Genomic DNA, 72,089 nt, shown 5'->3' with positions numbered 1-72,089 from the left:
AACACTATACTCCAAACAGTTTCTTCCAGGACCCTCCCATCCTACATAACGGCTTGTAGATGTTTTAAAACATTCTACTGTGCGTCTCTTATAGCATGCCATTCCCAGATGTTTATCTCCTTTCAATTACCTCATTTATTTATTTTTACCTTAATAGTGTTAAGGGCTTACAAGTCAGGTCCAATAAAGGCTACTTGAGTGGTGTCCAGCGTTCATTGACTATTTAAATAAACCTGTGACACGCTTGTGTTTTCAGAAACACCTCAAATCCGTTCTCCAGTAGGCAGTCATTTAACCAAAGGATTTTTTAAGTCACTCCTTCCGTATCAGGGCAGCAACTTCAGCAGCCCAAAAACGCTTCTCCCAACAGCAGATTCAAGCTTTCTGGAGGTGGTCCTTAGATGCTTTCCAAAGCCATATCAGGACCAACCGGTTCCAGATTAAAAAAGCCCAATAAAACCTTATAGGGTAAAAACAAAATGTTTCTCTTTCGTCCTGCGACGCAGTGTGAGAAAATCCCCATGGGTGAGCATCCATTTTTCTCTTTCCTATTTTCCTCTTTTTGTAAAGTAAGCTTTGGTCCCTCAGCGAACACAGTGAGAATTTTCCCGGTAGAGCACTAACGTTTTCTCTTTCGTCCAGCGATGCAGTGTGAGAAAATCTCCCGGTTGAGTACTCATTTTCTCTTCTCCCGTTTCCTCTGTCTGTCCAGCAAGCTTTTGGTCCCACAGGGGATGCAGTGAGAACTTTTCTGGTAGAGCACTTAAAGGGTTAGTTCACCCAAAAATGAAAATTATGTCAGTATTTACTCACCCTCATGTTGTTCCAACCCCGTAAGACGTTCGTTCATCATCGGAACACGAATTAAGATATTTAAGATATTAAGATCACTCCTGCATACTAGTCCATAGGCTTCTTGAGGGAATGACACTTGCTGGCCTCGAAAAGTCATTAAAGACATTGTTAAAACAGTCCAAGTGACTACAGTGGCTCAATCTTAAGTTTATCAAACGACGAGAACACTTTTTGTGCGCAAAAAACAACAAAAATAACGACTTTATTTCAACTATTCATTTATTTCTCTCTCTGCCTCGAGTCAGGTTACTAGTTTAATAGCGTAAGCGTCTGTTATTGTTCATCACACGCATCATGCACATGACCAGCGTCAGCCAATAGTGAGCCTACGTGTGACGTAGCTCTACGCAATCACAGAGCCCGGTCTCATCCCAAAGCGCCATATAGGACGCTTTTGCAAAAGCGTAAATATCCAACGCACATGGCACCCTTTAACGTGAAATGAGACGCAGATATATTTGGGCAGAAGGCGCCCCCTAGTGGTCTAACCCTTACCCTACACCATATCTAAACTTAACCATTAACCGAAGCGTCTCATTAGACGTTAAAGGGTGCCATGTGCGTTGGATATTTACGCTTTTGCAAAAGCGTCCTATATGGCGCTTTGGGATGAGAACGCGTTGAATCACACTACGTTAACTGACTACAGGCCCATAGAGAAGGAAGTGAATGGTTGAAATAAAATCATTATTTTTGTTTGTTTTTGAGCAACAAAAAGTGTTCTCATCGTTTGATAAAGTTAAAATTGAGCCACTGTAGTCACTTGGACAATTTTAACGATGTCTTTAATGACTTTTCGAGGCCAGCAAGTTTCATTCCCTCAAGAAGCCTATGGACTAGTATGCAGGAGTGATCTTAACATCTTAAATATCTTAATTTGTGTTCTGAAGATGAACAAAGGTCTTACGGGGTTGGAACAACATGAGGGTGAGTAAATACTGACATAATTTTCATTTTTGGGTGAACTAACCCTTTAAGTTTTCTCATTTGTCCAGTAAAGCAGTGTGAGAAAATCTCACGGTTGATCACTCATTTTTCCCTCTTTCTGGTTTCTCGTTCTGCCCAGCAAGCTTTGGTCCCACAGCGGATGCAGTGAGAACTTTCCCGGTGGAGCACTTACGTTTTCTAGTGGATCTAGTCGTTTTCTCTTTGAACCACTAAATTCCGTGGAGTTAACGTACCTGTCACTCAAAACCGTTTTTCTGACGGCTCTGACATCAGTTAAATGTGTGGGGGACTTACATACGCTGTCCATCAGCGATGCCTCATATAGTTGTCTTGTGTCCTTGTCTTTGACTAGGAAGAATTTCTGATTTCAACACGCAAAAGTGTGAGTCTATGTCATGGGATTTGGCATTCTGTACATGACCACAGACAACATATTCATAAGCATCCAGTGATTTATATGCTCGTAATTTCTCTCGGGTATATACATGCTCAGTTTCTCAACTAAATACGCAAATATATCTCGCCACTGTATATTTGGTCATCTGCTAATGTCTTCTATCCACTCCAATATAGTAAACGGATCTGGTAGCCGGATAACATTTGATAAAGTTAACTTTTTGAAATAACTTTCTCTGTCTGTGTTGCTTAATTCGGTCATGTAGCTTGAAACACTGCTGATTCTCGTCGTATTTCCGTTGCCAATATGTGCACGCATACGTCGCCAAGTCATCATTGTGTACAAACAGTAAAAGGGTCTATACAGACCGGCGGTGCCACTCTGTATTCCCTATGAGTGCTTATGTACAAGTGCTGGCCCGTGTTGCTGGCCACCTTATTTTCCCACTTATCTGGGTTCCCCGGGAGACCCTGCTTATATACGCTAAGCCATCCTGGCAGGCTGTGACGCGATGAGGACGTGATCATCCTTCATTGGGCGTGACATCATGCTGGGCTCAGTGGTAGACTGCTGCAGTTGCCATAGGGCAGCCAATGAGCATGCTAGACAGCCTACTCTTGGTCTGCTAGCTGCTGCACTGCGTCGATACGCTAATTAAGGATAATTTTTGGCTTCAATGTCTCAAATAGATTAGTCTTTCCCATAGCGTAAGCTAACTTACGCCATACTCATTCCCTCTTCTAGAGAGAACCGATGTTATGTTAGGTAACCACTACATTTTTCTCAACATAAACATGAAACATTATAAACACGATAATCATATGCTGACTCACTCAAGTGTATGCGTAGCCTATGTTCTCTACAATGTCTGCTTTATTAGGCTTTTTTTCTGTTCGCGCTGCTTGAGCAAATTTGCTTTCTTTATATTATTAACACATTTAAAACATTGAACATGCCTAATGTTTAATGTTTTCAACTAAAATAAAACTTTAACATATATTGTAAGCATGTTGTGTACATTGCCTTATCGTAAGCCTGTTCAGAAATGGTAAAAAATAAAATAAAAATAAACTTAAAAAATAATGAATAAATGAATATTTGATTTTTACGAGCCTGAATATTTGAATGCAATATTTTTTTTTATTTTAAAAAATGCCCATCCCTAGTCAAAACGTGCAAGTATCATAACCTTTTGTTTATCACAGAGCTTGTTTTTAGTGATAATCCAAAAGCCTGTGGGAAAATTCTTTGGGTTATTGTCGAGGGATGCTACCTGCCAGTTGAGTGAGGGAAAAGCGTTTTTTTCATGCGCCTGGCTTATGTTTTTAATTGTTTTCATTGGAAGTGCCATGAGCGTAACAAGGCGCTGAGCGTTTTTTTTTATTATTATTTTTTTTTTTTATTCACGCTGAAGCGCTGAGCGTCCTGCGTTCCCTTTCAAGGGAACTTCGAGCTGCGTTGTCAAACGCGATGGGAACGCTCTGCGTGATTGCGTCGTGAAGCGTCTGTACAATCAGTCCAATGAGAGAGTAGGACGTCAGTTGACGTCACTGACCAGGAAACTATAAAGCACCCTTGAGATCAGACCGCGACAGCTTCTGTAGCTTTCAGCAAGCGATCTCTGTTCTCTGTCCTTGTCTATTTATTGTTGTTTGTCAAAGCCAAGAAAAGAAATATATATCACTATCTATATTTATGGCAAGCAAGATTAGACGCTGTGTGGTTCCCTGCCCTCGTTACATCACGGGTGGGGACACACATCAGCTATTTGTTTGGGAGTGGAGCTGACTGTGGGCATTGCGAGAAGCTGTCCGCGTCGACGCTCCGCTCCCGCCGGGCGTTTTCCGAGGAGGTCGGTTCGGTTCGCGTTTCCCGCGCGGGTCTCTCTGTTGCCGAGGCACGGAGACGACTCGCATTTCGGGGTTCGCGAAAGGATCTGACAGCGGGGGTTGGGACGAGCTCAGCTCTATCTCAGCTTTCACATTAAATCTAGTGGACTGCGATTTCCAGTTCAGAGGAATTGGTATCGTTAGTGTTTTGTTTTAAAAAGAAACAGTACAAAACAAATAAAAATGTTAAGAGAAAGGCAGATGTTTGACTTTTAAATGAATGAATAAATAAGTCAGCTCATGTCTGCTGAATAAAGAGGAGCTTTTAAAAGGAGGTTTTCTTTATGCTTTTGCCAGTTAAAATTTTACTGGCTCGCTGAATATTATGAGATTGAAAAATAAATAAGAGTTTTTAGATTAAATTTAGCTTAAAAACTAGAAAACTCTGTATCTCAGCCTCCTCGTCGGGGTTTATATTTTATGTGTTTAATCGCCAGACGTCTAATTATAGCAATGTTTGGGTATTTCAGTGCCTCGGGTTAAAGACACGCTTGCAAGCTTTCTCTTTCCCGAGTCAGTGTCATCGTTTTTAACTCCGACGTTACCCACCAGCCATCATAAATAATGAATACATTTTTATTAGGCAGCCCTGGTGGGTATGGAATGAGTGTGAGGAGCGACTCTCTGAGGAGGGTCGCAGCGCTACCAGTTCGGTTGTTCCCGCTGGTGGCCACAGAATTATATGTACGTTTTTCCGATATAAAGATAATGGGAAAATAAAGATATGAATATGTTTGTTCTTCTGGATGCTCCGCTTTCAAGAAAACTATGAAATTATCCATTCAGCGGTGTTCCACCTGGTTTCTTCCTCACCAATGTTCCTGAGACTGCTGGACGAGAGCAGTCTCAGTCTATTAAGCTCCTCGCGGCACAAGGTGCAAAACAGAACAAAATCTAGCCAGTTAGAGATATGCAAGATCTGAGGACTGTTTTATCTCTAAAAAGAGCTTCAATAAAATTCCGAGGGTAGGCAAGATCTGAGGACTGCCATCTCTAAGAAAGCCCTCTGGGGGGCGATGCTATGAGGAGCATTGCAGCACTGCCACATCGGTTGTTCCCTGTTGGTTCGCCGTTTCAGGGCGCTGAGGTGTCAGTGTCCCCATACGGTCCTACGAGGAGGGCCGTAGAATGGTCAGTTCGGTTGTTCCTGGTCGGTTCACCGTTTCTGGGCACCGGAATGTCCGTTCAACAAAATTATGAGGGTAGGCAAGATCTGAGGACTGCTAAGAAAGCCCTCTGGGGGTCTATGCAATGAGGAGCATTGCAGCACTGCCACATCGGTTGTTCCCTGTCGCTTCGCCATTTCAGGGCACCGAGGTGTCAGTGTCCCCATACGGTCCTACGAGGAGGGCCGTAGAATGGTCATTTCGGTTGTTCCCGGTCGGTTCGCCGTTTCTGGGCATCGAAATGTCCGTTCAACAAAATCCCAAGGGTTGGCAAGATCTGAGGACTGTCATCTCTAGGAAAGCCCTCTGATGGGTGATGCTATGAGGAACATCGCAGCACGGCCACATCGGTTGTTCCCTGTCGGCTCGCCGTTTCAGGGCGCCGAGGTGTCAGCGTCCTCATACGGTCTTACGAGGAGGTTCGTAGAGTGGTCAGTTCAGTTGTTCCCGGTCGGTTCGCCGTTTCTGGGCACCGAAATGTCCGTTCAACAAAATCCCGAGGCCAGTCTCGAGAGACTGGTCTCCTTAGTGGAATTCATGGCATTCAGCGTGGAAACTACGGCCGGATATTCCTCAATGGGTCCTGCATGTGACAGAAAAGGAATTCAGTTAAAAGAAAAGAAACTGTTCTCGTTCACCCAGATTTCTAGGGGTCCTTTCCACCGTGGTGGTCCCCGAGCAGGCTCAGGGTTATGGAACACCCTGAGCGATGACGCTTTTGCAAAAAGGGGCTATAAAAGGGTTCCTCCTACCAGCACAGAGTCAGGGTTTTACAGCCGATACTTCATCGTTCCAAAGAAAGATGGAGATTACGTCCTATTCTAGATCTGTGTCAGCTAAACAGCAGAGTTCAAAAGCTCAAGTTCAGAATGCTTACACTCAAACAGATCGTGTCACAGTTTCAGTCTGAGGACTGGTTTGCCACGATGGACTTGAGGGATGCTTATTTTCACATATCCATCTATCCATCCATCACAGGAGGTGTCCTGAGGTTTGCTTTTGGGGGCATAGCTTACCAATATCCTATCCGGCGGCCTAGGTATGAAACTAGGCCAGTCACTCACTGTGAAACAGTTTCAGAGACTGTTGGGGCTCATGGCAGCTGCGTCCATCGTAATCACGTTTGGCCTTCTGTACATGAGACCCCTGCAGTGGTGGCTCAGGACCAAGGGGTTTTCTCCTATGGACCCAGGGGAAATTGTTGTCACTGAGGGCAATATTAATTCCAGGGTCGATATTCAGTTGAGGCAGGGGCTGAGGCCCGAGGAGTGGAGAGAACTTTGGGAGAACTTTGGTCAGACCCAGGTCGATCTATTTGCAACTCAGGAGACAACTCACTGTCCGTTATGGTTCTCTCTCATGCATCCAGCTCCTCTCGGACTGAATGCGATGGTGCAGGTGTGGCCAAGGCTACACCTGTATGCATTTCCCCCGATATCAATGCTCCCGGGAGTTCTGGAAAGAGTTCGCCAGGAAGGGGCTCATGTTAGTAGCCCAGCACTGGTCGACCAGAATATGGTTTGCGGACCTGCTTTCACGGGCGGGGGGCACAATATTTCACCCTCGCCCCAAGTTGTGGAAACTATGGGCTTGGTCTGTGAGGGGGCCCAGTTTATAAATGCTGGTCTCTCGACTGAGGTCGTGGAGACCATTCTTCAATCCAGAGCTCCCTCCACAAGACAACTTTATTATTTCAAACGGAAATTGTTCTCTACATTGTGCAGAGAACGTGCTTTTAATCCTGTTGACTGCCCGGTTGGTACAGTTCTCGATTTCTTGCAAGACCGTTTCTCTGCTGGACTAACTCCCTCCACCTTGAAGGTGAATGTTGCGGCTATATCTGCCTTTAGATCCCCTGCGGGGGCTTCTTCTCTGGGGAGAGGTCCTCTAATAACTCGTTTTCTCCGTGGAACACTGAGGCTGAGGCCTGCCTTGCACTCCAGAGCACCGGCTTGGGACCTGGCCATTGTACTCGAGGGTCTGGCTTTGGCTCCCTTCGAGCCTATCGAAGAGTTTTCAGAAAAAATCCTCACTTTAAAAGCTTTGTTTCTTCTCGCAATTTCTTCTATTAAGAGAATTGGAGATCTGCAAGCTCTTTTGGTTGCTCCTTCATGTTTGGAATTCGCACCTGGTATGGTTAAAGCATTTCTATACCCTAGGCCGGGTTATATTCCTAAGGTCCCTACTAATGTGATGGGTCCTATTGTGCTGCAGGCCTTCTGTCCTCCACCCTTCAATACCCCAGATCAGGAAAGTCTCAATCTGTTATGTCCAATTCGGGCATTGGATGCTTATGTTCACAACCCTGTGGCGTAAGTCAGAGCAATTATTCGTCTGCTTGGGTTTGACTAAGAAAGGTTGCCCGGCATCGAGACTAGTATGAGCAAGTGGATAGTTGACGCAACGCAACGGGCATTTCTCAGCATGGCATAGTGGGTATGGGGTTCTCATCGCGTTTGACAACGCAGCTCTCGTTCCCTCTCAGGGAACCAGGGTTACACACGTAACCTGAGACGTTTTTTTACTGGTCGCAGAGAGTTGAAAAATGTTCAAAACGCTAAAAGGCTTTAATAGGCACACGGCCTGAAGGTGCGTCGTCCATATTTTTCTCGTCTTTACCTGCAGTACAGATTTGTTCACGGGCTGCACGAGAAGGTACTGAACTTAATAAAAGGCTTCACAGGAAAACAATAAGGCCGTGTGTACACTCTGCTGAAGACACCTAGCTTTGGGTGCTTGAGAGTGTTCTGGCAGTGCAGCGTTTTTTTTTTTTTCCGTTGAGACGTTTCGTTGCTGTTATACAGAATATCCACAGCACAGTTTACTAGTAACTGATTTTGCAGATAATTTGTTTCATACTAAAAATTTATTTTTCATCCATTTTGTTGCTCTGCAGGTTGATGTCATTGTACAGAAATAGCTTTGTGACAGTTGGTCGGTGTGGTATTTGCCCCGCCCCTCCTCCACTGTGATTGGATACAGGGCCGGCGCTAGCCATTTGGGTGCCCTAAGCACAAATGCTTGGTGGTGCCCCCTTAACACCCCCCCCCACCCACCCCCACCCACCCCCACCACCCACTCACCCAAGGAATAACAACCATTCAGAATTTCTTAGTTAGGTTCTCTTTACTTCCAAAATAACTGCTGCAAATAAATACATTTACATTAACAATGGCACCAAATATGAAAAGTAATAAATAATAAAAAGGTTAAAATTATAAATACCAAAAACCACCACAATTACTAAAAACACATATTTGGAACTGGCTACAACTGCTGGTTGATGGTTCTTCCTCCTGGCCTTGAGTTGCTCCTTGCATGTATTTTAGCATTGACCCTGCATTCAGAAATACAAGACAAAATATTCACGGATTGTACTAAATCAATAACCATCGTATACAAAAATATTGCACACATTAGTCTTTTATATAATATAGGCCTATGTGTCACTGGAACATTTAAAATTCAAAACTCTATTCTACCTTTAAAAGAGGTCTGATGAGGCACAGTATAATAATTCTGTACATAATTTGTAGGGCTGAAAAGATGAATCGCGATTAATCGCATCCAAAATAAAAGTTTGTGTCTACATTAATGATATAGGCCTATGTGTGTGTACTGTGTATAATTATTTTGTATATGTATTTAAGAAATATTTGTTATTTATATATAAAATATTTTAATTTATATATATATATAATATAAATTATCTATTAATATATACAGTATATACATGCAAATATTTCTTAAATATATATATATGTGTGTATATTATATATACAAAATAATTATACACAGTACTCATGTAGAAACTTTTATTTTGGATGTGATTACGCTTTTCCCAGCCCTAATAATTTGACAACTCCATATGAAAATATACAAACAGTGAGATTGTGTTTTTTTTTTTTAATTGCAGTTTCACCAATAGATGTCGCCCTTGGGCCTTTGACCGCATTATCCGATAGAACAACAACGAAAAAACATATCTAAGCGATCTTTCTTTTCTTCTCAAACAAACTAACTGCATCTTAAACAGCCCAAGTAAAAAAAAAAACCAAGGGAGAAACCCCCGGACCCCCGTTAAAATAAAAAATTCTACATGCAGGGCAAAGCCCTGGATCATTTGCACAACTAGCGACGCCCCTCTGGACATGCATACACGAAGCAAGGGTGCCTACAAAACTAACACTTTTATTTAAAACATTGTCTTACCTGCAAACAAGTATCATCCCACTGTCTCTTCTTTTTCCTTTTTTCCGCCCCCGACTCTTTAGAGACCATGTCTGATGTCGATCAGGTGTCTGCCAAATTTGACACTGATTGAGGAACAGACCACTGCGAGGTGGGGAAGGGGGGGCACCAGAGGGAGAGTGGCACAGGAGATTCACCTTTTTCTCCACTAATTTGGTCTAGGCCTATATTACTTTTGTATTGCTTTTGTATATTAACATGCTTTAGACATATTGTATTTGTTATTTATACTAGTAGCCTATTGTGATGATTTTTCACCACCCAGATTTTTTGGTGCCCCCCCAAGCACTTGGTGCCCTACGCGCAGTGCGTGATGTGCGTGTGCGGAGCGCCGGCCCTGATTGGATAGCTGGGTAAAAGTGACAGTGATGAGCGCTGCATTTTACCCAAAGTTGAAATTTTTTCAACTCTCGGCGACCAGTAAAAAAACGCTGGGCACTCAGCTCTTCAGCATGAAAAAAGCACTCAGTGCCTCGTTACACTCATGGCGCTGTGTTTTCAATGGGAATGTTTTTTTTTATTGTTTTCAATTGGAGTGCCGCGTTTTATAACGCGGCACTCCCATTGAAAACTATTGAAAACATGTTGCATGTAGTTGCAAAGTTAATCAACAGGATGTTCAAAAGGGACCATCAAAATATAGTGTTACCACATTTTCAACTACATATTCAACTGTTTGGCGAATTCATGATTGCCATTTTCCAAGTAGGCCTATAGTGGTGAAAACAGAACCGCATACTTGCATACCACTCCTACTATTTCTACTATTTAATATAAACTATTTTGGTATAATTTAACTGACTTCAAGCATTTCCCCCCCTACATTTCCCCCCTTACAAATTTGGACGTCATTATCATGTGACCTACTAGCGCCCATTTGAGGAGTGCCTAAAAAACAATGTCAGTGGTGAGAGGTTCTGTTTCAAAAAGATGTGATTTAGAAGAATGATAAGAGCCCAGACAGAGACAGCAGCACTGCCATCAGAAAAGCCACCACATCTCCTCATCAGAAAAGGTGTTCAATGTCTGTCAGGAACCTAAGGGGGGCATTTTGGGGATAACATCCATAATCCCCAATAGACTCCCCTTTTTTCCTCAGAGTTGGCCACCATGCTGAGGTGAAATGAGGAGAGTCTCCACAACTTAAATTACATCTGTAGTATGTTATTGAAGAAAATAAACCATTCTTCTTGTTCTTTTTTTTTTTTTTTTGTAAATGAAATTGTGCAGTATTTATTATGAATGATTTATCAGTTTATGGACAAAATTAAGTCCCTTTATTTATTTATTTTTTGTTCTTTTTTGAGAAGCTGTTTCACTCGGTTATACATTACAATATGCAAGGAAAGCCTTCGATTCCATGCTGACTTTAAGGCAAGAGACTACAGATAAATTGGGTAAAATTTTTAAATAATAGATATCTAATGAAACTTCCTCAGTTGATTACTTACACAATTATATACACATATATATACATATGTATATAAATATATATACAAAATGTATTATACGTTTTTTTGAAATTTGTGTTTAATTATGCTAATTAAGCATTATTAAATGTGCGCATTTTTGCATATATTTTCGGTAGATCTGAACATGATAAAGCCAGGTGCAATATATATATATATATTTTTTTTTTTTTCTTTTTGTTTACACACAAGCTTTCATTACGAAGGAAATCAAAATATACTGTCCATACCCTTAAAAAATGGATTTTCACCATAGTGTTTTGATTAAAATGTCACAAGTCAGGCGAGGAATGATTTATTAACAAATCCCACTGAAAATATCTTCAGAATACTGCTAAGTGTATAACTGGAAAGTTTGGTGTACAGTGCCGCATAGGCTGATATGTTTGTACTAGAGAATGACAAAAAAAATCAATGAATTAACTTTGGCAGAATACGCTGAGCGAATCACGTTAGCAGAAACCAGCATTAGCCAATGAGATTTTGTTATTAGCTTTAAATCACCCTTTGGACATTCACGATTGTTTTCTGATAAAACGGAAATGCCCATATTTGGGTTACACAGGAGATTTTATGGTGCGTTGACATCGGACACGAATTAGCACGTCAGGCGCGAATGATTTCAATGTTAAGTCAATGCAAAGGCACGTTACACAAGTAAAAAATTCCTGCGGCGCGGAAGACACGAATACGCCTCATTCACGCGTATGGCACGAATTGAGTGTCTGGCGCGTTAAGCGAGTTATGTGCAAATGATTTAGTTAGTGCTATTTGTGCATTTGTGCATTTGACGCATTCGCGTCTGCCGCCCGAGTTGAAAAATCTGAACTTTGACGTCAATTCGCGCTGCATTAACCAATCAGGAGCCTAGCTGCTTGCTCACATGGTGAAGTGTCTGCATGCCTCAATAAATTATTTTGTAATATGACTAAATGCCTGGTGGGATTATGCACAACAAAGCAAATATTTTATCACTTAAAAACTTTTTTCTAGGCATGTTCATTTTGTATTGAATGTTATTCATTCCATATCTAGATTATATGAAATAGTATTATGATGTAAAGACAACCAACATACATGTGCATAAGTTTCGTGTCTGGACATGAAAGAGAGAAAAAAACACAGGACAGGTTAATAACTTTTGAAGGCTGGCTCTATTTATCATCAAAACAAAAATAAATGACAGCTGGATTAGATGGATGAGGGTGATCCTCGCTCTGATGCTGGACAACAGGTCATCAAACTGGGCACGTGACAGGCGGAAGTACCGCTGACAGCGGCCGTCATCAAGCGCAGCTCCTGGAGCGAGCAAATGGTGAAACTCACCAAACGGTTCACCTCCGAAATGTCCGGTGGACACAAATATACGTCGACAATGATCCCCACGCTGCTGTTCTGCTCTCCAGAGTAAATACAGAGCGGTGACTCTCTCGATGAATGCTCGGTCGACATAAAAAAAATGGCCGCCAACGGATTCCGATTCTGACGTGCGTCACGCGCGTAAATTTCGCTTCAAACTTTTGTTTTTACGCGCGTCAGTTTCACTCTTGACACGCAAAGTGGTCAAGCGTCAAACTAGACGCGTCAAGTGCGAATTTGACGCGCTATTCGCGTTCAGTGTGAATGTAGCATTGGAGCTTTCCAACGACACCGGTCATGACAGACTTTAGACTTCGGTAAACAGACGGAGTGCGCCATAATGTGTTGGAATGCTATAACTTCTTGGTACATTCGGGAGAAATTTACTGCCGCAAGTAAACTAAATATAATAAAACATTTTAATGTATATTTTTAACGCTTTATAGCACCTTGAAAGAACACATAGGCGAAACAGGCCCAAAATCTCTAAACTGAATACTGCATGAAAAAATCAATGTTTTTTCCTGACGTGTCTCGCCTTAAAGGAACACACCGAATTTTTGGGACTTTAGCTCATTCACCGTATCCCCCTGAGTTAGATAAGTCCATACCTGTGTATGCTGTAACTGTCTGACGCACCCACCGCTAGCCTAGCTTAGCACAAAGACTGGAGGTAAACGGTACCAGCTAGCTTACTGCTCCCAATTAGTGACAAAATAACGCCAACATTTTCATATTTACATGTTATGATTTATATAGTCACAGTGTTTAAATAACAAAGTTACGTGAGACAGTCATCTTCTAACAGTATACAGGGAACTATATTGTCAGGTGAAGCACTGCTAATTTGGCATGGATCCAAGCGTCAGCCCCTGCGTCAGCGTTTCTGAAGTCCTACGTTTTGTCTCGTCCACACTAAAACGCCCTCCGGAGATTCAAAACAAAAAACAGAGCTGCAGCGTTTCTAAACTTCTCTGTTTTAGGTCTTCGTTTTTCCCATTTTAGTCTGGACGGGAGGTGCAAACATAGCAAAAGGTCTCCATTTTTAAACGAAAACGCAGTAGTGTGGACGGGGCCTTAGTCTTCGCCAGGTTGAGCTGCAGGTGATGTTCCTTCATCCATTCTGAGATGTCAGCCAGGTTATATCAACAAATCTATGTTTCTTTTGTTTTGTTATTTCAAAATCAGAAATTGTATCTGTCAATTAATGTATATGGGGTTTGTTGTGATGTTTTTGGTGAGTGGGGCTTTAGAAAGAGGAAAGATGATGAGTGAAGGAATGAAGTGAGGTTAAGCCTAGCAGAAATTAGTGATGTGGCTACAATTGTTTTACAACATAATACATGTAAGAATGGCAACAGCTTGGATGTAAGGTTTCAGGAACTGCAGGACACCAAATAAATGGCAGGCTCGAACGAATCTTGCCAGGAACGCACTTTAAGGGGTCCTATAATGCCCTTTTCACAAGATGTAATAAATCTCGGATGTCCTCAGAGTGAGTATGTGACGTTTTAGCTCAAAATACCCCACATATATTTTTATATAGCATGCAAAATGATCTCTTTTCTTTTGCAGCATGATTACCTCACACAGACATGCACTGAAAATTAAAAACAAAAAAGAGTCAGAAAGATGGAGACTCCAGAAGAAAAAAATCTTAGGGTTGTCGGAGGAATTTCGTCCATCCAGCCTTTTGTTGTAGTCCTTCAAAAACAATTTCTTTAAAAGAAAATCTCCCTTTGCTTTGAATTTGAGTGTAGTAACTATGCAACTATGCTAAAACAGCAAAATTACACCCTAACTAAAGTTAGAAAAGTGAAATCATAATCAACCACCCCTTTAACAAAAGTATGCATTAGCACTGACCATTCTTTAAACGTAAACTACAACCTTTTTTGGTTACATTACAAAAACTATTTTAAACTTTACGACACTTTTCGCCATGAATTTTACCCTCTGCCATGGCAGTCTTTGAGGAGAAATCATTAGCCTCTGGGGAACATACATTTGGACTATATTATGTGTTTGTTATTGTGTCTGATCTCGTGTCTGTGGCCACAGCTGTACGAAGCTGCTCTGTTTGGAGCTTCAACAACCAATCAGGGCATGACGTAACCCAAGCATTATAATGACCATGTGCAAATCACACAGACTATCCATGAGGTCATGTCTCAATGCTCTCTCTCTCTCACTCTCTCTTTCCCTCTCTTGAATGAATCCTTTCAATAAAAATGGGGTGAGAAAAACAGGGTGAATAAAATAGATCAGCCTACAGTATTCCTGGTGTGAGCATAGTGAAGCGCAGAATCACTGCTTCACCGAAAACCAGCCTCTGTTCAGCTTCTCCAGGAGTCACTGTGTGAATCTTCTGCTAATTGCATCTGTGCTAAATTTAGCCCATTCGACGAGGAATCCTTTTGGTTGGGGGAGTAAAAATCTTAAAAACATACCCTGCCTGCCAGGAACATCTAGCAGCCCCTCTATCTGTTTCTCTTAATCTCTCTGTCTCTTCCTCTCTTTCTGTTTCTCTCTCCATCTGCCAATCACCTGGGAATAAATGTAGTATTTCATATGTCAGACTTGTCAATCAAAAGGAGTTGTGGGAAGTCATTTAGTGATGGCAGAGACTATTCTCTCTAGCAGCAGTAATCTCTCTCTTTATACGGTTGTTTATTAGCCTATCAGCATGGGTTACACCCCTCCTCTTGTCAGTCAAAGTCTACATACCTGCACAAATCAATCAATTTTGAAGCAGTTCGCTGCTCACCTTTCATTAGCCTCTGCAAAACTCTCCAATTTGAATGACTTCAAGCATTTTTTCCCTAAAAATTAACACTTAAACACAAAACTCCGGTCTTTAGTGACCCGAGACGTCATTCACCACTCTCTCCTCGTGATTTTAACTCATTTGCGGGCATCAGGGAGCCATTATCAATATGCGGGAGACTCCCAGAACGTATGATAGCGAGGGGATTAATGAAGATGCTAAAAATAAAACGCTCCAAGGTTTGGCTGCATTTCACGTGTAAAATTATGCGTCAGAGTAAGTGTGGCGATTGTCTGAAGTCAATATAGAATCACGCCAATCCATTGACTGATTGACTGACTGCTGCCGCCTTAACGCTCTTATGTCGTCATATTATGTTCAAGAGATTTCCACAACACATGCGCGAGAACGGTGTTCTTATTCCACTATACGTCTTGCTCAGTTCTTGTGCACGCGTCGTGTAAATATCTTGAACTCTCATCTCAGGCCTACAAGGAAGAAAAGGAATAGTCGCATAAAGTCGTTATTTTTGTTGTTTTTTGTCACTTGATAAACTTATAATTGAGCCACTGTAGTCACATGGGATATTTAAACATTTTCTTCAATGACTTTCTGGGCCGTCAAGTTTCAATCCCTTAGGGTGCCTATGTGGTAGTGATCCACCTCTCAAATTTAATCAAAAATATCTTCATTTGTTTTCCGAAGATGAACGTTCTGTTGGTACAGCATGGGGATGAGTAATGAATTACTTAATTTTCAATTTTGAGTGAACTAACGCTTTAATGAACTATATGCATTACGCAAAATACATTTTTACAGCATGTATTAATATTTTAACAAGACAATTTTACCTTGATCATTTATGTAATATGTAAATTAACTAAGGTTAACAGATAAGTCAATTTAAAATGCATTAGTGAATTTTGACATTAACATACTAACAATGGACAATACTACAACATTTAATAATCTAAGTTAATTCTAAAAATTTAATTTTATTGTAACGTGTTACCATTTTATTGTAAAGAGAAGGCCATATTTAAATATATGCAAAGGCCAGAGCATTCAAATTAATGATAATTTTAAACATGAATGAATATTGCTTTTATAGTCTCTCTATTTGTTTGCTTGTATATTTGAAAACTTGATGATTATCTAATCAAAATAACAATATGTATTGAAGTGATAAAAATAATTGAATCGAATGCGTTTCTGACTTGTTTGTTTCTGTTGGCTACATGAACATATGTTGAGAAAGTAATCACGTCACTAGCTTTAAATATGCGACCTATTTTTATTTATTTTTTTTTACATACGCCATTTCATGAGATCAGTCTGTACGATGTTTAACCTGCTTAGAGACCTGGATGAGGGCGAAGAGGTCAGCTATGATGCTATCAAAGAGCTACGTCAATCAGCAGATTTATATTTCCGGGCCACCAAGAAGAGAAGGCCAAATCAGCCGGCTGCTCTATGGCAGCCCTGGTGGCCACGGAGAGACATCTGTGGATAAATCTGACTGGAAATAAGGAAAAAGATAAACGTTTTTTTTTTTTAATGGACGTCCCGCTCTCTCCGGATGGAGTTTTCGGCGATGCTGTAAATTCAGTTGCCGAAAGGTTCCAGGAGGCAAAAAAGCAGGTGGCGGCATTTGAAAAATTCCTTCCTCTACGCTCTAAGCCCCAGCTGTCTTTTAGCTCCTTTACATAGGGCACATCAGAAGCAGAGCATTGCTACCTGTACTCCCCCGCAGGGTTCAACTGGCTCCAACAGGCTCCAACATCATGGCTCCTCCCTCCATCAACTCCGCTGTGAGCTGTCGTCCTGGGGTGCGTTTCCCGAAAGCATCGTTTGCCAACTATGGTCGCAAGTTCCGTCGTTATCAGCATAGTTCAACGAGTCGGTGTTTCCCGAAACCATCGTTCCAACGAACATTCGGAAACAGCATCGCAATGTTGTGTGGTTTGAACGACAGCTCTCATCCTGTGGTTAGAAGCATCGTTTCTATATTTCATGACATTTGGAAGTAATAAATCCTTATCTTGAGCAAAATAAGCAAGCTGACATTCAGTTCAACCGGTGCCTTTTATTAAGCATACATTCAAATGTAATTTACGTCTTTTAGTTTTTCAAAAGATTTGAAGTAACGTGGTTGAAGAGTGCGCATTCGCGAACGTTCTCTACGATGTAAGAACGAGCCAAATATTGAGTCTGGTGATAAAGCAAAACAACTGAGAACAATTAGAAATAGTCCTCAGATGGCATGTCTGTAATTTATATAAAACAAATCTAGCGTTAATTGGATTTCAAACAGTTTCATTAAAAGTAGTTATTACTTCACCATGTGCGAAACCAACGTGGTTGAACGATACTTTGCGACAGTGGGAAACAGCCGTGACTAGCTAGTTGATTTTTCCTACGATGCATCGTACTATGGTAGTGAAACAGTGAACTACGTCGTTGTGCGGGAAACGCACCCCTGGTTGTGCTCTTGGTCTGCAACATGTGGCCACTTTGCACATCTCCCCCTTGGAAGCTGCCTCCATCTACTCCTCCATCATCCCTTCACCTGCTCTTTTCACCATCCTTGTGCCATCTCCTCATCCTCTTCCAAAGCCCCCACCATCCCTCCCTCACTTCTATTGCAATCTATTGCGGCACGATATCACGGCTTCTAGGAGGGTGTGTACTGTCATGTATTTAGTTGTTATCTTAGTTTCATTTTCATAGACTTCAAGTTTGTATTCATTTGTTCCTGTCTTCCTTTTTCTCCTCATTTGCCATGTATTTAAGTTGCTCTATTTTCTCCTCACATTGGTCTGGTATCCTTTGTGTTGAACACACTTTTTCACATTTCTACTTGTTCATAGATTTACCTGCCTTTGAGTTTATATATATAAGGGCTTTTACGATATACCAATTTTGTTTTCAGATCATCAGCTTGTTTTTTACAGTGCTATTTTTCCATTGGAGATGTTAGTGGTAATGTTATTTATTTGTTATTGGTGGTGGCAAATTGTAAAAGGCTTGTCATGAATATTTATACTCTTGAGTCCTAAGAATATTATTTTAACTCTTTCCCTCAAGTGCCAACTGTATCAATTTGATGATGTTACATACATGATGACCATTTCCAGAGTGAGAAATCAGCTTCTAAACTCACCATCCTCAAAGTCTCTCTTTCACACCCTGTCTGATTCATTCATTAAAAAAATGAGCGTGAAAGGGAGAAAACATAGAGAAAACATCAAACCCATGCGTGTGTGTCAGCCTCAGTACAGACCTCTGGGGGAATCACCTCTTCACTGCCTTCAGAGCGACTCTGAGGACATCAAACACTCCAATCACCAACCAGATGAAAAAGAGCCCCGCTAATCACAAAACTTGTCATTTCTCACAAGTGTCAAAATCAGGGTCCTCACTTGAAACAGCCTGGAAATAGAGGAGTGGAAAGCTGTTGCACTCTGTGATGTGTCATATCAAGTCTGACAGTATAATGTAAATACTGTTGGGCTCTGAGACTATGTGCAGTGATTAATTAGCAATGTTAAGGAATGGAATCATGTTTTATTGTGAAGTATTGTTGGTTTTAGAAGATTGTGTACAGTTGTGGTCAGAATTATTGGCACCCCTGATAAATATGATCAAACATGGCTGTAAAAATAAATCTGCATTGTTCATCCTTTTGATCTTTCATTAAAATTCTTTCAATAAAAGGCTCCATTTTATTAAATACTTTTTGCAGCCTACTTTTTTCAAGATAACCGCTCTGAGGTTTCTCCAACTGTATAATGCCCGATGAGTTTGGAGAACACCTGACATGAGATCAGAGACCTTTCCTCCATAGAATTTCTCCAGATCCTTCAGATTCCCAGCTCCATGTGGGTGCTTCTCTTCAGCTCACTCCACTCATCTTTTATAGGGCTCAAGTCAGGGGACTGGAATGGTCATGGCAGAAGCTTCATTTTTGTGCTCAGTGACACAATTTTGTGTTTTATTTTTATTTTTATTTTATTAATTTTTTTAGGCTTTCTGACCCCTAGACTGAACTAATCTCTGCAACTCTCCATCTGTGATCCTTGGAGAGTCTTTGTCCACTCAAACTTTCCTCCAGATTCATGACCTCTTTAGTTGATTGGAACTTCTTAATTATTGTCCTAAGGATGGAAATGGGAAATTTTAATTCTTTAGTTTTTTTCTTAATGCCACTTTCTATTTTGTGAAGCTCAACAATCTTTTCCTGCAAATCAAAACAACATTCTTTGGTTTTACATCTTGAGATGGATGATTATGGGAATTTTTCCTTTGTGTTTCCTCAAATATATGCTCCATTGGAACAAGAAGTCATGGCTAGACAATTCCATGTTCCTAGTCAACCAGGTGCGCTAAAACATGTACATATGAATATACTTCAGAGATAGTTTACTCATAACATTTTTGGGGGGATGGCAATAATTGTGGCCAAAGTTTTTTTTGAGAAATTCCCCCCTAACATACGTGATTATTTTACCACACAATGTCAATACTCGTCTAGACTAGAGACCGCGATGCTGAAGTGTGTGAGTCCTGACAAAAATGCAGAAATATATTCTTTAGTTTTCATGAAAGCCATGAATCTGTCAAAAACGTGTCATCCGGCGGACTTTTGCTGACAAATAAATGTGAATTTCTCTGTCTATGTAAATGAATGAGTAAACATTGTTCATATACTAGAGATTGTAATAATACAAATTGGGTAGAAAATCGGAAAATTTACACTTTAATAAACACAAAGTGACAGAGGGGGACCAAATTAGAATATAACCATTTTTTAGTAGGCTAGTTATGTATTTTATATAAATGCAAGTTTGGGTAGTAGATAGATGTATATGTTGTTTAGTTTAAAAAGAGGAGCTAGGTTCAATTCCCAAACTATAAACACAAAGTGACAGAGGGGGACCAAATTAGAATAAAACCAATTTTTAGTAGGCTAGTTATGTATTTTATATAAATGCAAGTTTGGGTAGTAGATAGATGTTGTTTAGTTTAAAAAGAGGAGCTAGGTTCAATTCCCAAACTAAAATACTTTTTTTTTTTTTTTTTTTTTTTTTTTACCGTAAACAATGATTTTGTGAATTTGTAAATAAAACAAAGTACATTGTTGTAAATATAAGAAAATACTATTTCAGTCCTTCAGAATATAATGTTAAATTACATGTGATAGGATTTTTAACTTTCCTTTGTAATTAATTGTAACATTTCTGAGTGAAAGTTGTTTTTACACATTTTTTTTTCAAGGGAGTGAAACTAATTGAACCAATTAAATAGTTGATTATCTTTACAACAGAACTAAACTGACTTTGACTGAACGAAGACATTTTTTTTTTCTTTTTAGACCTGCTCTACAACTGATTGAACTCAGTTTGCGTCATTGAATCACTATTTTCCTGTTGATCACTGTAAAGCCGCTTTGAAGCAATCTGTATTACATAAAGCACTATAAAAATAAAGGTGACTTGAGTTGGATATGATGGAGAAAAAGAAGGAAAAAGAAAGGGAGAGAGAGCACTGCAGTAACCTTGCTGTTGGCTACAGACCAGCCTGCCCTGACACTACCTCATCTAACGCACTGCCCTGCTTGACTCTTGCTGTGTGTGTATCTGCATTTGTGTGTGTGTGTGTGTATGCATCAGCTACACTTAACCTTCATTCCAACTAGGATCTGCAAAACAGATCACACAAAATACACTTCAAAGCACACCCCAGGTTTCCTCTTTCTCTTGCACACACACGCACACGCTCCGGGACCCATCACTGGCACCCTACACGAGCGAATCATAATAATCCATCAGTGGAAGCCAGTGAAGTATGAAATATGAAGATTGAGGCCCAGCCTCCCTAAAATACACAAACATGTGTCTGATTATCCTCTGTGGTTGGCTACACAGACGCGCCATGCTATGCACATGACATCACCGCTTCATCAAGAACTCAGTGGAGGCAAGAGATTGTAAACAAAAGAAGCTGTAGACGTTGTGTCCGTACACAAGCCAGGAAGCTTTCCAAAAACTGTGTGAGGCAACTGCTGCAGTTTTTAGCCTTAAGGGGGGTGCAATTTGTGAAAAAAATTCATTTGATATCCTGGTGTAAAGAAAAGTTTGAAAAGACTAAAAGGAAATATATTTGGGCTGTTCAAGGAGATTGCCCCCAGAAAAAAAAAAAAAAAATGTCGGCATCAACTTCTGTACACAATGACAATTAAAATCACATTTATTTGTGTGAATAAAATCACATTTATTTACATTTATTGTTTCAAAGCAGATTTTCATAAAATGCATGTTTCTACAATTTAGTGATCTGTGATAAGAGGTGACTGTGTCCAAGTAATGTCCATGTCAGAAATGTACAGTTCTAAGGTAATACAAACCTTGCAGTTAGCTAACATCATGTATTCATCTAGGTTGAAATGATGATCTCATAAAGCAATCACTCACAAGTTGTTATAATGATTACAATACATAGAAAATTTGGCAGTTGTATATGCTGATTCAGAGTTCACGTCATCTGAAGTTCTGGCATTATCTCTTCACAGATGTTGGGTAATCTGAAATCTCAACCCGATCTCACGGCGATTTTTACAAATTTTACAAGTTGCCCAATTCGTAGGAATTCGTACAAATGACCTACTGTACCCATGACCCCGCCCCTAGCCTACCCATCACTGGGGTTTAGATAAATCTTTAAGTTAGGTTGTGCAAATTTGTACTAATTAGCCATTTTATCCACTCGTATGAATTGTTCGTGAGATAGCTGGTATAGTCTCTATAGTTATATATAGCATTGGGGCAATTCATTGATTTTCCTCTTCCCAGTATACCGACCTTCCATTTGGACTGTCTCTGGCACCGCACACTTCACAAAATTCATGGATGTGGCCCTCTCCCCTCTGATATAGAAGGAAATATGCATCCTGAATGATTGGCTCATATTGACCCAGTCAGCGGCCAAGTTAAACACTCATAGATCAGCCATTAAAAATGCCAGGGACTCAGGATAAACTCAGCCAATTCTAGCCAACGAATTGCCTTCTTGGGAGCAGATCTCAATTCAAAATGTGAACTTTTGAAAACAAAGCACGTTTTTTTAAATGATGCAAAAAAGGAATTTGTGAAAGCGGTGACATCATGCATATGCATATTAAATTTCTAGAAATGTAATATGCATATGAATATAAAATTTCTATAGGCGCATAGTGTTTATGTACAAATTGCATCTCCAACTACTGGACTGGCATGCATAATGCAGCGTTTTAGTCATTTTTTGCGGATCTGTGTGAATAGGGATAATTCTTACATTGTTGTCATCTCTATGCGAAAAGCGCAAAGGACAAACTTTTCTGTTTTTACTAAATTGCTGTGTAAAGCACCCTTAAATACTATAGGTGCTACGAAAAGACAAGATTTCTTGTGATCTTGTGGCCTTATAAGTCAGTTGGAACACTTTGTAATCAAGTTGGATCCTTTATCCAAAAAATTAAAAAAAAAATGTTTTTCATTGCAGAACGCCTTTAAACGCATGTGTAATTTCAAATGTGGAATATTATCGTTTTCTTTCATTCAGTGAATGAGTTCACTTTGATTGATTGATAGTGAACTTATGATATTAGGAATGTGCTAAAAATAACCAAATGATCGACCCAAATCAGATTTTGGCTTTCAGGTGAATAATTTAAAAATAAATAGATTTAAATAATATAAATATCTCCTCATTATGCCTTCAATTTATGCTTCTTTTTTTTCCCCGCACTTTATCAAATCATCACAGAGTTTGCTTGTCTGAGAATCATCCCCATTCATCCACTGGATTGTGATGGATTGCTTCTTGTCATCTCCCAGGCTTCTGTTTTTCACACAGAAAGGAAGTCCTCGGTATAGCTGATCTGAGCACTTTGGATCATATTCTCCCTCTCGTTCATCAGAGATCCATAGCCGTGCGACACCGAGTCAAAGAAGCTGGGATTTTCCTCTCTGTGTCACACAGAGGTATAATTTGGTAATTTGTGTTTCTTTATTGGGGAAATTAAAGGTCTTTCAGAGAGTGACATTAGAGATGTGATCTCCATTACAAATGATGCTCTTTCTGCTTCACTGTACATCACTCCACAGTGCTATGAATGCTGACTTTTTGGTGACAGCTTGCTCTTTCTCTCTCTCTCACTCACACACACACACACACACACACTCCTTCCTTTTCTTTACACACACACACACACACACACACACACATCTTGTGCTTTAAAAGGGTAGCAGTAGAATCGTCTCGGGTTATGACTATAACCCTTGTTCCCTGAGAAGGGAACGAGACACTGCATCGAGAATCGACACTTTGGGGATGCTCCCTAAGCGTGCACCTCTGAAGTATGAATGAAACTAATCCAATCCTGGTTGGTGTTGCGTCGTGACGTAACATGTGACGGCATACCTGCAAGTATAAAAGTGACGCTGTCACAACACACACTAGCCTCGTGATGAAGCAAGACGCTCTAAGGCCTCAAGGGGCATGGCAGAACGACGCAGTGTCTCATTCCCTTCTCAGGGAACAAGGGTTATAGTCATAACCCGAGACGTTCCCTTTCGAGGGAACTCTACACTGCGTCGAGAATCAACACTTTGGGGAACGAGTGCCCACTAGTCCATGCACCGAATAGGCCTGTCCCGGAGTGAAACTGTTTAGGCACTCAGCAAGGACCGAGCACGTGTGCTCCAGGTGTACTAGGAAGGTAAAGACTGTAGAACCTGATAAAAGTATGTGGAGTAGCCCAGCCGGCTGCCTCACAGATCTCCTGTAGAGGTACTCCCGAAAGGAGAGCCCTAGAGGAAGCCATGCCTAGTTGAATGAGCCCTCACGGCTAAAGGTGAAGGCAAGTCGCACACCTTGTATGCCTCAGTAATAGCCAATTACTAATGGTTTGCTTGGATGCCAGGAGCCCCTTCTTAGGTGACCCAAAACGTACTAATAATTGGTCCAACCTTCTCCAAGAAGAGGACTTCTCAAGGTACACGCTCAAAGTTCTGACGGGGCAGAGCAAATGAAGCTTCTCTTCTTCTGCCGAAACATGAGGTGGAGGATGGAATGCCTGAAGGACTGTAGATCGAGCCGTATTAGATCAAGTAGCCCGGACAGATCGGGTGCAAAAAGGCCTTTACTCTGCCAGGGGGCAAACTCCAAGCAAGCTGGTGTCACGGCCAGGGCTTGGAGATCTCCCACCCTCTTAAGTGAGGTAATAGCTAAGAGAAATACCATTTTTAGCAATAAGTCCTTCATGCAAAGGGTTCAAAGGTTTGAAGGGGGCCAGGGATAACCCTTCCAGAACTATTGCCAGGTCCCAGGCAGGAACCCTGGACCTGGTTGCCGGTCTCATCCTCCAAGTACCACGGAGAAACCGAATGACCAACTGGTGCCTCCCCAGAGGCCCATCACTTAACGGTGCACGGAAAGCCGCAATGGCAGCCACGTACACCTTAAGCTTGGAAGGGGAGAGACCCACAGAGAAACGATCTTGAAGAAATTCCAGAACTGAAGCCACCGAGCAGTTTACTGGATCTAACTCATGTTCTCTACACCAAGTGACAAACACATTCCACTTGAGGCCATATAATCTCCTAGTAGATGGAGCCCTAGAGCTAAGTATGGTTTCAGCCACTCTGGCTGATAGACCAGCATTTAGGTACTGAACCCCCTCAGAGAGCTTCCACGGCTCTAGGTGAGGGTGGAAGATTGTGCCCTCCGCCTGAGACAACAGATCCCTCCTCAGAGGAATCTGCCATGGCGGAGCTATCAGGAGTGATATTATGTCTGAAACCATACTCGGGTCGGCCACATTGGGGCAACCAGAAGTAGACTGATGCCCTCCTGACGGACCCTCTCCAGGACTCCAGGGAGCAATCGGGGAAATGCATACAGGCAAAGCCTCGGCCAGGCCTGTACCATGGCATCCAACCCCAGTGGGGCTGGATGTGAGAGGGAGAACCAAAGTGGGCAGTGAGACGTCTCTCGAGACACGAATAGATCCACTTTCATTGGTCCAAACCTCTCCCATATCAACTTCACCACATCTGGATGAAGTCTCCATTCCCCAGGTCTCAGCCCCTGCCTCGACAGTTGCTCCCTGATTCTGAACCTCCGGAATATACGTTGCTTTGATAGACAGTATTTTCCCTTGGGACCAAAGAATAATCTGATGCGCCAGTCTGTACAGAGGGCACGATCTGAGTCCCCCTTGTCGGTTCAGATAGGCTACCACTGATGTATTGTCCGAACGTATCAAGACATGATAACCCTTGATGTATGGAAGGAAGCTCCCCAGAGCCCTGAACACAGCCATCATTTCTTGACAATTTATGTACCAAGAATGATGGTCCTGCCTCAGACCCCTGGCAAAGCGGCCGTCCATGACCCTACCAGCAACCAAGGGTCAAAATTAACTAAACAAATTTAACCTTAATGTAAAGTGTTACCAAAACTTTAAACATCTGTTAATTGTAGCCATTACAGTATATAGGCAGATTTAAAACATGACCTATAGATAATACAATAATGATTTCCCTTAACAATCATAATTATCATATAGATTAATATTAAACAATCAACTATATGTTGTTAATAGATGGGCCATTTTCATTTCATAGACCTCCATTTCATAATAAATTGGGAAAAAAAGACCTGTGGTTGGACATGTCCAGCATAACATGTCCAACATGTTTCAGCATATTTTGGTACAAAACCTCTCTGCTTAAGCGTATATGTCCTGGAACACACATCTGCATTTCACTGCAAACTAAATAAGTGTCGTTTTTTTTTTTCCTTAAAACAAACGATGGTAGATAATAATTATAAAATATAATAATTTTGTGTGCAATAGATATTAAGGAATGTATTTTAAATATATGAGTGCATGCTGTATTTAAAGCATTTTTCCTCTTTGTCACCATCTCTGTTTGAAATTTGCAATTACAGTCATTCGCGGAATTATCAATTTTACGTGAGTTGTACTTCAATACACTTGACATGTCACAGCGCAGATGGACCAATGTTTGAGGAGAATGTGCGGCTGTCAGTTGCCACGCCGGTGTGGATACTGTGGAGAATCACAGATTATTCTTTTTGGAAGTATGACCAACATAATAATTTTCATCGGAAAATGTCATCTGAACTAGTAAGAAACATCCACTTTTGTTTTGGTTCTGACATTGCAGCGCTTACAAGCGCTTATAAGTTATCATACCATGCAAAACCATGCAAATTATACTTTGTTTTCAAATTGTTAATGTTAACAACGTCAGCATTGCGTGACTACATGTAATTGCCTTCCGATATGTTTTCGCATGGGTCCGGTTGCAGTCTCTTGGTAACTCTTTATTTTGAAGGTCCCTTTTGAACATCCTGTTGACAATAAGTAAGTTTGCAAATGTCAAATAACTGTCATTAGAGTATTAGTAGACTGTCTGCTTAATATCTGCCAACTCTTAATTGTGATGTTCCTCAAACAGACATTCCACTGACTATAAGTAACTTTGCAACTTCATTTCAACTTATTCTATCCGTAACCCTACCAGTCTATTAACACTCTACTAACACTCTAGTGGGAGTTTGTAGATATGTAGGTGCAACTTTACTAATAGTCAAGTGAATGTGTTAAAGGGATCCAAATAAAGTGAAACCAGTCTCTTTTTTTATGTAGCCACACCACTCCAGGCTCACGCTCCACGGGCACCTGCATTCATGGGGATCGCAACGGGATCTGGCTGACGATACTGAGATGGCCTCGGCCCTTTCCCAGCATTCGTCGGCCAGTTCTTGCGGTCCCACTCATGAGGTGGAAGCCCGCTCAGCGGCTTCTTCCGCCTGTGAAGAGGACCCGATGTTCGAGTTGTCTGGTTCTGAGGAATGAGATCATTTGAACCACGAGGTAGGAGAATGTGACTCCATCTGCACATTCTCCTGCCTTTGATGAGCTGCTGGAGGTTGTGACCCGGGTTGTAGAAAAATTCAAAATCGACTGGCCCTCAGAAAAGCAGGAAGTGACTAAGAAAAGTATGCTTGATGACCGCTTCCTGCAAGGCCAGTAAGAAGCAGATCTGAGGACTGTCATTCAGGCGAGGAAGGCTTCGTCGAAAAGGTCCTGATGCGATGGGCAGGCCTCTGTAAACACGGAGCTGGATTCTGCCGACAAGGGCAGCTAACCCTTACCACTCCCATTGGGGTCTCTTTCCTTCTGTCAGCTGTCTCTCCAGGCTGTCATAAGGTCTTTCCCTTTTTACCAGCAGCACTATTCAGCGCAGTCACTGGACGTCAACAGATCTTCATGATTTCCATTACACAAGAGTAGATGTTAAAAACTTCATGCTGATTTGTACTCGGCTTTTGCCAAGACTAAGACATACCTTTACAGTAACCTATGCTTCGCCATTCATTTACGCTTCTTTCCATATGGTAATGTGAATCTTCTTCTGTCCGGCGTTGATGGCTGCAGTGTACTTAGCGCGTCAACACACACAATGGCTGCAATTACAATGTGGTCTCCCCAGTGGACCAGCATGCCAAGTAGGGGACATCTCTAGGGTGTCCAAGTGGGTGCCTTCCGTCCTCAGTGTTTTGTCGACTAGCCCATGACACCTCAAGAGGGCTCGACAGTAACTCTGGCGTCCCAGAGTCACCTCCCACCGTCCCCCACTCAACTCAGCCCAGCTTACTGACCTTTACTTCCCTCCTACTGCTGAGGTTGCTCCTTCCTCGTAGTTCACATGTGATCTAAGCACAATATTTCTGCAACCCAACCATATGCGCCAACCCGTTTGACTAAGGCTGTCGAGCCCCACTGTCTTTGTCATAGTTGGTTCAGTGGCAACGGTTCCGTACGGCATACTACCTACTGCAAAACAGAATATCTGCCCAAACACCAACCGTCATTCACGAAATATACACAGGAACGTAATAACTGTAATTACTTTACAAGTAAACCAACAGACTCTAAGAAACCGTAGCGTGGCAGCCTGTACACAGCCAGCCAGAATCTTTCCGCCTCAACCACAGCCAGTTACTGCTCCTCTCTGCTGCTTCAGATAAGTTCTTGACTGTGCGACGCAACTATATTAGGTTGAATGAGTTAGAATTAAATGTTTTATTAATCATTAGAAAATAGACATTAAGAAAATAAATTATGCACGTAATTTTAATTTTAATACTTAAAGTACGTTTAAAATCAGGTACTTTTTACTTTTTACTTAAGTATGGTTGTCATTATGTTACTTCTACTTTTATTAAAGTAAATATTAATTTATTAAATTGTGTAAATTGTTTCAAATTTTCCTTTTTTTTCTAAGAAAAATCACACAAATATTTTATTTTGTGACAACAAAAACTATCAATATTTAATCTTTTGAAACCAAAGACTAACTTCAATTAGTGATAAATGCACTTGCCTGGCTGGAAAATAAGATGTTTAAAAGGCATACAATGAAAGTACCTTTACGAGATGATGTTAACAGAACCCTGCTATTTTTACTCTCCCTTTTGGATATCACTACACCAATAATATGGTCCTTCCTAATGAAATAACACCTTCTGTCACATCTCACACAACCATACAAACTAGGACTCTGGTTATTTTAGAATATGTGTATGTTTTTTTTCTTTCCTTTTTTTCAGGCCTGGTGTGAAATAATGTTCATTAAAAGTGACAAATACCTGATTTCTAAAGAGCTGCTTTAAGGCAGCAGGCTGAGGTACGGGAGGGAGGTGGCAGATCGTTCTTCCTCAGAACCTGAGCACAGCACTTTGTTTTGACACCACAGATGAGACGAGAGAAATATCATGCACAAACACACACACATCACCCTAATGCTTAGTTTATTGCCACTGTCTTAGACTTCATGATATAATCCCATTTTAGAGTTCCCGATTTAATCTGTGATAAAGATGTTTAGATGGAAATGCATTTGTCCATGTAGATCTGTTTTTATCTCCACCTGTTTAAATAGGTGTTACATAACGTGCTTCTAATGTAAGTAAAATGCTTTGACATCAGTGGTGAGCTCTGAACAATATTGCATTTCATCAGTTGCTTTTTTCCCCATTTCTTTTGAAATATTTTGTTTTTCAGAATACCGTAGTTATTTTTAATTAAAGTTAATAGTTTGAAAGGGTCTCGCATGCTCTCTCTCTCTCTCTCTCTCTCTCTCTCTCTCTCTCTCTCTCTCTCTCTCTCTCTCTCTCTCTCTCTCTCTCTCTCTCTCTCTCTCTAATCAGGGTCTAAATAGTTTTCAGCCACACTGCATTCGACCAGATTCATTTCATAGCGTAAATACTAATGTGGTCGAATGCATTCGAACAGCAACAAAAGACCGCCTAGTCTTCACCTACTGACTTGATGCATGAACATTGTGAGAAGCTCGCTTGCCAGACGAGATTTAAACTCGGCTGAAGACCCAAGTTTGGTTTGAAGACGAAAAACGTAACAAGCATGATGTTCTCTCATCTTTTCTGATTTATGACACGCACTCACCACATTCATGGTGTCCTTGTGGCCATCAGAGGAGAGTCTTCAAGCGAGTTCAAATAATAAGCTTTTTTTAACAATTAGATCGAAAGATCTGAAAAAATTCCATCCATCCCACCCTTAGACCCTCCCCTCATAGAAATCAGGACAGAATTGGCCGAAAGTGGATTAAAAATAAAATAGATAGATTAAAATATTTGGTCTAAACTGGTATGTCTCCCTCGTCGACCAAAATGCATCTTCATACCAGGTGTAAACATGGCCAAACATCATCTTTAGGGTTGTGAATTGATTTGGTTTGGATAGAAACAATGCTTAAACAATGCTTCCATTGCATTCACTCCAGAAAATAAAGGTTATTGTGATAAATTTTCTATATTATGACTTAAATTTCCTTAAATCATATTGAATTAAGTGATTATATGATGTATTATTTCAAAATAATAATTACACTGTTCACGTATTCTAACAGCACTGTAACATAGTATTTAAGATAACTATTACAAATGGTGCAGTGTTTCTCAGTACAACCTGCACATCGCTCTTGCTTTATACTAATATTAACAATATGCCCATTAATAAGAATAAATCCAGGGATGGTAAGTGCAACAGAAATGCATGATTTTAAATCATTTCCGTTTGTTACCTTACTTGGATAATTTGACTCCATAAAACCAAGAACATACAGCCATAAAACCCATTTTTAGAGATAAAGACTAATTTAGATATGAAGACTAAGTGTAAACAAAAAATATAAAGCTAGCTGTCATACACATGGAATGCATGGCCAAATACTGTATGTAGACATGACTTTGTATGTACATTGTCTACATGTCTACATTCATCCCTCTTTGTATGATCATTTTGATGCTGGAATCACCCAGCTAACACTCAATAGCTTGACCTTCGATGTAACATCCATCTGCTCACCATAGCACAAATAGTTATGCAGTCTTGAATCATTAACATATTTACTCTTAGCATTAAATTAAATGCCAATTAAGCGCATTAAAGTTTATTTGGATCAAATCCAAAGCGTCAAGAAGACCTAAAGCTGTGTTCACACTGACCGTTAAATCACTAAAGATTAGTAAAGCTTTTTAGTAGCCAGTCCTAGTTTGCTGCAGTATCTAATTATATCAGGAATCATATCACTTTCTGCATTCCCATTTGTGGTCACTGTGCTACCTGTTTGCTTAATGTAGAGTAAACCTTAAACGCATATCTCAGGTCTTTAGTGACCTGGGTTTTTTTTTTCTTTTTCTGCACAACAGATAATTGAATCTTTGATGACTGATTAAGTGCAATCCACAATTATTCCTCAAGGTGGCAAGGTCTGATACACAATGATGAAATGACATTTCACTCATAGTTACAGCAGGCAGAAAACAAAAGAATAGGACAGATCATCAGCAAAACTTGAAATGCTTTTTTTCACATCATTAGGTCATAGTTTGAAAAAGATCATGGCCTCTTAGCCCCGCCCACCGATTTTTGCATGTCATGTAGTAGTACATAGGAGGGAGATGCAAACACATGATTACTCTAGCAACGAAACCATAGAGATGCCTCTGAGAATTACAAGACGTTTTGAAGTGGCAAGTTGTGGAAAAACACATTCTTTGCAATACCAACCTTGTGATCTTAACATTAAGAAAACGTGGATTCACTTTATTTTTAACTAAGTTCCAGTCAGACTGCGTCAGTAAGATACTGTTTGTTTGTTTGTTTGTTTCATTTTTATTTGGAATCGTTTTTAAACAAGTTAGATGCAGGCTTTTCAGAGAGACTAAAAATAAAAGATGATACCTTGCCAACTACATTGGATCCGACAGTCACACACAAGTGTGAGTAACAGTGTCTTTACCATTTGTCACATATTGCTTTGTCTGATACAGATCATATGTACTGAGTATTTATATGGTAGCGCCACAGTCAAACTGAATTGTGATAATTGTGAATTACTGTTTCCTTTGCTTTGGATACGTAGAGAACACTGCTTTTTTCACTGCTTAAGCCATTTGCTTGCTGTAATCCTGAATAATAGCTTTAGTGAGCGACATTATGTTTCATTTTATTAAAGCAGCACTATGCAGTTTTTTTTTTTTATTTTTATTTTTATTTTTTTTTACCTTAACTGAATAGCTTCAGAGTTATTGCAATGGTCATAAGACCATTTTCGGGTTGAAAGTTGGGCGTTGACGTCACTTTCCCAACGGAACACTTCCCCTCAGCCAGGCTGTGTGGCAAAAGAGCCTGCTAAGTGACTGGATTCAATAGGGAAACTGTGAAAACGTGAGTAAAACGAACGATTATCAGTTTAAAATAAAGGTTGGACTCGATATAGTGTTCCTTACAACTTAAAACATTCCAACTGATCCATGGGTATTGACATGCAGCCAGGAATCGTGTTTCCTGACATTAATGTACCTGATTTCGAAGCCAGGGAAATTTACCTGTGAATGCTTTATATACAATAAGCCTATAGGTAGGTCTAAATCCGGGTGATCACTTATATCAATTATATACGTAGCATTATGTCAGGTTTATTTAAAAAAAAAAAAAAACATCCAATTGTACAGAATATAAAATGGTAAATATTTAATTGATGAGTTGTGAATACAAAATAAGGTATGATTTTACCACTAAACTCAGCATTATTGACAAAATGATAACTGCAAATCCATCTTTGGCTGCCTGGAGTCCAGTTGTTTCTAGGAATTGCACTGATCCATTTGGTTCTCTGTGCTTTAGCTTTCAGCAGTCTGTTAAAATATACCTCAGATTTCTTGTCAAATCTAGTTGTACAGTCAATCTTAAAGTTATTCCCCGTTTTGGATGTGTTGTGTGTGTTTTTCTCTGCATCCAAAATGTAAACAAATGCTGCTGCTCAGTCGTTTTGCCACTCAGTGGACGTAACTGCAGTCACTCCTGCTGACGGTGACGTCACATGCATACCTTTAGTAGCCTATAAGAATGACAGTGTGACAAATGATGCATGTAAGGGATAAAATCGTTTACTGCACAGCTAGCCGTGGATTGGTCAATTACAGTACACTGTAAAAAGTAATTGCTGATTCTACTTAAGAAAAACTAGTGAATTTAACTTACTTTAGAAACTTAGTTGATTTAACTTGATTACACTGTGTACTGTGAACTTTTAGGTGGATGCAATAGTCAAACTAAACAAATCTAGTACATTGTACTTAAGTTTGGTAAGTGTATTGTACTAAAGGCATTTTCACACTGTTGAAAATTTCTGGAGCACAGAATTTGGATAGTAATAATAATAATAATAGTGAAATTAACAACATTTTTAGTAAATACCATACAATTAGTTTGAAAATAGTTAATAGGTTAATATATAGTTAATAGGTTCTGAATCTTTTTTTCCTGCACGCTTAAAAAAATAACTGGGAAGATAAAAAGCAAGCCCATCGGCTGCTACTTCACAGTCCTTTATATTTTTAGTAACAAATCTTTATACATTTACTTTGGTTATTAAGTTTCAGCATAAGACGAAACAACTCGGTTATTATTTTTTTTTTCAACTCGCGCATGCGCATTTGCGCAATTGGACGGTTGAACTTGAGGAAGACGTCAAGACGAGACGACATCGACGAGGGACTTCAGCTCGTGTTCGGGAATGGATGCGGCAGCAAAACTAGGTATGCTAGCCTCTTGAACAACTATTTATCAACTTTAATGTCATTGTATAGCTTAAAAACAGAATTTATTTTGCTCATTGTGCAGTAAGAGGAAAAGACACACTGAAGTAACGTTAGTTTTATGTCGAATGAGACCAGTTGAGACAAGCGGCATAAGTTACTAGATTAAAAAACGATTTTTACTGAACACGTGTTTTATATTAGTTACAGTTTGTATGCTGTGTTGATCGTTTAAGTTTGGGGTTTATCTAAAATGTAAAAACCCTGGCTGTGCGGCCTAGATAGCAGCTAACGTAACTTTCCTTCTTTCTAGAAAGTTCAATGCTCACGTGTCGTTCACATGAAAATTAATTACATGACGCATTAATTAAGAAGTGTAACTAACAAGCAGTTATTACCTTATTTTGTCTTTATTTTGTGACAGATTCGCTCAACGTTTCATCAATAAATTCAAGGCTAAATCTGGAGATATTGGCTCCAAACTTAAGATTCTGCAGCAGATTCAAAATGACGTAAGCTCATCGACATATCACAATTATGTCTCGATTGCAAAACATATGTTGCTTTTACTGTTGTTTTTTGCTCTGACGTTTTGCTAGTAACGAGTGCTATTCAATATACATTTTTATAACTTTGCAGAAATCTAATATCAATGCGGAACGAACAGCGTTCTTCATCATGGCCTACCACCTTTTCGAGGAGGACCACAATGATTTTTACAAGACATCTTTTGTAAGTATTTTCATCTCTGATGTGATTCTTGTTTAACAGTCTAACTGTTCTTCAAACAGTTGATATCTGGCAAGAAGAAAGGCATGAAAAACTGTCAGGACAGTGAAACAAAGTAAGGGTTGGAGAAAAGAAAGTGAAAGATAAATTAAGAGTTTAGAAGAAAAAAGACAGTTAGAAGATACATTTTATATTAGTTTTAATTTATATAACCGACCATCAGTTTTATTTGTCTTTTCATGCAGTGGTTTGATGAATGTTTTTCCCCCTGAAAAGGCCTTTACATTTAGACACAAAGGGTTTTTAATTTAGTTTCATATTTTAATGACTATGTGCTCTTAAAGGGATCGATCACCCAAAATGAAACGATGTTGTTATTTACTCACTCTTATGTTATTCCAAACCTGTTTGAGTTTCTTTCTTATATTGAACACAAAATAATATATTTTGAAGAAGTTCGGTAATCAAACAGTTGAGATTAGCCATTGACTTCCATAGTTTTTTTTTCCCACTATGGAAGTCAATGGCTACTCTCAACAGTCTGGTTACCAACATTCATCAAAATATCTTCTTTTCAGTTCAGCAGATGAAAAAAAAAACCTCATACAGGTTTATAACAACTTGAGGGTGAGTAAATTAAGACAAGATTTTAATTTTTGAGTGGACTATCCCTTTATAGTAACACTCCACCATTTTGTTCCATATTAAACTATGTTATTCCCTTAACAAAGATGAGTTGATGAATACCTCTCTATGAATACCTCTCTCGTCTCAGTGCCTGCACTCAATCGCTCTGGTGCATGGAGAAACATTGTTAGCACTTAGCTTAGCCCAGTTCATTCATTAGGATGCAAATTGAGATGAAGTTAGAAGTGACCAAACACCGCCATATTTTATTTTGTGTCACCATACTTGGCCGTGTAACCACATTTGAATAGAGAAAATGTGGAGATGTTTGGTCGCTTCTCTGTTTAAATAAACTGGGCTAAGCTAAGTGTTAAAGTGTCTCCGCACGCCAGAGCCATTGAGTGCACGCACTGAGACGACAGAGGTATGTATCAACTCGTCTTAGTAAAGAGAGTAACATAGTTTAATATGAAAAAATAGTGGAGTGTTCCGTTAAAATATGTCTTGTTCTATTACCTAATTTTTGTTATATGCTATTCCCATTTTTAGGACTGTGATGACAATGAAGATATGTCCAACATTGAAATGAGTTCTGACAGTGATTCCCGAATCGTCTGCAACCGCTGCCATACCCTACTCCCTGCATCTTGATGCCACAACAACGGCAATCATTCTGGAAGGTACAGTGGTTGTGGATGATCTTGAAAATCTTCCACAAGCAATGAGCTGTCTTTAAAGGAACACTCCACCATTTTTTTTATATTAAACTATTTTATTCCCTTAACTAAGACAAGTTGTTACATACCTCTCTCGTTTCAGTGCGCCGTACACTTAATTTCTCTGACGTGCAGCGAAACTTTGATAGCCCTTAACTATCCCTGTTCATTCATTAGGATCCAAGCAGTGAAGCTACCAAACACCTCCACATTTTCCCTATTTAAATACAGTTACACGAGTAGTTATACGACCAAGTATGGTGACAAAATAAAATGTGCCGCTTTTCTAAGCGTGTAAAGTGGAGAACTACAATGTATGGCGGAATAGCGCTTGAGAGCGCTTCGACTTGGCACAGTAATATCATCACTACTGATGATGAGAGGATTTTTTAGGAGTGATGATATTACTGCGCCAAGTCGAAGTGCTCTCAAGTGCTATTCCGCCATACATTATAGTTATCCATTTTACACTGGTGTAATCATACACCATTCTCGGTCATGTAACTGCTTACCAACGTGTAACTGTATTTAAATAGGGAAAACGTGGAGGTGTTTGGTCGCTTCTAACTTCATCTCTTTTTGGATCCTAATGAATAAACTGTGCTAAGCTAAGTGCTATCAATGTGTCGCGTCGCGCTAAAACGATTGAGTGCACGCACTGAGACGTGAGAGGTATGCATCAACTCGTCTTTGTGAGGAAATAACATAGTTTAAAGGGATAGTTCACTTTGAAATTAATTTTTGGTACGTTTTATCTTACCTCAAGGGCATCCAAGATGTAGGTGTCTTTGTTTCCACAGTATTTTCAATTTTTACATTTTTCGGTCAAACCGTTCTTGTCTGTCAGTCATACAATGGATGTTTAGGGGGTCCACGTCAAAAAGCATGCACAGAGAAGTCAAAATTAAACATGATTTAATGACTTGTAAATGTAAGTACACATTGATGGCCTAAGACAAGAAACGAGCGGTTTGTGAGAAAACGAACAGTATTTATATCGTTTTTACCTCTTGTTAACAGCCATGTTCAACTGATCTGGATCAGATGTCCAACTGAACCGAACTGAACCATATCCAACGTTCCGCTGGAAGTGATCTCTCGCGCGCGTCTAAGTCACTTATTGTTTACACGGAGATTTCGGAAGTTTTACCTTTCACTGTGAAGATCTGAACATATTTAGATATACAGGAAATCGCAATAAAAAATTATTTCGATATATCTAAATATGTTTAGTGAAAGGTAAATCTCTGTGTAAACAATGCGTGACGTAGACGCGCGAGATCACTTCTTGCAGAACGTTGGACATGGTTCAATACGGTTCAGTTGGACATCTGATCCAGATCAGCTGGACATGGCTGTTAACAAGAGGTAAAAACGATATAAATACTGTTTGTTTCCTCACACAAACCGCTCGTTTCGTGTCTTAGGCCATCAATGTGTACTTACATTTACGAGTCATTAAATCATGTTTAATTTTGACTTCTCTGTGCATGCTCTTTGTGGTGGTGACCATAGACCTGCATTATGTGACTGACAGACAAGGACGCTTTGACCTAAAAATATCAAAATTGAAACCACTGCGGAAACAAAGACTCCTACATCCGGATGCCCTTGAAGTAAGATACAACATATCAAAAATTAATTTCAAAGTGAACTATTCCCTTAATATGAAATAAAACAGCGGAGTGTTCATTTAAGAGAACTCTAAAGAAAATTGTTCAGTACTGTTTTATAGATACTTCACTGTTTTTCAATTGTTGAAAAGAAAAAAGGAAAGAAAAAAATCCTTATTTAAAAGGATGTTACTTGTTTGGTTTTGGAATAGTTTTATAAGAAGAGAATTTTAAAGAGAACTGTAGTAGGAAAGGAATTCTGTACCAAACTGTGTGACTTGCATGCTCTGCTTTCAACCACTTTGTAAAGATGTTAAAAACAAAGAAACATTGTTTTTATTGTCTTTAGTACTTTGTTTTTTTTTCTTGAGTGCATTATGTGCTTTATTTCTAAAATGTTGTTGGCGGGCCAGTAATGTTTTAACATATTGTTGTTGAACAAATAAACATTCTAGTGGTTTGCCAAATGTGTTGTCTTTCTTTGTATTCTCAACTCAGAATTTTGAGTACAATTTGCTTGAGAAATTTAAGGCAATCAGTTTCCACACATTCCTCTAGTAAGTAGAACAAGCAGACATGTTAAATTAACTGTTTTGTGTAAGTTATGCTTACAAATCTCAACTTAAATCTGTAAGTTGCCTTAACTTGAGATTATTAAGTTACCTGTACTCAAGTTTTATGGTAACCTCTACAAATACACAAGTTAACTCTACAAAGAAGTAGAAAGTAGTATCAACTCAAAAATGATGACCTAATTTGCTTGAAAATGTTGAGGCAATCAGTTTCCACAGCTTTTCCTAGTAAAGTCAACTTATTACTTTTTACAGTGTACTAACATTGACAACTTAAAGGGTATTTGACATGAAGGGTACAATTGACGGTGTGATTGACCAGTGATTAAACTGACTTAGACCTGCCTGTGCATTTTATTGCACACCTTCTAGCCAATCAGAATCGAGTATTCAGACAGACCATGGTATAATCATTTATAATTCCATTTACACTAAATACCGTAATACATCCCTTGTTGGTTATAACTAAGTTAACTCCAAGTACTTAAACTTAATTTGCCACAACCGAGACTTATTAAGCAAGCACACATACGCATAAATGTTTCACATTGTTGGCAAATGTTTCAACAATAACTCGTTTTTGTTTCAAGATCGGAGGTTTTCAAAACAATTCCACGCGTAATGTTGAAAATTATTTGAATATGCAAAAATTTTTCGCAATCATTGAAGTGGACGTTTACTTCCAAGTCTTGAATGCACTTCAAAAATTAGTTTTCAAAAGAGAGAGTCAAAAACTGAAAATAGATTTTTAGCCTATTTCTAAATTAGGATGTTTTTTTTATGAAAAAATCTCTCTCTCTCTCTCTCTCTCTCTCTCTCTCTCTATATATATATATATATATATATACTTTTTCGGGCAGACTCATCACTAGGGTTGGGTATCGTTTGAATTTGAACGATTCTGATTCCAATTCCGATTCCTTGTTTCGATTCCGGTTCCTAACGATTCTCGATTCCGATTCTTTTAAGAGGCAGGGTCAAAAAAGTTTAGCTAACCTTCCTAACCAATGGTCTTTCTGAAGGAAATAATCCTTTCTGAAGGAAATACTCCTGTCACAAATACTCCTTTTGTCACAAATTTTGCATTTTGCCGAGATTTTGTTATTTTTAGAAAAGTGAAGCCACACTTTGGACCGCCGACGTAAGCTACTCATGTTCGACTCGCGCGGTTATGCCAACACTTCCGGTAGACGCTTCTTCATTGGTGGTGTTCAGCGGTTTCTTCTTCCGCTCGGCAGACTGTGAATATCGAAACTAGGAATCGAAATTTTAACTTTTAAACGATTCTGGAAAAAACAAAAAGTTAGTCCCGGTTCCAATCGATACTCGATTCTCGATACCCAACCCTACTCATCACGGGTCTGTCCCACATGTTTCAACCCACCCATAGAGGGTGGGATCTCTCTCCTAGAATGAACACATAGTGTCAGCTATCTTTTTTGGAAGCTAAGCTAGCAGGCTCTTGGTCTGTGGAGAAAGCCGAGTAGTAGGGGTTGCCATCCTCTTTTTCCCTGACATGTCCGACCGTCGATGTCCGGGATTCAGATTTTGCTTTCTGCAGTCGTCATTCATTTTTTACATGTACAGCTTTTGTTTCAATCTAACTGAATTCATTCCGATTGGTGAATCTAAATGTAGTGTTTACATGAACGCTAAACAAGTGATCGGTTGATGTGCGTTTTAACATTGCTAAGAAAATTCCTGCTCCTCCGTTTCGAAATACGAGACCGATGCGTCTCACAGGTGCCGCTCATCGGGTAATCACGCCACCGGCCTCCCATCGTTCTCCCGTGGCCCTCAGTCTCGTCCTGCTCGCCACAGTAAACATATTGAATAGCAAGTGTAGAACACAAAAGCCGAATCCCGGACATTTTGGGCGATCTCAAAAGACTTTTTCAGGCAGACTCATCACGGAGACTCACTGGTAGCCTAGACTTGTTGTTTAACTACAGTGCTCTGTTACCGGTAGGCGTGGCCTTCTTGGGCAGCGAAGCAAGTGCATTCTGGGAGTTGTTGTCTTTCATCCACATAAGCCAAAAATACATTTTCTGGCTTTTCTCATTCTAGAAAGCTCCAAATTCAAAAACTTTACTTTAAACTTTTAATCCAGAACTTTAAATCCAGAGGCAGCAGTTGTTGGTTAGGCTAAGACTTAATCAGTTTAAATGTATTTGCATGTATAATTCCAGACATAGCCTGACTTTATAGACACTAGGTTGCTAGTTATGTTATTTTGTGTCTGCGACAAATGCGTACAAACATTATGGACCTGAATTTTGCATATGTACTAATGTTGTAAATGTATTTTTCATATATATATATATATATATATATATATATATATATATATAGTATATATATATATATATATATACTGTATATACTTTATGACGTTATTTTCGATTTGATTAAGAACGTAAACCAATGCCAATGCTGTTTGTGTAAATAGTAGCCAGTCAGTTCGATGATATTGTGTAAAACAAACGTGTATAAAGTTAAAAAAATATAGGCAAATTACCATTCAGAAACGTTTTGTAAGAGCCGTGTTTGGACAGGTTCTGCTTGACTCTCTTCATCGCCGCTTTCTGGGTCTGATTCTGGCTCATACTGATACTGCAGTATCGACACCATTATGTACATTTGACAGGAACACACGTGCAACTTTCGCCCGTAAAGGTAATGGGCTTGAACCTTCCGGACAACGTACACTACAGTATAGCCAATCACAACACACCGGCCCATACTAACCAATCTGAGCCCACTGCTTGTTTCTGGGGGAGTGGTTTCATAGACTCAGGAAGTTAACCGGTCATTCAAATGACAGAGGAGAAAGCGGCTTACAATAAAGTTGAAATTTATGAAAAATACGATTTTTAAAAAAGAAAAACCTCAAATACATGTTATATTGCACCCCATAAACACAATCATGCAAAGAGAAAAGGCAGTAAACCACCCCTTTAAATACACATTCATCTTTCCAGAGGTGAAGTATCTCTTTAACCAGAAGCACATATAAGAATACCCTGTCACCTTACATGTTTTCCATATGGTCTGTCACATCATGCTGTTAGGTATGTGGCACTGGAAAAGACAGTCAAAACACTAGACACGATTCGATAAACACAGAATACCATGCACTGCATTAAACGCAAGCAACAAAACACTACCCACAGCACACTAATTATAGCATTTCAAAAACCACTACCACAAAACACAAAACACAAATAAAATGCTCTCTATCAGTTGCTTACCACATACAGTGACCAATTACATCCATATAGTGAATCAAAGATGTCTTTTCAAGACCAGTATACTATGCTATGATTTGTTTGTGGGATTATCCTGCCCCGAGAACTTCCCTGCTAGATGTTTGTTTATTTTTATTTATTTATTTATTTATTTATTTATGTTCTAAAAATGTTCTGAGAACATTACCATGCATTGTTCTAATAATGTTTTCAGGGGTATTTTTATTTTGGTTCCCAGATTTATTTTTATGTTCTCATAAAAGCTAGGATAACATTCTCTAAAAACGTTCTAAATATATTTAATGCTAACATTTTTAGAACGTCATTCCCTAATGTTCAGGGGGTAGTTTTCTTTTTGTTCTGAGAATGTTCTCTTTAAAGATGGCATACAATTCTCTAAGAACACTCTGAAAATGATTTGTGACGACCTTCCATTAATGTTTAATAACAACATTTTTAGAACGTTATCCTATAACATTCTTATAAAATTTCAGCAGAAAGTAAAACATCTGTATTAAAACAAATCTATCTGTTATTCAAAAGTACACACAGATTTATTGCGATTGTCATACAATTCTAAGAAAGTAAGATCTAATACTGAAAGACATATATCAAGGATAAGAGAATTCTTCAAGCTATGTAAACTGGAAAAAAAAAAAAAAAAACCTTACAGTTGTGAAAAAGTTCAGTTCCATTGACCAGAGTTCTGTTGTTTGAGCTAATGTGTCACATCACACAATTTAGACAACAGACATTTTGCGCAGATTAACAAAAACTTTTCTTTATTTGCGCTGTTTGTCAATTTCAAATGTTCTTAAGTCATGGGAAAATCACGCTGTTATTGGTGGTTTTAAACGGCGATCTACATTGACCTCGAATCAGCTTCTCGTCTCTTGTAAACACATTTGGTGCAACAGTTCAGAATAATAACACACTTCACGAATGCTGTTTGGATAATGTTCCTCTTTTATTATAGAAAATTATGCCAATATTTTATAGGTTAAAATAATTCTACAATATGTTACCTAAACAGCTTCCCTAAAATATCCTTACAGTTTTCTGAGCTTTTGTTAATGTTAACACATCATAGAGATTTTGTCATCTCAGGCCAATAATGTCTTCAAAACATTTAATGAATGTTGCTTTGATAATGTTCCTTTTTTGTAATTGTGCCAATGATTTATAGAAGATAACAACATCCCTAAAAAACCTTTAAATGTTTCATGCAAAATGTTCTACTTTTGTTAAAAAGTCAATTAAAAGGAATGTTTTATTAAAAACATTTTATCAATGATCAAACTTTGCGAACGTTGACTTGATAATGTTCCTCCTCTGTTATTATGGAACACAGTGCTAATGTTTTATTGAGAACATTGTATAATCTGTTATCTCAACAACATTCCCAAAACATCCTCAACATGTAACAGTTAAAACGTTATATCTCAGTTTACATTCAACCTTATAGGAAATATTATTTGAAATGAGAAAACATCATTAAAACATTCTTTAAACATTACATTCAAATGTTTTCTTTAAAACATTAACCAAACGTGTAGGCAGAGGTGGAAGTAACGAATTACAACTACTCAGATTACTGTAATTAAGTAGTTTTTTCGTGTACTTGTACTTTTATGAGTACATTTTTTAGTCTGTAATTTTCCTTGTACTTGAGTACAAATTAAGTTAAGTAATGTACTTCACTACTTTAAAAATCCCATTAATTACAAAGTACTTGTACAATTTGAATTCAACAATTATTAAAATCTTTGACCAGCATTTGGGTATCCAATGGAAATAACTGATTGTGGGCGGGCCAATAATAACCCTTGTATTTGGAGCGGGAAAAAAATCCCGGTTCCTGGAGAGCTATATTCGTCCTCACACGTCCTTCAGTTTGTATTTTAGTGTTATCAAAGAACTTTGCCGTAATGGACATGGACATTTGAGACACTGAATTCATTGAAAATTCCGAAGAAATACCAGATGACGAGTGCCCATGACCCCACATGGAGGAGTTGTTCTTATACAGAGGAAGGAAAGTTTATAGAAACTTTGTTTCTGCAGTGATATCTGATAGTTCAGTTGTTTTTGTTTTTAAAGTTGGGTAGACCTCACGATAATTTGACTAAAAATCACTTGAAACATGAGCTTCAGCGTTACTCAGGTGACAAGCACGTATACCGTACTAATTTATCATTGTAAACTTAGATTAAAAAGTTATATTGTATGTCATTGTCAACACATTGTTTTATTAATATTGAATCCGTGTTTTAAGCTTAGAATGAAGAGTTTAATAATGACTCTTTCATAAAAACAGTATCTTGCCGGCCATGACCCACTGGCATAACAGTAACTGCACTGATCGTCAGTCTGTCTAGATGGCACATTTGTGTCAGTGCTAAATGCTGATAACTTTTGAAATATTAGTAGGGTACTTTTGGAAATCTTTATTGTAAAAAAAAAAGAAAAAGAAAAAAAAAGAAGTTTATAAATAAAATAACCCAATAAGCTTATTTATTTTGCATTATAATTCATTAATGATAATAATCATATTAAACCATTTTTATAACTTGGTTTCCATAAAAGTAAATAAATATCACAAGCTAAAAGTAATTAGTAATTAGTACTTGAGTAGTTTTTGAGAGGGGTACTTTGTACTTTTACTTACATTTTTAACACCAGTACTTTTGCTTGTAATCGAGTATTATTTTAGCAACTACTTTTACTTGTACTTGAGTACAAATTTTCAGTACTCTTTCCACCTCTGCGTGTAGGGAATGTCAGCCAATGTTCTGAGAATGTTCCCTGCTAGCTGGGTTGCTGTCTACTCTTTCTTTTACAACAAATATGTTGTCCAGATACAGCATTGGTTTGTCTATGTTTGAAGTAACTTTCCACAGTGACATAAACCACTCAATGTCTTTGTTTGCATGTTAATTCAAGTCTTTTTGCGGTGGTCAATGGAGAGGCCTTGGTGTTTAATTCAGACCTCACTCTATTGTGTAGGTCCAGCTGTCTGAGCATCATTAAGATTTAAACCAGATCTCGGTCAATATTAATGACAAACCCAAGTCTTAAATACCTGTCCTCTTTTAATTATCACAGCTCATGTCTTTTAAAGATCAGATTCCTGCTTCTAAACTCTGGCCAGCCTTCCTGGGAGGCTCGTCTGTCACTGCAAATGTCATCACTGTATTCCTCCTCGGCTGACCGTGACAGGGCCCACTTTCAGCTTTTATCTCCCTCTCCATCCTTTCTTCCACCACAAAGATCCCTTCTTTCCTTTTTTTCATCGCTCACTGCTGTATCCGCTTTCTACACGTGGCAAATGATTGCCCGGGTAAAGGTATTTTCTGTTTCAATCTTGCATTTTCCCAAGGGAGAACAAAAGGGACAAGCTCAGTGCAGCTGGTTTCACTGAGAAAATGGCACAGAATTGCCTCATTCCTCGGCAGATTAGCGATTGCATACAATCCTGTGCTAAGTGCTATTGTGTGCCTCAATTTGGCCATTATACTTTGTCTTTTTCCACTTAGAGCACCCCTAACCAATTAAAGTAATACAGCCTCCAATACCTGCTCCCAATTAAATCTGGGCGGTATTACCTGCCTTGATGCTGCTGACCATGGATTCTTACCACTTAGCCGTATTCATTAGGCCTATTCATACTGAAGGGGCCGATGACAAGGATTCAAGGCTTACCCAGTCCTCCCCATTCTCTCTCTCTTTCTCTCTCAGGCTGTCATTCACTCATAGTGCTCTGAGAGTTGGCTGTGGCAAAAACACAGAGAGCGTCAGATGGTGACACTCTTTTTTTGTCCTTTCTTTCTCTCTCTCTCTCTCTCTCTCGGGTGGATATTTCTCCGCCTGTTCCTGGTTTTGTTTCACAGGTAGCCAGGTTTTTTCCAGCTCATTGTGTTCTTTCTTAAAGCCTTCGCCCGTGCAGCTTGCTTGGCAGCGTCCAAAAGCCGCACCGCACAATGCGAAGGCCTCTTCAGGCCACTGAGTCGATTGACAAATCCACAGTGTTAAAAGTCGACAAAAGCCAGGCGGGGAACTCTGTCAGCCGCACTTGGGGAAACTGTCAGTCTGATGGCCCTGCCATCTCAGCCCAAACATGCTAGTCAGGTTCACAAAAGCCATTATTCATTCATATTCCTTATTTGGACAATTATAGTTCTTAACAAAAAAAAAAAAAAACCCCTATAAAATACCAATTTCTCGTTTTCTTTTTGCATTTTCTCTTCATTAGTTCCTATTAAAGTTTCTATGTCTATGTCCTCGATTTAAGCAAAGCCAGTTGCCCGTGACTTACTTCCATGGTTATGTTTAGAAAAACGGTCTTAAGTGAAATAACAGTGTGAATAAGGACCTTTCCTGAATGAGAAAGGATGCCCATGCTCTTCCAATCCCTCAATCCCCTCACCACCTCCCCCTTCTCCACACAACAACCCCTCTAACCACAGTTCAGATGAGAGATACAATAGAGAGTCCCTCTTATGAAAGAGAGGAAGGAGAGAGGGGAGATAAAGATAAAAAAAGAGAGAAAGTAAACGCAGACCACATGTCTTTATTAGGAGAAATGCAGCTCTGGAATCTGAAAGCTGACTTTGAGCTTTATAGATTTACAGACGAAAGTATATGAGAGATGACCATGGGCTGTGGGTAAAATGGATGTTTGTTTATGTTGCCGTTTTCAAATGAATGCACATCCGAACAGGTCAGATCAGGAAATAGGTGGCTGGAGGGTTCAACAGTTCTTCAGCTATGAGCAGAGCTTTAACCCATCTCTGCTGAGAGCTGCATCCAAAACTTTGTCGAATCAAAACATTTAACTTTGAATTAGCTTGTTTACTCACCAATCGCCTCTTTCATTATGAGTTTAACATCAAACTCGCCACATTTAGTGATAAAATGGTTCATGTCATAGCTAAATCAGTCCTTCAGTTTTGAAGACACTTCACAATAATAAAAGAAGGACAATTATTTTACAAATCTAGTTCAAAGCACATGTGCTAAATCACTCTTTGTGTTCATGTCGGTTTTTATTTGGTTTTGAAAAACGTAATGACTCTAAAATATACTGTGGTGTATTAAAAGTAATAATTTACCTTACACTTTTAATAGCCTAGAGGCTACTTTACACATCCTAATAAAATCCATCCAAAAAAAAAAATAATAATTAAACAAATAAACAATCCATTTGTCGTATTAATGATCAAATACCATAAATTATTAATTTGTAAATGTTCAGTTGTATTTTATTAGCACCTAATTGCATTTGCCATGATCACGGGACGCGTGGGGCCCGACCCAAAAGAGTGTGGAAGACTGTGGCGTGGGACAAGTTTTGAATTGCTGGATGCGGGAAGGAAGATGCGGATGTGGGTGGGAAGCGGGCGAAAGAATTGACTTGTGGGATCCCGCAAAATTTAATTATCTAATAATAACAATGCGCAGAAATCAAATCTGTCACTGGAGATCTGAAGAGTCATATGTGTGGAAAGGAAATTGAAAAAAAAAAAATTGCTGAGACACCGGAACAAGATTGAAAATAACCTGACTGGGACTGAAAATTCCACTTTAACCTCTTCTATCGGCTTTTGCCTATAGAAATTAAGAACATGCAAATCATAGAATATGTGTACCCATGTCTTTTAAGTATTCAAGTGTTTTACTGTACTTAAATGAATGGATGGAAAACAATAACTGTCATGTCTTTGACCCTCATAGAATATTTTCATAGGTATATTTTCAATAGTTTTTTCATTATCATTCTGTATATAGGTTATGTGACCAAGGGTTGTGTTAGCATTAGCAAAACCAGTGACATGCCAGATTTTAATTAATTTCACACATGCAGTGCAGGGCTGACCCTGTGACAACGGGACATGAGGCATCCCCTAATCATCATATGCCCTGTGACATCATCCACGGACCTGGCAGCCCATAGAAAAAAGAGAGAAATTGAGGTAGTTTAGCATGGATACAAAGCACCAATTTATCACCATAAGCAAATCCTAACCTGGGAGCATAGCCCCCAGCAGAATTAATTGGCTCACTCGCTGTCTGTGAAGTGTTTGGCCTTGTTTTAATAGGCAGGCTGCCCCAGAGACGCTCTCAAACGCTGCTTCTCCAAACCACATGACTGACTGCTAGATCGCCATTGAAACTCTGATTCATGAACCAGGAAGTGTTTTACTTTAGGACCTTCTGCTGGCCGTCTGATTTGAGTGTTTTTAGCCTAGATTGAATGCTTATGTCCCAGGAGGTAATTGATTGATTTAAATTGTCAGTTTTGCACCTTAGCGGCATTCACATATAGCGCCTAAAAATGTAAAAATGCTAGGCGTGCCATGTTCTCCTGTTTCCGAAGCGCTAGGCCGGTTGCGCTCCAGTTGGTTCTTGTCACGTGACCTAGGCTACGGTGCGCTTGCGGCATTCTGAAAAATTGAGATGTTTTTTTATCTCGATGTGGTGTGGAGGCACTTGGAAAAAAAATGAGATATGTGCAAGCCCAAATAAAGCAAAAGTTAGTGTACTTGGTAGGAGACAGAAAACTCCTCAGTTCCTCTGTCCTCATGGGATAGCTTGGTGATAGCACACGTCAGATGTGGATGTAGGTCATCAACGTATTGTTTGCCTACTTTTTATCTATTTAAGTATTGTTTGCCTACTCTATGTATATTAGAGGATATATATACTGTATATATATATATATATATATATATGAAGAGTTTGGTTCCAAAACGCTATAAATCCATTTTGATGAATTTGAGTAAAACTGTGTTTTCTTTAGCAAGAAAATGGGAAGATGAAAACCACTATTTTCGGTTTCAAATTTTCACATAGCATTTGTAGGTTATAATAACAATAAAAAATTAAATCCAGGTTTTGATTTCCAAAGATTTATTATAAAAACAGATCGTTTTTCCCCCAAAATGCAATAAATCCAATAATTTTTTTTTTTTTTTCAAAATGCAATTCATCAAAATAAAATTTTATACACATTGAATTTCTTGTGCATACTATAAATCCATTGCTTTAATATATAACAATATTCGGTAACACTTTAAGGGTTCATGTCATGAATTATCATGAATTCATGAATAAATGAATTATGCATTAATTCATATTAATATCATCAGGAACTATCAACGTTTTTTTTTTTTAACAGTTTAATGTTTTTCATTCATGACTTCATGGATGAACAAAACCTTAATTAAAACATTAACTAAGACGAGCACATCATCATGAATTATGATTTATTAAGCATGATCTAACGTTATGCATATCGCTGTTGTCAACCTTGGGATGTCGCCGCTGAACTTTCTTGACGGCGATCAGCTGTAAACTGGCTTGGTCCTGCTCGGTTTTCATTGACTTTGAATAAAACAACTGAAAGTTTTCCAAAAGATCCTCTGGGGGTCAGTGTGTCAGCGTGACAGAAGTTTGATGCTGTCGTGTGAGAACAAGCAACAGCCGGCATTTCCTCCTCTCGAGTCCATCTTCTTCCTCACGTAAATGATTCGATTTCGATGTCACGTTTACCCATGCAGGATGCCTTACCCTCCGCAGGTTCACCAATGCTGTCAAAATTATTCATTTTTTTGTTTGTTTGTTGATCGAAAGGACAAAATAGAGAAAACCTAGGAAGCCGGGTTAGTTAAAGCGCTGCCGTTACTGTTTACATTGCGTGGAATGGTGCGTTGCGATTGGTTTAGCGGATATGTGGCATTTTGCAGAAAAGGGAGACTGGCGTTTGTCGCGGTTTGGAAAGAAAGGGAGAAAACATTACATAATAACACGGCGGATATCCCATTTTACGTAAAATTAAACATTGTTTTGTATCTGGTCGGTATTGAAAAGTCCGATTTTTGCAGTAACTCATTTTTTTTTTAAAAATGGCGTTTATCGCGTTTTGGAACCAAACTCTTCATATATATATATATATATATATATATATATATGAAGAGTTCAGATGCAAAAGCCTCTAAGTGCCATTTGAAATTTTCTTCTAGAATGATCATTTTTATCAAGTATTGAGTATTTTATCAAGTATGTATTTTATCAAGTATGTATTTTTTATTATCATATATATATATATATATATATATATATATATATATATATATATATATGTAATTTCCACCACCGTCATTTCGTGAAGTTGAAAACTAAATATATAAAATATTAGTGACTTAAGTATATATATATATATATATATATATATACTGTAGCTTATATATTTTTTGGCATAATGCATATTTGTCTGATGTTGGACACTGTTATCAGACAAATTAAATCAACTATTAAAAGTTTAAAGGGACTTCAGATACTAAAACTCCACATGCCCATATTGAAGCATCCATTATTTCTCTGAGTTCTGTTACAACACGAAGCTCACGCATTGTTTTTCAGTGTTTGAGGAAATGAGGCCAAAAGGACCATTATATCCACTACTTTCACAGGCTGTTTAACAGAGAGAGGAGATGTGACTGTGTGCATGCATGCGTGTGGGTGTTTGTGCGTGAAAGTGAGACAAAATGTTGAAGAAACAGTGTGTGTGTGTGTGTGTGTGTATAGGGGTGCTTAAACTTGGCTGACCAGTCATGGTAATCAAAGTGTGCTGTGTCGTTTTTAATGGAGTTCCTGGTCACAGCACTGCCGGTTTCCTGCCAGCTCACTCATCTGAATGCCATGCTCCACCATCCTCGGCCCAGTTGAACACAGCGGAACACTGTCCGCTCACGTGTCCCACCACTGCCAGTGAGAGAGGGGAACGATTAACATCACTCGAGATGTCCCCCCCCCCACTCACTCTAATGTGACTAAGAAAGTGTGAGGACTCTGTCAGAAGAACTTTCTAGAGCATAAGCCATAGCAGGGCACCGGACGGGGTGTAGGGAGGGTGAACGAGAGAGAGAGAGAGAGGATTGATAGAAACAGAGAGAGTGTAAAACAGGAGGGAGGCCTGGTCTTTACTTGGGCGGTGTGTTATTGAGTTGAGCCTATCTGCCGGTCCATCCACAGTGTCACCTTTCGGTCAGCGTGGAGAGAGAGAATGGTAAATGTAAGAGGGCGTAAGAGATACCCAGCAGTGGCATGAGAGCTGCACTCCCAGGCTTTGTGTGCGAAGTTCCACAGTGAAATAGATCCGTCTGCACTTAGCAAACGCAGCCTTTTATTCAGGAGGTATGAGGGGAGGAGGGAGCAACATTCAACACTGAGAAACATATAATACACATATATAGGCCTATATATTTATATATACACAAACACACACAGAGTATAGGGCAACAAGCCAGATTCACAAAGGCAACCAGATTTCTGAAACTAACTGAAGACATTTCTAGTTTGGCAAAATTGAAACTTCCTGAGTTCTAAAATCAGAATTAAAGGGTGGTGTTTGTCATACAACATAACTTCGGCATATATTTATAATAAACAGAACATTATTGACCGCTGATGCAAAAGCTCACATACAGTAGTTAATATTATAGTTTTCGTTCTTAGTTTGAACTGGCCTTCCAGTGTAAATAAAAAAAATAAAACTCTATGCACAGAAATATATATATTTTAAAATCTCTTTTTGGTCCCACTTTATAGTGGCTTTAAGTGGCTATGTACTTAAATTGAAACTAATAATTTGATATAATGGACTAATTGTGTACATAAATGTTTTTACATTGTACTTATATTTTAAAAATACCAGCATTTAATTACAGATGTAACTAATTTATGTAATTAGATCTGTAATTACACAGCTGACCCATCCCTTACATTTTAACCTACCCTTAAACCCACCCATACCACCACACCTGTCCCTAACTTTACCCTCAAAAGCAGCAAGTGTTTTATGAGCACAATAAGTATTATACTTATTTTTCAATGTAAGTACAAGCCACTTAATATAAAGTGGGACCAAATAAATAAATAAAAAAGGAAAGAAATTTCCAAGAACTGTTCCACTCAAGGACGGCGGAAGTCACTTTAACGTTTATCGATGTTCACGTAACCTTGCTGATCCTGTTTATGTGCGATTTGTGGGATTTGCTATCTATCACTCTTTTTTTTCTCTGTCCATTCCTTTTTTTTTTTTGCCCTCTGTCTCTCCCAAACTAACACTCACATACACAGACACAGACAGAAGGCCCAGCAGCTGAATGAGTGGGTTAAAGCTGTCACTTTTCTCACTGCCTACCTGAACAACCTGATGAGTCAGATTGTATTGCGAACAAGCAGCATTATAAAAAAAAAACTCACCTACAGACATGCATAAACATATACATAAAGGGTGAGAGAGAGAAAGCGAGACGGATAGATAGAGAAGTGGGGGTGGAGTTAACAAAATAGCAGAGAGAATCCCAGAGGGCAGGCAACAGGTGCAGGTGTCATGGAGTGGCAAGTCGAATAAGTAAAACGGTGACACACCGCCCATAATTTCAATATTCATGTGTTTAGTGGTAAATATGCAGTGTAGGTTCACAGATTACACAGTACCGTACATAAAGCACTCAGACACACACAAACAAACAGCCCATCTTATCACACTTCAGCTAGCACGCTCATTCACTGTGCCACTCGTTGCCTGCACAAACTGTACAACAAGCTATCCTAACCGGCAATGTGGATTCGTAAGAATTTCAAACAAGCATGCCTTGGATGTATCTGGGTTATGAGAAGACAGATGTGTGTGAATGTGTATATGTGTGTCTTTTCTCTCTCTCTCTCTCGCTCTCTCTGCAGTGGACTTTTCTTTAGTCGTGCCTCCCCCTACTGGCTACACAATTTCTCTCTCCCTCATTCATCTTTCCTGATTTCCCCCCCCTTCCACCCTCAGCGACTATACTATTGTTTATCTTGTTTCTTTTATCCCATACCCTTTTTCTTTCCAATCAAATTCTGTTTCCTTCCTGTCTTCACTGCAGACTTTTCTCAGAGCAGCTACAGGGGCTACACAACCCGCTGCCCCTCTCGCACAAATATATCGAAGTTCCATCTTTTCCACTCGCTTAGTTTATTTTATTCTGAAAATATCAATTTGTCCTCATAAAATACGGATTTTTTATTTTATCTGAAATGTATTTGATGGAAGAAAGGCAGTTTGCAATAATATTATATTATTAAAAAAAAACAAATAAAGAAATACCAGCAATTCAAAATATGTATAATTGCTTACCATTCTAATATTATATATATATATATATATATATATATATATATATATATATAAATTCAGTAATTTCACTTAAATGGCAATTCATATGTAATCTTCATTACCATTTAAGTGAAATTACTGAACTTAAATATACAAGCTTGATAAAGATTAACATTCTTGAAGAAAATTTCAAATGGCATTTAGAGGCTTTTGCATCTGAACTCTTCATATATATATATATATTAGGGCTGTGCAAAAATTAATTGCGATTAATCGCATCCAAAATAAAAGTCTGTGTTTACATAATATATTTGTGTGTGCTGTATATAATTATTTTCTATATATAAATACACACACATGCATGTATATATTTAATATTTAATATTAAATGTGTTATTCATATATAAAATATTTATATTTATATAATATAGATTATGTATTTTTATATATATACAGAATTTAAGCACAAATAATACTTAAATATATACATGCATGCATAGGTATTTATTTATACAAAATAATTATATACAGCACACACAAATATACTATGTAAACAGAGACTTTTATTTTGGATGCGATTAATCGCAATTAATTTTTGCACAGCCCTAATATATATATATATATATATATATATATATATATATATATCATTAGAATGGTAAGCACCCTTCGCTGATACAACCATGCAGTTCTAATAGAAAACTTGTTGCATTTTTCTCCTTTAAAGGCCTGAAAGGAATATGCATCTAATTTTCTCAATCGCTCTTCTATATAATTTGAATAAATTACGCCTTGGATCGGAAATAAATGCTCCCTGACTTCCCCTCAAATCCTCTGATAGTTGTATCTTTAATTATTATTTAATTTAGCAGTTATGAGTGGTTTTCAGTTAAAGAGGATACTGCTGACAAATTCAATTAAATGAAAATAGAGAACTTAATGGTCCATGTTAATGATTCATTTCATACATAATATTATGTTTTTTTCTTCTTCTTCTTCTTCTGTAAATTTCTAATCAGGGCCTACTTTAATATTGGTTACAGGGGTCTAGACACAACCAAGGTGTGCACGCACACACAAACACACTCGCATACCACATCCATTAACCCTATGTGTCCCAGTGCCTGCTTTTTACAGAGTTTGTCATTTCTAATAATACATTTCTTGCTTATTATAAAAAAAAAAGATCTAATCAAAACTGGCACATCAGAGATGAAAGATCCAGGGTACAGCTACAGGAAAAGCCCAGGGCACGGTGTAAGTGGGCCGGTCAGGGGTGCCGGGTGTGGACCGCGGGACCTGGGTGCATTAGTGTTAAGAACACATGTGCGGGAGGAGGCCATGAAGGGTGAGACTTAGTGGGCATAGGGAGAGCGGAGGGGGTCAGTGACAAGTGGCCCATGTTTGGTGTGTGTGTGCGTGTGAAGTGGGGTGGAACAAGTGCTACAGAGAGGTGCAGGGCGGTGTTTTTTCCCATGGTCCACTGCCCCTGCCCCCCAACACACACACACACACACACCGGCCTGTCAGACAAGGTCCAGCTCAGTTACAGACCCCAGGGCCAATGTGCTCTCAATGAACTGATACAGATGGAGAATTTTAGCACAATGGATGGATTACCACTGCCAGAATAGAGCTTCTCCCTCCCTCACACATGTACACACTCAGGCATGCACATATACATTAACACCTCACACACAAAGGTGACTCTGCCAACATGGCTTTTCAATACTAATCAAACTTACTTGCAATTAAATTGATACTCTAATAGTGTGTGCGAACGTGTGTTTTCAGTTCATATCTTTTCACCGCCGTCTCTGTGTGTTGGCGATCAGTGCCGAGTGTCCTTAACTGTCCGGCGTGTAAAGGCTGCGGTGCATCTTTAATGGAGGATAGGCTTTATAAATCATGACCGCAAGTCTGTTTAGACATTCACCAGCTTGGCCCACGTTCTCTCTCCAATGGAGGAGGCTAGATTAATGGCACAGGGCCTATTTAGCACAAGCCGCTGTAAAACATGACACTTTCTCCCCACACGATGCTCCAGCCTGGCTCGTCAGCCAGCCAGCGAGCGGTCCCACCCCACCCAGGACAAATAGATCATCACAAACAGCCCAGCCAATGTCAAAAAGGCAAAATCCACAGTGACGAATGACAAGAGTTTTGGCAATAATAATAGGCAGGAACTTGATTAATGTAATTATTAGGGAGAATACGTACACACACACACACACACACAAGTGCACGGATACACGCACACACTCGCTGATTAAAAGATATGTTTTTTGTTGTTGTGTTTTTAATAGAGGACGGTGAGTATATCAATAATTGACATCCACAGTGAAAGGCTTCCAACAGAGAAGTGTACTCAGAACGGTTTTTGTTGATTTCCTGTTTGATATCTTAAATGAACGTAATGAATAAATATTTTAATAACAAAATCTTTTTTAAAATTTAAATTCTTTTTTGTATCATTTATGTTTTACTAATCTTAAAATGAAATTGTAAATTAAATTAATTGACAAGGTGGTGTCATTCATCAATGGACCAAAAAACCCAATATACAAAAGTGAGAATATCATTAAAACAATGTAGATGTCAATTATTGGTCTCTAGTTTATAACGATCCCTCTGTGAACCTCTACCACGACAGCCATCGACAACATCGTTCTGAAATAGAGAGCCTAAGTCCCTCCCCTTCCGGTCGACCACCATGGGACCTTATTTCGGAAAAATATTGAATGGTAGTCAATGGCGAGAGACAACAAATATTTTGATCTCGTTTGAATTGTGCCCTGAATTACACATTTGATGTTTGTCAATTTAACCCTTGTGCATTGTTCAAATTCACTACCCTTTCGTTATGTTCGTGGCTGAAAAAAGCCACTACTTTAAACTGCTGTAAAAATGTATCAGATAAATATTTTTTTCAAATTTTTTTGCATAAATCTATTAACCGACCTCAGTCCTGATCAAAACTACTAAATTTTTTTAAAAATTCAGGATTTTAACTCTTTAATTGCCAAATTCATAAACGATGTCACTGATTTGGGGGGGAAAAAAAACACAAAATGACTTATTTTCAATATAAAATATGATTGTGGACTGGATTTTTTTTTTACCTTTTATCACAGTCTTGGACATGTCAAAGATTAGAAACAACATTGGTTTTGATGCATTGTTAGTTTTTGTGTAGCATCAGATTTTAATTTTTTTCTCCCTCATTTACTGTTCGTGGCTGTTTTTGCCCCATTGACTTCCATTATAACCACATTTTTTGATTGCAAAGCCATGACACCATAAAATCATGCATTTTTGATTGTTGATGGTTTTCCCTGTTGGGAAGAGGTAAAATTTTTAATTTTTACGGTTGATAACCAGGTGGAATCATTTAACCCTTTAGACAGGCCTGTGCAAAAAAAAGCTTAGTTTCTGGCTTTTACATGCAGTTATATGGAGTATAATAGCATATTACAGTGTGTATATGTGTGTGTGGGTGTGCGTGAGTGTGTGAGAGAGTGTGAGAACTCACCTTGATGCTTCTGAGAAAATAAAAATATACACTTCAGCTCTCAAAACTACATGGAGTAAACAAAAACAAAGTAAGTGTATTTATGCATCTGCTGCCTTTTGATGGTGAGAAATGCAGACTAAACAAAAACAAAGCAAGTGGATATAAACGCTTGTCATTTGATGGTGAGAAGAGCAGCAAGCAACATGAGAGAGGGCTTGACTTGTAGTAAAGTTTTAGAGATGATTATGCAGTCTGACCCCTCCAGCGACCTGCAGGAGGTATTGTCTTCTCACTCTGACCACAGACTCAGGACAGTCAGATCCTGGTTTGGATGTGGCACCCTCATCATCATCTCAAGCTTCCACTGAAGGCGAGGAGGATTCAGATGATCCTGGATCTGGATGGACTGGGAGAATTTTGAGAGGGACATGGTGGCTCTGAAAATCGCACGACCACTGCGATCATCCCACAGGCAACGTGTGGACTCCCCTCTGGATCTGTAGACGCTGGCCAAAATCAGTAGCCCCATGTAGGCACAGAGATCTGTGGAGTCCACAGATCCAGGATCCTCTGAATCCTCCTCGCCTTCAGTGGAGCACTAGCTTCCACTGAAAGCAGGAGGATTCTGTGGATCCTGGATCGGGGTGGATTGGGAGAAATGGTGAAGTATGGTTTTCCACCAATGCGGAGACAATTCCCTTTCTTCAGCCTGCAAGAGGCGTGAGTCGAGGGCCGACACGCTATGCTATCGCAATGGTTCAGAACATGGATTCTGTGTTCAATCTGTTTTTTACGGAGGAGACGACTGACCTCATTGTCAGCCTGACCAACCTCCATGGACACCGCACAATGAGAAACTGGACTGGGGTGGACTCTACAGATCTCTGTGCCTACATGGGGCTACTGATTTTGGCCAGCATCTACAGATCCAGAGGGGAGTCCACACGTTGCCTGTGGGATGATCGCAGTGGTCGTGCGATTTTCAGAGCCACCATGTCCCTCTCAAGATTCTCCCAGTCCATCCAGATCCAGGATCATCTGAATCCTCCTCGCCTTCAGTGGAAGCTTGAGATGATGATGAGGGTGCCACATCCAAACCAGGATCTGACTGTCCTGAGTCTGCGGTCAGAGTGAGAAGACAAAATCTCCTGCAGCTCGCTGGAGGGGTCAGACTGCATAATCATCTCTAAAACTTCACAACAAGTCAAGCCCTCTCTCATTGCTTGCTGCTCTTCTCACCATCAAATGACAAGCGTTTATATCCACTTGCTTTGTTTTTGTTTAGTCTGCATTTCTCACCATCAAAAGGCAGCAGATGCATAAATACACTTACTTTGTTTTTGTTTACTCCATGTAGTTTTGAGAGCTGAAGTGTATATTTTTATTTTCTCAGACGCATCAAGGTGAGTTCTCACACTCTCTCACACACTCACGCACACCCACACACACATATACACACTGTAATATGCTATTATACTCCATATAACTGCATGTAAAAGCCAGAAACTAAGCTTTTTTTTTGCACAGGCCTGTCTAAAGGGTTAAATGGTTCCACCTGGTTATCAACAGTAAAAATTACAAATTTTACCTCTTCCCAACAGGGAAAACCATCAACAATCAAAAATGCATGATTTTATGGTGTCATGGCTTTGCAATCAAAAAATGTGGTTATAATGGAAGTCAATGGGGCAAAAACAGCCACGAACAGTAAATGAGGGAGAAAAAGTTAAAATCTGATGCTACACAAAAACTAACAATGCATCAAAACCAATGTTGTTTCTAATCTTTGACATGTCCAAGACTGTGATAAAAGGTAAAAAAAAATCCAGTCCACAATCATATTTTATATTGAAAATAAGTCATTTTCTGTGTTTTTTTTCCCAAATCAGTGACATCATTTATGAATTTGGCAATTAAAGAGTTAAAATCCTGAATTTTTCTTAAACATTTAGTAGTTTTGATCAGGACTGAGGTCGGTTAATAGATTTATGCAAAAAAATTTGAAAAAAATATTTATCTGATACATTTTTACAGCAGTTTAAAGTAGTGGCTTTTTTCAGCCACGAACATAACGAAAGGGTAGTGAATTTGCCCAGAGTGTACTGTTGAGTTTTTGAAAAATTTCAAAGCATTTTCCCAAAATATGTGTTAAAATAAGATTTGTCACCAAAAATCATTCCATTTGCTGAAACAAAGAAAAAGTTACGGCCAAATTAAGACTAAAAAATACCCCTTAGTGGCTGAAAAAAGCCACAACAGCACATAAGGGTTAAAAGATACATTTTAAAGTAAAGAAAGTCGCAGTTTGATGTAAAACCGTTGAGGTATAAGACTGTGAAAATACGTAATTACAAAGACTACAAACCCCAAAGGCGCACATTTTCTCTCAATGAATGAAGCTAACTTTACTGAGGCTGTCTGTCATTGTTTCTACAGTTTTACGTTATAATCGTAACGTTACGCCGTCATACCTGAGTGTTTTGTACCGGACTGCACACACACGAGCAGCGGATCTCGTTTCGCTTCCCGGGAGATGTAGTTCACAGAGCGATTTTCACATAAAACTAAATGTTACTCTTCTGTTGTATGACAAACTGCAATGGTTTTGACTTTCAGAAATATCTTTTAAATTGACAAACATCATATGTGTAATTGAGGCCACAGTTTTTTTCCGAAATAAGGTCCCATGAGCCTGAAGCGGAGGGGCGGGACTTATAGGCTCTCTATTATTTGTAAAGAAATATAGGCCTACAGGTCATATCAATTTTAACATAAGCTTTGTTAAAAGAATGAATGTTTTTACTATTAATACATTAATGTTTTATGTTTTTACTAAATGTTTTTACATTAATGTTTTTACTATCTAATACATTATCACTGTATTGTCAACCAAGCACCACCCATAATGCAACCACAACCAATGGGGGGAAAAAAAAGAGATTGGATCTCTTCAACAGAAGAACACGCCATATGATTTTAGTCAATATGTATAGTTTATGTAACCATATTTCTATACATTTTTTAAGTTAGTTATAAATGAGTAATCAGAGGTGAAAGAATATAATCAAAAGTATTATTATTATCATTTTGAGCTTAAAAAGTCATTCAAAAAAGAAAAAAAAACTATTAATTATATGAGGAGATCCAATCTTCTTAGTGCTCATGTCATCAGAAAGGGCTGAATTCATTGACACCTGATGAGGAGAAAAGTTAACACAGTCTCAGGTGAGACAAGTAAATATCAGAAAACCCTGGAGCTTTTTCTGTGCTGACTCTACATACATTATCATATCTGGATATTACATTCACAATATAACTGCAAAATGTGGCACATTTGAAAAGTGTATAAACAGTTTTACTTCATTCTCAGCTGGCAGTAGATTCAATTGCAAATTTTAGATTAATGTTTCGAAAAGAGCATATTTTTATAATATTTAAGTAGAATGCCTTTTTACAAATTTCGGAGAGGTGTGTTTGTTTAGCTTTCATCTGAACTAGTCAGTCTAATAAATTCTCATGTTTTTTTTTTTGTTTGTTTTTTTTTTTTGCCTTTAAGATCAGCATGTGTTTTCCTAAATGGCTTGATAAAAGTCCATAAAACTGAACTATTATGACACTCTTAATATTAAAGCACCGTAATCCGGCTGTAAACTAGAGTTGCAGATGAATTCAAAGAGAGATTTATGTGTATGCAAAGGAGAACGAGAGACGTGTAACCTTGTGCCAGCCCCGCAGTTAGCGACTACAAAGGGGAACTCCGCAGCTGCGAGAGAGTGTTTACTTGTTGAATCTTTTATCAGTTTTCCCTGTTTTTATCTGAGCTGGCTCTCCCTGCTTGCGTGCTCTTATCTATGCAGCTGAAGTCGAGCTTGGAGTTAGCCTGCGTCCGCCTGATTACAGCTGTGATAGATGGAGTCAGGGATGACCTTACCTCCTCACTAAACACAAGGTTGGACATTTGTCTCCCTGCAGTATTTGCATCTTTTCCGCCTGTTTGAAGCTATTTGTCATGTAATTCTCTTTGCCACTGGACACATGAGAGGCGTTTGAGAGAGCAGAGCGCTGTGCGATTCAAGCCCACGATAAAAGCGGCCTTGATAATAAAGGGAAAAGTTCTTATTTATTCATAATATTCCAGTTTTATAATAGTTTCTTTAGTTGGTCCTTTGGATATTGGTGTGTTCATTATCTACCTTTTCATTTGCATAATAAATCTTTTAATTTTAGCTATAGTGTTATGACAGTGTGATGCAGGTGTCAACACTGTAAAAAAAATATTTTCAAGATTTGTTATCACAACATATTTTCTTTTGTCAAATCAACTTTATAATAATTTATTTAGTTGAGATAACTTATTATTTTGAGTTTCTGATGATTAAATGAATCTCCTTCATTGTATTATCTCACTTTTCCCAGTTCAATCAACTTAAAATTTTAAGGCTTTTTTAAGTTAAACCAACAATATATTTTTTTTACAGTGTAGTAATCACAACATTTTTTATTTTGTCAAATCAACTTAAATAATTTATTTAGTTCAGATAACATATAATTTTGAGTTTCTGATGATTAAATCATTCTCCTTCATTGTATTAACTCACTTTTTCCAGTTCAATGAACTTAAAATTTTAAAGGCAACCAGGTTACCTCCTTTTTAAGTTAAACCAACAATATTTTTTTACAGTGAAGGAACAGGAATGTTTTTTTTTTGTTGTTGTTGTTGTTGTTTTTTTTAAATATTTATCCATGCAGAGATTTTATAAGTTCTTTCAGCCTGATTTATGATATGACCCGTCAGAGAAACATATTTGTTATTTTGAAGGCAACCAAACATGGATCACGCAATATCTCGAGACTCATTCCTTGTATCTGAATGAATGTGTCTGAGCTTGAGTTGTGTATCCACACATAACGCTGAGCCATTGCTTAAACCTTATCCAGAGACTGAGCCCGAGCTTTAGATTAATCCTGAGTCTGGGCCTAAACCCTGAACCCGTCTTTGAAAGGCGACTCTGAAAAGCAGTTGACGGGTAATAGTAGAGAGTTGGATCTGTGAGATGGTTCAGAACTCCAAGCATCACTGCAGAGTCACACTGTGTCTTTCTGTTCACTTCATTCAGTTAATTAGCCCCTACTCATGAGACAGTTCAGCTGTAATCAACTAGCAGCAAGATCCGTCATCGCCTCCTAATCATTTTATTACCTCTGTAGAGTGGGCTAGACGTCTCCCTGCAACAGCCCGATGCAGACAGGTCAGTACAACTCCCACTCTGTTCTGGGATGCCAACTATACAGTCCCTGCATTCAGACTTGGATACCTTTTCTGGTATCTGGTATATATTGTCCATATACACGTTTTTATAAAACTGTAGCACAAAACTGTAATTGTGCTGAGATTCTGAAATGCCAACACTATCTCACGACCAATTCGTACGAATTCGACGCATGATTAAAAAGTGTCTAATTCGTACTAATTCGTACGACCTCACTCGTACTAATTCGTACGATTTGTCTAAACCCACGTGATGGTTAAGTTTAGGGGCGGGGTGAGGGGTAGGTAATTCGTATGAATTTATACGAATTGGCCAATTCGTAAAATATGTACGATTTAGCAAAATCGTATTAATTCGTACGAGTGAGGTCGTATGAATTGTTACGAATTAGCCACTTTTTAATCATTCGTCGAATTCGTACGACTTGGTCGTGAGATCGGGTTGGAAATGCACATTTGATGGACTCTTCACTACTATATATCATAAGGCCATGTCAAAGCCAGATAATGAGTATGTTTATGCAACGTGTTTCACATTTAGATGACAACATTGTCAAAAAGATCCCCATTTTTTTTTTTTTTTTGTATTATGCTGCCAGGCCAGTAGTTGATGTCATTTTGAAAAAAAAAACTTTGCGCCTAATAGTCTGAACACGTTTATACGCATGTGCATGACGTCATAGTTTTACCAATTTCCGTTTTTGTAGTTTACATGGAGATGATAACGGTATTTGCATTCATTTTGCAATGAACAGCCAAAATGCCTGAAAAGTTAAAACATTGTTGTACAGCCTCTGGTTTTTTTTTTTTTTTTTTTTTTTTTTTAATTTAATTATATCAAGAAAGCCTTAAAACATAAAAACAAAAGGCATCAAAATATAATCGAGGATTTATACATGCAATCTAGATATTGTGTTACTGCCTCTGACAGTAACACAATATCTAGTACACACATGCATACTTATATAGAACAGACTTTTTTCACAGCTAATTTTTTTTTTTTTTATAGTTATTAATTTGACTAGCCAGTCTGAGGTTTTTGTTAACTGTGTGGCCTGAAAGTGGAATAGAGATTATCGTTTTTACGATTTCCGGGAACATTAATGACCAAGTGAACTATTTGCAGATGGTAAACTTTAAATTATAGATGATGCTCAAGAGTTGTGACATCGAAACAGGATGTTTATGTGAAACATGGCAGCAAACAGGTCTGTTTTTAATGGTCATGAATGTTTTTGCTAAATTTCTTTTACTAAAATACGAAATAAAAAATAAAAAGTGGTTAGACTTTATTGAAAGGTGTCCTTGTTAGTGTAATAATACAGTAAAATACTGAGTAATATGAATTAACGTACACATAGGGTTAGTTTGGTTTAGGGTTAGTTGCCTGTAATTATGAATACTTTACTGTTACTACTATAGTATGTTACATGTTTGTACATACGTGTATAGACGATGTCTTTTCATGCTTTGCTTTAATAAAAATAAATTTTTTGTACAAAAATGATACTCTAAATGATTAATAGAAGTGAAAATGATATAAAAAGAAATGTAAAAGTTTATAAAAAATGGTAGAAACATACCCTGCATTTTTTTTCTCCACCTTGAATGAATGACATGTTGTAAAAACAAATGCCCGAATAGGAGTTTCCCAGGTGCACTTGAAGGCAGTGCATTGATTACAGTACAAAAAGAAAGACAAGATTTCTTGTTGCGTGTGGGAACGAGAGGGACAGAAAGAGTGAGAAGGGACAGACACTTCCAGGTCTCTAACGAGGTCGCTAATTAACTCTCACACTCCTGTTCGCTCTCTCTCATCACGGTGCACGATGCTTTTTTGACAGGAGAAAATTGCAGGGCAATTAAATCATCTGAAGACGAACACTTCAGATGCTGGAATTAACAGCTAAATGTTACATTTATCTCTCAAAATGTGACGGAGGGGAATAAAATGGTGGCCATAGAATGTTGGCTGATTTTCCAATTCTGTGGAATGAAATTATTTATTATTGAATAATTCTTTCTGTGCCTGAGAATTTCCTCTTTCTTTTCACATTGCCTCCGCCGCTTTTGTCGAATCTCTCTCCGCGATCCCAGCGGAGACACAGTAACTTGTTTTCTGCGGCTGTTCGCCGTGTTGTGCTCCTGATTTCTCCTCTTTTGTGCCGAGCATTATTTGACAGGATGCCGTTTTTCCTCTTCTTTGAGCAGAATCCGAGTGATTCTTGCGCTTTATTTTCATAACCCTTTCCTCAATTAACCTCTCCTACTGCTCCCCACTGGCAGCTGGCTACGGGGGGACATGTGTGACTGAAACACAGGCTCAATCACGCTATTATTTGTCATCTGTCCTTAGAGAAAGGGAACGAAAAAGGAGCGCGAGAGGAGAGAACTCGCCTAATTTTTGGGTCTATTCTTAAAGCCCGTTCCCCACCCCTACCGTCCCGACTGCTGGGGGGCAGAGCGTTAGCGGGGGCATGGAAGAGAGCTGACAGGCTTTTTTCGCGGGCCGAGGTGGGGCCGGGGGGGGTGGGGTGTGCAGGGCTTTTTTGTGTGGCCGTCAGGAGCAGCGGTGATGGCGTGAGTCTGGGACGGCAGGGAGCCTTTGTGCTCACTCCATTCTCACTCCTCACACTGCTAACCCTCAATGCCTGGATTAGAGAATACTTTAGAGTTTTAATCTCTAATTCACGTCTCACACACACATTCTCTTCCCTTCTCTTTCGCTCACACAAACACACACACAAAATCACACCCATTGAATCACAGACAAAGTGTGAAGAGAAGGCGATGAATAGCGGACTAAGAGTGGAGCGAGGTTAGATGTAAATGCAGCCATGGTTAAACGTTGGAATACCATCCATAAGACTCATTAGCGGCTGCGAGTGTGAGGTAACGCGCTCGACCGGCCCCCAGAACAACCAGGCCCCCTTTCTTTCCACAAAACTCTCCATCCTTTCCTCACAATAATGAGAGAAAAAGGTCACATTTTCACAAGAGGGGAAATGAAGGCAGTGTTCGCAGTTGCTTTACAGTCCTAGTTCACCAACTCCAATAAATGAGCATGTACAACAAGCCAAAGGGCCTTTTATTGCAAATTTAATTCATTTCTCTAGACAACTGTGAAATTTGCCATTGACATTAGTTATTACCCTGAGGCCAACGAAGAGATGATCTCAGTTAATAAATGATCCCTAACAAGAAGCGTTCCTCTCTCTCTCTCTCTCTCTCTCTCTCTCTCTCTCTCTCTCGCTCTCTCTCGCTCTATCTGTTTTCCTTCTTCGCCTGCTGTGAGAAGCTCACTGCACAGAAACGCAATACTGTCAGTTCTTCCAGATATTTAGTCCTGCATCCTTCCGCAAACGCATACACTGTGCAGCCCCCCCAAACACACACACACACACATACAGACACACACAGTGCATTGTGAGAAAAGCTTTAGTGGTCTCACAGATGCTCCCTGTTACCCTCTTATCTCTGTTACCCAACAAAAAGAGCTGTGGTTAGTTACTGATCATACACACAGAAAGGAACTTCCTTTCTGTCATATCGGCCAACAGGTATTATTTGGTGTGGTGGTACCAAATCACGGTTGTAACTTTTCTTTGACTCACACCGTGTCCGCGAAGTTTCCGCGACACGCGAAGTTTCTAATTTAGAAACGGTTCCTATTTCTGCGACGTCGCGGCTGACAGAATGAAGAAATTACACTGGTTATGAGTATACATTATTTATTTTTAGTTAAAAACAGGTCACTGTGCCACAAGCAATAACGGATAATTTACCTCAGATTTTGAAAGCTTATAATGTTAGCGTTCAAAATGAATTCTATGCAAACATACAACTGTACTTCATAACAAAATTAGTCAATGAGTATATTTTGTTAATGTTTTGATTTTTAATAATGTTATTTCTTGATTTGATTATGTCCTTACCAATTTCCAATGCGAGTGCGGGCCAACAGTGCGCTTTCACAGAGAGACTCTGCTCACACGCTGTTCTCAATGTGTGGCATATCACAGCCGCGTCGCGTCTAGTGTGGACAGACACACTTGCTGTCGCTGGAATTTTATCGCGTCGCGTGTAGTTAGGACACGGTGTTATACTGTTCCATCCATTGTCCTGACCGCTTGTCCTAGGGTCACAAAGATGCTGGAGTCTTTTGCAGGGATATTGAGCTAATGATATTTCCAGCGCAGTCTTATCCCAAGACGTCATACAACTGACGCTTTTGACCATACGTCAACATCCGCCGTATTAGGGTACCCTTAAACATCGGTTAGATGACGGTATCTAATCCTAACCCTACCCCAGACCTAAACCTAACCCGTCACCTAACTGGCGTTAAAGGTAAAGCGTCAGTTGGATGACGCCCCAGGATCGTCATCTAACCAACGTTTAAGAGTACCCTAAAACGGCGGATGGTGACGTATGGTCAAAAGCGTCAGTTGTTTGACGTCTTGGGATGACACTGTTTTAATATTTTTTTATATATCTTTTTTTTTTTTTAATTTTGGTTTTGTAGGCAGGTAGTGGTGGACAAAGTACGTAAATCATACAATATTGAAATATTACTCCTGTAAGTATAAATATTTCAGAAAAAGGTACAAAAATATGTACTTTTTAGTGTTGCTAAACTTTTGATAATAACAATAATAAGCATTATTAATAATTTGTTCATTTACAAAGAGTTTCTCTTACTACTGCTGGATTGATCTTAAATAGGTTAGAGCTCAGTCTGATGAGATATCAACTACAGTCAGGATTGCTTGTTGCAGACAATATTTTTTTATAAAATTCATCATGCACGATCTATAAATAAGCCCCAGTTTCTTTTCATTAACAAATTATATAATTTTATTTTTTAAACATCAATTTAAGTTACTGTTAAATATGAAAACAAATATGATTACAAACAGCAAAATACGATGAAGAAATGTGCTTTGAGTCTTAAGCATGTTCATAGCTCTCAACTTGGCAATTTAAAACTAATGTAGCTCATAGTTGATTATAAATTAGTGTTATCACTATATACAATGAACAACATCAAAATTCATCATTACACTGTGAGGCTAAAACAGTCAAATCGTCCACGTGCTCTAAGGATCATGTTCGTCCCGATTCTCTGAGTCAGACATGATCAAATTGTGAGTTGTTAACTTGAGACTTGTTCTGACCGGATCGATCAGTCACTGATTATCAGGTCAGTGAGTTCTTTGGTGAATGAATTATTCCATGTGATTTGTGACTCCATTCATTAGACAGGTTAATTAAAAGAATCATATTTAAAGGACAGGTTCAGTATATTTTACAATTAAAGCCCTGTTTTAAGATAGTTTCTGATTAAATAGAATGTTAATTCTTTGCAGTCAAAGGAATTTCCGGATTCTGTGGTTGTATTCTTTCTGTAGTCTTATGCATTTGCGGTATCGTAGGCTACACTATACAAGTGGTTTGCTTGCAATTTGCAAAGGTGCATTATCACCACCAACTGGGCTGGAGTGCCTATTATTCAAGTTTCCAAAAGTGAAAATACTCTGATACATACAGTAATAGAGAAACGAGAATAATATTTTGTTTCTTTTAACCATTGCTTTTAGAAACATTTGGTCCCCACAATGCAGACTAAACCTGACCCACCCACCCACACACACACATTTACCACACAGACACACAACACTGTCTCACAGGATTCCATTAACCATTAATTTTTAGTGACAGTAATTCATATTTTAATACATAATATTATATGTTGACTACTTCTCCCACAGCACCAATACATCCAATATCAACCAATCCAAATGTTTGGTTTGAAATTAGAAAAAAAAAAAAAAAAGTTCCCTAATCTAAAATTATTATTTCTTGACAAATGGAATCCATTATCAGCTGATTCATGAATATTTGTCCAGTCCAGCAATGGCAAGCTACACTTTCTCATCTAGGGGAAATAGAATTGTTCAAATTGTGTTTGAGAGAAGGCTCACACACTAGAGGCAGCCCATAATGCAATACACCAATTTTTTCCTATTTTTTTGCAGTTCCAATTTATTGAAGTAACAGAGCAGAAAATGCAGTGACAGCTGTAGCACTTTATTGCGAATTAGTACATACGTTCAGCAGAGAGAGACAGAGAGAAAAGGAGAGAGAGAGGGGACTCATTGTATTTCTGTAATTGCCACGGGCCCTGAAAATGGGCTAGCAATAGTACTGGAGCAATTACACATTGAAGACAGAAGATGACAGGATATACTTTGAACATCAGATCACATTTACACTGGGATTTGACCCCCCTCCTCAAAACAGAGCTAAGAGGAGAGGTACTATGACAATGACAGCCATACATGCTCACGGCTCTGTGAGGCCGCTGGATGATTATAATTATTGTGTCTGACGTTTGACCTGGTATTGATGGTGTGGCTGCTGCATGTTTCTCCCTCTGTGTTCCAACCACAGATGTGTTTAACAGGCTGACACCATATCTCGCATGAGGTCAGTGCAGGCGAATGGAGAAATGAACGCCTGCCTAATGCTGTCAAACTTCCACAGATGCCCATATTTGTCACCATAACGCCTTTGTTGGAACAGTATGGGCGCCCAGTTTGGGTTATGCACGTCGGGAAGGTTTGTGAAGTCCGCTGATATCTCTAGAGATAGAAGTCTTGAGATGGTAACAAGCTACACACAATGAGGAAACCTCTTTATTACCTGCAATCATTTCTTCAATCCGTTGCGAAAGAATGTTTTTGGGTTTTGCCCATTATATATAAAAAAAAATAATAATAATAAAAACATACAAAATTTGTTTACTATTAATCATTGTATTATATTATTTTATATTATATAATAATTTTCTATTTTTATGGCTGGTAAACGCCTTCAAACTACCACTGGTCCATGATGATTATGTAATATAAATTTGCTCTGAGGCTTCACCTTCTTTGACATGGAAGTATTATTTCTTTAGTTAACACTATAGTTCAGGGTCTAATTGTCACTATGAACTAGTTGCTTATTAGCATGCATATTACTACGATATAGGCTGTTTATTAGTACTTTTAAAGCATATATGAATCATTATTCTGCATGAACATAATTCTACATCCCTTAATCCTACCTAATAGCTAAACTACCTTACTAGGGTGTTATTGAGGCAAAAGTCATAGTTAATAGTTAGATAATAGTGAGAATCGGACCCTAATGAAGTGTGACCGGTTGGGGTTGAAATTCTAACTGAAAACAAAAGTTTTTTTTTTTTTTTTTTTTTCATGTTTAATACTGTAAGGCATTCACACAATGTATTTTTTCTTTACACTGCTCTACTTTTACATAATTTGTCGATGTAAACACACGCTAGATGAACATGTTTAAACGTTGCATACGTACGTCTGCTGTCTCAATGTGCCACTCAAATACGTCTCGAGACCTTGCGGTTTTTCCCCATTCCACACTAACCTCGTCTCACGTTTATCAAAGCAAAAACGCTTTCTGTGTAAACCACCACTAAAGCTGCGTGCTTTAAATCAATATATTTTAATAAGTGTCATATAAATAAACGTGACTTGACTGGAGTGGTGAATTGCAGAAATCTTTGATATCACAACAGTGTTTACATTTTTGTGGGAAAATCAACCTTAAACGTGTCTTTCTTACACTGCCCTGCAAAGGCAAAATACCTTAACTCGCTAGAGTGTGAAACTGAGAAAAATGACTTTAAAGTTTCTGTTCTGTCCAGACTAAAGTATTATAGGTAAGACTCCCAAAATTTGACAAATAGTTGCTATAATGAAGTAATCTTGAGATCAAAATTGACCTTTGACCCTTCGTCCCCTTGGAATTATAAGGTTCTATCTGCGTTCTGAACAGTTTTGAGATATTGAGCTTCAAAGTTTGTGCATTCCATATGGGAAAATGTGTATGGGGAACAAGTTTCTTTCAAACATAAAAATAACAGGGACCCTAAATGTACAAAACACATCACATAATGTAAATAAATTGTCATAGAATAAGAATATGTGATTGTGAATAACTCAATTTTGACAAAAAATGTCAGATAGAACCTTATAATTCCAAGGGGACGCATTGTTTGGCAGTTACTGTACTCTGCCTTATCATGTCTCAAAAATAAGGAGTCGTGCAAAGGCAAACGGCAGTAACTGACATATAATCAATTTTTGCTTGCTGTTCCCCATACTTTACATCCATTATAAGAAAACCTATCTAAGTGTAGTCATCATGGTATGTGGGTAACACTTTATAATAACTACACGCTAATAATCATTAGTTAAGCATGAGTAAACCATTAATTCATCATTCATAAAGCATTAATAGACATTAATAAGCAGTTCATAAATACAGCTATAAATGCTTTCTTCTTGATTTAAAAGCATATCTATAATTTGTTTAATAATTGTATTTTCATCCTTTATTAATGATCAATTTATCATTTCTAAATGAAGAATTGCATTTTTTATGAGCCAGTTATTTAAGAGTTTTCAGTGGTTCATACGATTACTTAGAGCGAGTAAGTAAATGATTAATAAACTATTTAAATGTACATTCATACATCTTATTATTCAGACATATAGTGATGGTTACTTAATATGTTAATAAATTCTTTATTAACATGTATTAATGCTGTAATTACGGGTTAATTTGGGTAGTTATAAAGCATTTAGTAGTGGTCAGTTAACTATGTTCGTAAGCTCATCTAAAGTGAGGACTAGTCATACCTTGTAAAGCATTTTTAAAGGCTGTTAAATATTTCTATGTTCTGTATCACTGCGTTGTGTTTGTTACATTTTACTGTTTAGAAGATTGACAAGTCTTTAAATCACCTTTATAAATGCTTTACAAGGCATGAATAGTCCTCACTTTAGATTAGGTCACAAAAATAGTTAACTAACCACTACTAAATGCTTTATAACTACCTGTATTTACTACATTTACTTACACATTCTAAGTGATCTTATGAATGACTGACAACTCTTAAATAACTGGTTTGTAAATAATGCTATACTTCATTTAGAAATTATTAATTGATCATTAACAAAGTGTGAAAATACACTCATTAAACGCATTATGCTTATAAATCAAGAAAAAAAACATGTATAGCTGTATTTATAAACTGCATATTAATGTCTATTAATGTTTTATAAATGATGAATTAACTGTTTACTCACGCTTAACTAATGATTAATAGTGTGCAGTTATTATAAAGTGTTACCGGTATGTGTTTTAAATTATATAGAAGACCTATGGTTGTTCCTATTTTATGCTATAATGATTAGGATAGTGCAGCAACACTAACACAGTTAAACAGTATGACAGATAAGTTACTTTGCAGTAGCCTATGAATAAATACAAGAAATATTTCCACAATAAAGATTATAATTGAATACACAGGTATATTTATTTAAATGCAAGATATAGAGTAATAATTAATTAAACATAATTTATAAATTTGCAACAAGAATATGTCATATTCATTGGGCATCTTTAGACCTTTATTTTGAAAAAAGCAATAAACATGAAAATCATGAAATCAGAAAGCTCAGTTCACTTACGAGAGGTTCTCTCGTATTGCGTAAGCTAGCTTACGGGAAAGATTCATCTTTTCTGAGAAGTTGAAGCTTTTGCATTCTACAGTCGCCAACTGTGGCAAGCAGGACGAGGCTAGGGCCGCGTGGAGAATGATGCGAGGCCGGTGGCGTGATTACCGATGAGCGGCACCTTTGAAACGTAAGTTACCGGTCTCGTATCTCTCACGGAGTAGCGGGAATTTTCTTAGAAATGTTAAAACGCATATCAACCGATCACTTGTTTAGGGTTCATGTAAACACTACATTCAGATTCACCAATCAGAATGAATTCAGTTAGAAAAGCTGTGCATGTAAACAATGAATGGCGACTGCAGAAAGCAAAAGCATCGACGGCCGGACATGTCCGGGAAAAAGAGGACGGTAACACCTAAAGTTACTACTCGGCTTTCTCCACAGAACAAGAGCCTGCTAGCTTAGCTTCCAAAAAAGATGTGTATCCCAATCCTCCATAATGCATCCATCTGCGTATTCAGCTTCGTCCATATTTTCAAAAAGTTTCTTGTGGTGAAATCAAATGCACTGGCACTGATCTGTGATAGCCCTGTAAGCGAATTAGGTCCAACCCCCTATGGGCGGGTTTGAAAGGGTGGGAACTAGAGCTTGTAGTCTTTATAGAAATCCCCCTCTCCCACTTCCTCCTACAATGACATAAAATGATGATTTTTGCGTCATTGTAGGAGGAAGTGAAAAAGGTAAATAGCAGATTTCTCTCGTCTCAGGGGAAAATGAGAGTGTTGCACGACCATTCAATAGTAGAACTGGGTTTCTAACAATGGAAGCTTAATGCAAATGTGTGGAGTGTCCCTTTAAGGAAGATGCTGTATTACCTAACTTGCATATACCTCGGTTTCCCGGAATAAAATTTATGTTTAAGCTGTTTTAACTGAAACCAACTTGCACTGGCATACTCAAAATATGTCAGTGCCATTGTTTTGTCTCAAAATGCAGTTAATTTTTGGTAACACTTTATAATAACTACACGCTAATAATCATTAGTTAAGCATGAGTAAACCATTAATTCATCACTCATAAAGCATTAATAGACATTAATAAGCAGTTTATAAATACAGCTATAAATGATTTCTTCTTGATTTAAAAGCATATCTATAATTTGTTAAATAATTGTATTTTCATCCTTTATTAATGATCAATTTATCATTTCTAAATGAAGAATTGCATTTTTTATGAGCCAGTTATTTAAGAGTTTTCAGTGGTTCATACGATTACTTAGAGCGAGTAAGTAAATGATTAATAAACTATTTAAATGTACATTCATACATCTTATTATTCAGACATATAGTGATGGTTACTTAATGTGTTAATGAATGCTTTATTAACATGTATTAATGCTGTAATTACGGGTTAATTTGGGTAGTTATAAAGCATTTAGTAGTGGTCAGTTAACTATGTTCGTGAGCTCATCTAAAGTGAGGACTATTCATGCCTTGTAAAGCATTTTTAAAGGCTGTTAAATATTTCTATGTTCTGTATCACTGCGTTGTGTTTGTTACATTTTACTGTTTAGAAGATTGACGAGTCTTTAAATCACCTTTATAAATGCTTTACAAAGCATGAATAGTCCTCACTTTAGATTAGCACACAAAAATAGTTAACTGACCACTACTAAATGCTTTATAACTATCTGTATTTACTACATTTACTTACACGTTCTAAGTGATCTTATGAATGACTGACAACTCTTAAACAACTGGTTTGTAAATAATGCTATACTTCAT

At 38.5% G+C, this 72,089-nt stretch overlaps 1 protein-coding gene and 1 long non-coding RNA gene across 2 annotated transcripts; one reads left to right on the top strand and one right to left on the bottom strand.

Moving 5' to 3' along the window:
* Window positions 1-8,525: 8,525 nt before the first annotated feature.
* On the bottom strand, window positions 8,526-9,843 carry LOC148977646 (uncharacterized). The gene is made up of 2 exons (XR_016169605.1): window positions 9,468-9,843; window positions 8,526-8,592 (listed from the first exon to the last, which is right to left on the bottom strand). It is a non-coding gene; the product is annotated as an uncharacterized LOC148977646 (long non-coding RNA).
* Window positions 9,844-32,697: 22,854 nt separating this feature from the next.
* Window positions 32,698-37,457, top strand: LOC148977645 (uncharacterized). Its single transcript, XM_089133893.1, has 4 exons — window positions 32,698-33,305; window positions 33,730-33,817; window positions 33,945-34,037; window positions 35,211-37,457. The coding sequence occupies exons 1-4, from the start codon at window positions 33,196-33,198 to the stop codon at window positions 35,310-35,312; spliced, it is 393 nt and encodes a 130-aa protein (XP_088990019.1). The 5' UTR covers window positions 32,698-33,195; the 3' UTR covers window positions 35,313-37,457.
* The last annotated feature ends 34,632 nt before the right edge of the window (window positions 37,458-72,089 follow it).

The sequence above is a fragment of the Pimephales promelas genome, chromosome 8 (assembly GCF_988280905.1).
Source record: "Pimephales promelas chromosome 8, fPimPro1.hap1.1, whole genome shotgun sequence".
NCBI lineage: Eukaryota > Metazoa > Chordata > Actinopteri > Cypriniformes > Leuciscidae > Pimephales > Pimephales promelas.
This window is presented reverse-complemented; position numbering and strand designations above follow the sequence as displayed.

What these genes read in the sequence shown, in the direction of transcription:
- LOC148977645 (XM_089133893.1), top strand. Translation starts at nt 33,196, where the DNA reads ATGCGCATTTGCGCAATTGGACGGTTGAACTTGAGGAAGACGTCAAGA. An exon ending in TGCAGCAGATTCAAAATGAC is followed by an intron (nt 33,818 to 33,944) that starts GTAAGCTCATCG and finishes ATAACTTTGCAG; the next exon opens with AAATCTAATATCAATGCGGA. An exon ending in ATTTTTACAAGACATCTTTT is followed by an intron (nt 34,038 to 35,210) that starts GTAAGTATTTTC and finishes TCCCATTTTTAG; the next exon opens with GACTGTGATGACAATGAAGA.